The sequence below is a fragment of the Pituophis catenifer genome, unplaced genomic scaffold (genome assembly GCF_029215685.1).
Source record: "Pituophis catenifer annectens isolate HBS135680 unplaced genomic scaffold, rPitCat1.0.hap2 SCAF_3, whole genome shotgun sequence".
Lineage (NCBI taxonomy): Eukaryota > Metazoa > Chordata > Lepidosauria > Squamata > Colubridae > Pituophis > Pituophis catenifer.
In genome coordinates this window covers 28,451,125-28,514,032 of record NW_027256883.1, presented here as the reverse complement: position 1 = coordinate 28,514,032, position 62,908 = coordinate 28,451,125, and the positions used below count along the sequence as shown (strand labels likewise).

General features: G+C 37.8%; 2 protein-coding genes across 2 annotated transcripts; both read right to left on the bottom strand.

The window, feature by feature from the left end:
* Positions 1-19,370: 19,370 nt before the first annotated feature.
* On the bottom strand, positions 19,371-62,448 carry RAD54B (RAD54 homolog B). The gene is made up of 15 exons (XM_070942122.1): positions 62,396-62,448; positions 60,998-61,131; positions 59,980-60,151; positions 39,316-39,498; positions 35,737-36,009; positions 33,739-33,901; positions 30,585-30,810; positions 29,030-29,237; positions 27,447-27,586; positions 26,057-26,347; positions 24,974-25,146; positions 23,159-23,420; positions 22,293-22,359; positions 21,949-22,149; positions 19,371-19,552 (listed from the first exon to the last, which is right to left on the bottom strand). Exons 2-15 carry the CDS (start codon positions 61,121-61,123, stop codon positions 19,371-19,373), a joined length of 2,667 nt encoding a protein of 888 aa, XP_070798223.1. The 5' UTR covers positions 61,124-61,131; positions 62,396-62,448.
* FSBP (fibrinogen silencer binding protein) lies at positions 48,604-53,966 on the bottom strand. Its single transcript, XM_070942123.1, has 2 exons — positions 53,553-53,966; positions 48,604-49,215 (listed from the first exon to the last, which is right to left on the bottom strand). Exons 1-2 carry the CDS (start codon positions 53,921-53,923, stop codon positions 48,687-48,689), a joined length of 900 nt encoding a protein of 299 aa, XP_070798224.1. The 5' UTR covers positions 53,924-53,966; the 3' UTR covers positions 48,604-48,686.
* Positions 62,449-62,908: the final 460 nt, after the last annotated feature.

The following is a 62,908-nucleotide window of genomic DNA, read 5'->3' as shown; positions in this document are numbered from 1 at the left end:
GGGTGGAAACTAATCAAGGAGAGAAGCAACTTAGAACGAAGGAGAAATTTCCTGACAGTTAGAACAATTAATCAGTGGAACAACTTGCCTGCAGAAGTTGTGAATGCTCCAACACTGGAAATTTTTTAGGAGATGTTGGATAACCATTTCTCTGAAGTGGTGTAGGGTTTCCTGCCTGGACAGGGGTTGGACTAGAAGACTTCCAAGGTCCCTTCCAACTCTGTTGTTCTATTTCTATAACCTCATCTTACATCTATATATGCAATGTTACCCAGATTGTTGGGGACAATATGTCAATAAGGCTTACACTGTAAACCAACCAGACAGTGCTGTAAAGCACTGTGGGGCAGTATATAAGTCTAAATGCTCTTGCTATTTGTAAAGAAATAAGCAAATAAGCTTGGTTGTTTTTTTTTTAAGACAGAGGTTATGCTATGCTAAGAAATCGTATTGCTCAAAGGATGCTCGGTTCTTTGACTAACTTTGTAGCTGGCTGTATTTCCGGCTGTGCTCAACTTCCCAGAGATCTCCTGGCTGGCTGGCAGCTGGATTGTCTTGTTCTGCACTTTCTGTTAATCTGGGTCTTCTTTAATGATGTCCACTTCCAATGTTGAAGAGGACAACGGGCCAACCTTTGCATCAGAAGAGGCAAGATATTTACAAGCACTTGGGTCGCTAAGCGATTAAAGAATACATTGGAGGAGAAGATGGGAATTGTACTAAACATTTCCAGAACATTACACAGCAGTTTACAGATTGGGGTTTGGGAAACGTCAACCTGCACATTAAGTTAAAAACAGTGGTGAAATGTAAAATTTGTCACTACCGGTTCTGTGGGCATGGCTTGGTGGGGGGGGGGGGGTAATATGACTAAGTGGGCATGGCCAACTTTTTTTTTTTTTTTTTACTTTTAAAACCATTTGTTTGGCTGAAGAGGTTGTTAAAAAAATGCTTTTAAAGCCTCTGACGATCCCAGCTGACTTGCCTGATCGGCAGAGGCTTTCTTTTTTTTAAAAAAAAAAGCCTCTGATGATCCCAGCTGAACCGCGCGATCATCAGAGGCTTTTTTTTTTTTTTACTTTTAAAAGCATTTTTTCGCCCAAAGAGGTTGTAGAAAAAATGCTTTTAAAAATAAAAAAAAAGCCTCTGATGATTGCGCGGCTCAGCTGGGCAATGGGGGGGGGCAGGGATTTTTGCTACCGGTTCTCTGAACCACCTGCCTCCATCGCTACCGGATCCGGCGACCCAGTCCAAACTGGGAGCATTTCACCCCTGGTTAAAAAGCACAACTTGCACTTGAGTCTTTTGATTATAAAAGAACCAGAGTGATGGCCAGGTCCAATCTGACACTCAAGCATGAGGAATGGGATTGCACAGGGTAACCACCCCTGTGCAATCATAACCAAACCTGTTATTACCTGATATGTAGATTTGTTTTGTATACAGGTAGTCCTCGATTTACAACCACAATTGAGTCACAAATTTCTGCTGCTAAGTGAGACATTTAAGTGAATTTTGCCCCATTTTACGACCTTTCTTGCCACAATTGTTAAGTGAATCACTGCAGTTTTTAAATTAGTAACATGGTTGTTGAACGAATCTGGCTTTCCCATTGACTTTGCTTGTCAGAAGGTTACAAAAGATAAGGACTGGATTGCAGGATGCTGCAATTGTCATAAATGTGAGCCAGTTGCCAAGCATCTGAATTTTGATCACATGTCCATGTGGGATGCCGCAATGGTCGTTAAGTGTGAAAAATGACATTTCACTGTTTTCAGTGCTGTTGTAACTTTGAACGGTCACTAAATGAATTGTTGTAAATTGAGGATTACCTGTACACTGCTAAGCCATTTAATAACATTTTTTTTTACTCAAGTTAATTTGGTTGAGTTCTCACATGCTTTGCCCAAACTAGTGCTATGGATAAAGAGGACCAGGATAAGCTATTTTCCCCTTCCCAAAATAGTACTATCAGAAGTCACCCAATGAAACTGAATCCTGAAAGAATTAGGACATGTGAACTTTGGAATTTGCTTCCATGAGATTTGGTGCTGGCTATCAACTTGAGTAATTAATGGAGAAACAGTTGCTACCAGCTTTGATGCAGTATGGCAGCCTCTGAAACCATCTGCTGAGAGGCTGGAGGGGGCTTCTTTGTGCTGTGTTGGCCACTGTGAGAACAGACTGCTAGATGATTCAGAGGCCAGGAGTCTGATTGCTTAAGATGGGCAAGACAAGATGCACTCCTATTTATACCAAGGAAGGAAGGAAGGAAGGAAGGAAGGAAGGAAGGAAGGAAGGAAGGAAGGAAGGAAGGAAGGAAGGAAGGAAGGAAGGAAGGTGGGACAGAGAGAGAGAGAGAAGGAAGGAGAGAAAGAAGGAAAGGAAAGGAAAGGAAAGGAAAGGAAAGGAAAGGAAAGGAAAGGAAAGGAAAGGAAAGGAAAGGAAAGGAAAGGAAAGGAAAGGAAAGGAAAGGAAAGGAAAAGAAAGGAAAGTTTTAATGCCTATTGGCCCATGTGGAAAAACCTACTATAAACTGGTAAAGGTACAGTGTGGAAAGGAGTCCTCTCACTTATATCTTGATTCTAGGCATGTTGGCTCTGAAATAAATTTCACTGGTTGGGTTCACACAGCACACCAAGTCCAACTTCATGATATACAGCATGGGTTTTGACCTTGTGTACCGTGACTTCATTTTAGGAAGATTTTCAAAACAAACTCGAGCAAAAAATATTTGCTAAAGTCCAAACCGTGCATGAGATAGATTTAGGCATCTCAGATTTCTATGCAGGATAGCCAAGAAATACAAAACCATAATAATAGACGTTTTAGGGAACTGTATTAGCTGTATGAAAACTGAAAGTACCAATAATAGTGCTGGACGTTTAAGAGAACAGAAAAATTTGCCATAAATAAGAACTAACTCTTTAAGTGTTTGGACAATGGCACAAATCCAAGAATTTCTAAGACTTGAAAGAATTAGTGCCCAGGCATACCCTAATTCTTTTGGCTGAATAGACATAGTTAAGGAATGTTTCCATATGCTGTCTTTATATATGGAGTCTCCCACAGGAGAAATATTCTCAAATAAAGAAACTTTCAGATTAGTCTTGAACTGACATGTCTCAGTTAGCCAAAACAATAACAATGAGGATATGAGAAACTGGTAATCATGGGTCAAACCTAAAGATTTCTTGTGGTGCAATTAAAACACCATAAGACTCCAATACCTCATCTTGAGTTCCTGGAAGAAATATGAGATATAAATCAAATAATTACAAATATGAAAGCTATTTTCATACAGTAGTTAAGGCACAAGGCTAGAAACTGAAAGGCTATGGATTCTAGAACTTAGCTAGGAAGCCAACTGGATATCATTGGAGCAGTCACTTTCTCTTAGTCCTAGGAAGGCATTGGCCAACCACTTCTGTAAATCTTGCCAAGAAAACTGCAGGGACTTGTCCAAACAGTCACCAGGAATCAAGACTAATTGGAAGGCCCTTTCCCCAAAAAGGAAAAAAAAAATCAATCCAAGTGTAAACAATCATAGCTTGTTTAGTCAATCCAATTAATATAAGAATAATCACACAAATCTATTGACAATTACAGGATTGTTTTTAATATGCTAAAGTAATTATTTCATCACTAAAATAATTGAACTAACAATTAGTCAATCACACAGTACATTTTTCAGTAACTAGCAGCAGTCTGGTGAATCAAAGCCACAAAACAGTAACACATTTGATATGCCTATTAAATATGGCTAACTTTTTTTTTTATTTAAACCAATCAACTTCTGGCTGGATCAAATAGTGTAATGAGCAATATTTGAATCTGGCAAAGATCACATAGAAGAGGAAACAGGATATGCTGGGCAATTAATTACATCATTTAATCACTTTGTAACTGGCCTTGTTACAAGACACTTAAAGTAATCAACCCCACCCCTTGGTTAGGCATTGGTTTGGTAACCTGCTGTCACAGTAACAAGTAACAAATATCTCAGAGTAACAGTAGTCAATATTTTGCAAATATTTTGGTGTTCTTTGGGCCAGTCACTCTCTCTCTCTCAGCCTTGGAATGAAGGCAATGGCAAACCATTTCCAAAAAATGTTGCTAAAAAAACTTCAGGATGTGTAATCATCAGAAGTTATGGATGACTCAAAGGCATGTGCGCCCTCTCCCTCTCTCCGTCTCCCTCCCTCCCTCCCTCTCTCTCTCTCTCCCTCCCTCCCTCCCTCTCTCTCTCTCTCTCTCTCTCTCTCTCTCTCTCACACACACACACACACAGCATCATCAACAGTTATGATGTGAGTGCCACCAACTGCTCTAAATCACTTTTTTTCCCTTTGAATTTATGGCTCTAAAAGTCAACAGGCATTATTTATTGCATTTATGTTGTGCGTTTCATCCAGGTTTTCACTATATTCAGTAGGTAGTTCCCACTAATTTTATACCCACAACTCTGTAGAGTGAGGCATATTGAGAAGGACACTATGGCCCAAAAGCCATCCAGTGGGCGACAACTTGAATTTGGTTCTCCTCAATCCAAACCTGACACTTTAACTATTGCAACTAATTTCTGTCATTAAAACAAACCTTTGACTTAGATGCTAAGGCAAGAGAGCTTAGGCTGGTTAGAATGCTCAAGACTGAAGCAATTTATGATCCTGTTAGGAATTAGAAAAAGAATCACCCTGCTGCACAAGCTAACAACAGATACTTTAGAAACACAGTTCAATTCATTTTAAACAATGTTGTCAGACAATAAATAGTCAAATGTATCACAGATATAATCCAGGAAACCTCATCTAGCCTTATGATCTAGTAGAGATTGTAGTCTTTAAAGACTCCACCACCACAAACACTGATCCTGTTTCAAGATAGATGGAAAAATATTTTGATCTCCTAGTTACAAACCGGCACCTATCTAACTCCAAACTATCATCCCTCCTAATCTTTACAGGCTATTAGATAGTTTCCTGATAATTTCTTTTTTTCCACCACCACCACCCAAAAAAAACCCCATTTAAACAGCTTTCTCAGACTTATAGCCTGTCAAATATACTGGATTTCAAGCCTATTTAAAGGCCTTAGCCAGGCCAGCTAGCATTGGTAGAAGCTGAAATTCAGCACATCTGGAGGACAGAAGTTGGAAAGAATCATCTTGCCAGCTCCGCAGGCTGCTGGCGGACCACAACACTATGTTTGTATAAAATAAAAACATTAGACACGGTCACTTTTTTTAATATCAGCCCCAACAGCAATGGCTCAAGCAGGCTATATGTTAACCTAGTGTAGAGGGCTTTGGTGGCACTGGAGTGAATTTGGAGAAGAGCAAAACTGAGCACACAGGGTAGTTCAAAGCCCAATCCCAGATTATTCTGGTTTTTTAAAAGTAGGGCAGAGCACTTATTTTATATTTTAAAAAATGAAGGCAATAGAAGCACAAACTGCAGCAAAAGAAAGCTGAGTTTCTCAGAAGCATATCCAGTATTTCCCAAACCAAGAGAAAGCCTGATGATTTCAAGGGATGTTAACACAAAAACAACACTTCGATAAAGTGTTCTTCCTTACTTTTCATTAAAATCTAAGTGAAATTAAAGGCATCCCCTCCAGACACAATTCATGTGAGATTTTGATTCTGAAATAGTGTTAAAAACTCAGGAAAAACCCAGTCATTCAACAAAAAGTCTAAAGGAATAAAGACGTTCTCTGATGCCAGGGCTTAAAACATTGTGAGTATTGTTACAGGCACGCACCCAACTTTCAAACAGTGAAAACTGCCAGGGGTGCCATGGCTTACCCAGGATTATGTCCTTGTGAGGAAATAATTCAAGGCTAATACTGTGCTATACACATACACAAGTAGAGAGAAGGCATAAGTGGTTTGCAGCATTAACCCTCCAACCAATTCCTGTTCCTATTAGATATATTAAATCACAGATATTTAATATATCGGATAGGATGATATATCCTATCCAATATATTAAATCATTAACCGTCCAACAAATTCCTGTTCCTGTCAGATATATTAAATCTGTTCCTGTCCAATTTATTAAATCATATATTAATTCCTATCCGATATATTAAATCAACAGATATATTCTTGTTCCTATCAGATAAATTAAATCAGAAAAAATGCCAGTTATCTTACTTCTCTCCATTCCACAGTGAATTGTCTCTTCCTTATCTATCTCTCTCCAAAAAATATGCACACAGGTACATCTGCACAACTCTCGTCTCCTCCCTCCCTCCCTTAGAATTTTGGAAGCAGGAAAGTTTGGTTTTGATTTTGTTCTGAAAAAGCTTTTCAGAAAAAGTTAATAACCATGAATGAAATGAATGCTCAATTGAACCTTAGTAAAAGATACCACAGAGAACCAGTTTGATGTAGTGGTGGAGGCATCAAACTATAAACAAGGAGCCTATGAGGCCTAGTTCCGCCTTAGGCACAAAGCCAGCTGGCTGACCTTGGGCCAATCATTCTCTCTCAGCCCTAAAAAGGAGGCAATGGCAATGTCTCGCCAAAGTAATCTTGCCAGATGCTGCCCAAGTAGCATCTAACTCTAACTCTGTATAAATGGAAATCATTTTTTGTCAGCAACATCCCTCACCCTATTATTATTTTAGACTTGCATTTTGCTTTTTCTCTCCAGAAGCTCAAGGCAGCATGTGTAGTATTCCCTCCCTGCAAACAACAGCCCTATTAAATAGATCAGATGAGAGATCATAATTGACAAATACTTACACATGTTAATATGTGCATAATTATACTTTCTTGGCCAATGGGGGATTTCAGTCTGGAATCCCTATCTTATGCCAACACCGTAAAACAGCTGCATCACGTTGTTTCTTAAGATTACATACATACCTTCCATTAAATCCAACTGTGAAGTTCTTTCCAAAATCCCAGAAAAATGTACTAATGTTATGATAGACTTAATTCCATTAAATCTAGATTGATGTGGTACCAATACAAACATTCTCACTCAGTTGTAGAATACACCTAAAATGGTGTTGATATGGATATTCAGGATTTGCATTCAGAAAGCCCACCTAGAATGAAGAAACCATCCCAAGTTTTAACTTCAAAAACATTTGAAAAATGCCAATTCTACAAAGATTTACTGATGCAATGGGGAAATTTATTCTTAACCATTGTTGTTGGCTTGATCTCTATCACTATACTCTATCAAAATTGCCTGTCAACATCACCTCTATGCAGAATATTAGTACAATATCATTCTGAATCCCCTTAGCTAGTAGAAACTTTCCTTATTCTGAGTGAACTATGGTCCTCCAAGATATTACTAATAGTAAAAACTCTAAATACCATAACAAAATCTATATAATAGCATTATAATTTCCCAGATGCTGAGGAGCAACCTCAATCACTCCTGACAAACTGAATTAATAGGATTTCTCATGACTATTTACACAATATATGAACAGTAAGAATTGGGATAACAAAATTAGAGTAGTAAGAAAACTTGAGATAAGGCTTAGATACTAATTCTTTCTTTGTCTTTCTCTTCAACTTCAACCTCTGTTGTTTAAATTTCAGCAAGCCAAAAATTTGCCAGGAGTTGTTTCAACATTTATCAACATCCCAAAGCATATCATGTAATTACCATTTTAAAAAGTCTTTTACAGCTACTGAATACAGTGACTTACCATACTACGTCACCAATGATATGATCCTTTCACTCAGACTTTCACCACCAAGATGTCTCCAGAGACTCTAGATCAGGGGTCCCCAAACTTGGCAGCTTTAAGAGTTGTGGACTTCAACTCCCAGAATTCTCCAGCCAGAAAATTCTGGGAGTTGAAGTCCACAAGTCTTAAAGCTGCCAAGTTTGAAGACCTCTACTCTAGATCAACATTCTCGCCATCCCTGCCCATAGCAGTGAGGATGATGGGAATTATAATTCAGTGAAATCTGTAGATACAAGTGGATAAGATTGTGTAGAACTATTAGACTATTACACAAACTGGGTTTTTTTGTAAATTACATGAACTATTTAGGGAATAAAGTATCTAACGTTCCTACAAATTACTGTACTACAACATCAATTAACTAATTAACTAACATTACTACAAATATTATTTTGAGAAAAGGAATTTCAGGAGGAATTTTGAGACACTTGTCCTCCACTTACATGTACTCCAGATGTGTGGACTTCAAATTCCAGAATTCTCAGCAACAGCCATCCTACATGATGAATTCTGGAAAGTCCATACATTCGGAAAGCACCCAGTTTGGAGAAGGCTGCATTAAGGAACCACTGTTGCTTTAGAATTATGTAATATAAGCTGGATACCTTTGGCTATGTTGAGCTAGGTATTAAAATCTATTTGAATAATGTTCTACAAGATGTAGCCTGCCAACTATGTTAAACTTCAATTCTCCTTATTCTTGTGGTAGCTGTAGATTGGGAATATTGAAGTCCAATACAAGGTAGACTCTTGTCCATTATCTTCTCCTGGTTTTAACATTCCTGCAAGGCCAAGCTATCATTAGGAATTGAGGCAGTCACATCAGAGTGCAAGTGTTATCACTCCATTCAAACTGCCTACTCGTTTTCCTTCATCTTTTATTTCATATGTAACTTTTCTCCCTGATTCTTTAGCACTCAAGGGGGGAAAAAGCCAAGTGCTCAAAAGGAGGCCAAGGTATTTTGACAGCAGCAATTCACCTTCCTTTTCTGGAAGTTTCTGGGGAACTCCAGCTACAGATTTACTGTAGTCTGCAGAATGGGCTCACACTGGCTGCTATCTTGCCAGAATGTTTGTTTCAATAATCCCACAAACTGTAAATATTAGACAGTTGGCATTGCTGGCTAGAAAAACAGGATGAAACATGACCTAGTTTAAAATTCGAATGCTCCTTTTGAATCAGTAACAAGTTTTCAGGAAGATTTTTATGATCCTGACCAGGCAAGTCATAAAACATGAACTCCACCATTATCCATGACCAACTCAGCCATCTTATTCATATCTCAGAGCTTTGTTGTAGAAAGTTCCATTCAGAGGTATACTGAACAATGGACCTGAAATTATATCTATTTCCAATTCAGTTTCAAATGGAGATCCCTCAATTTCTACAATTTTTTATCCATTTTGATTCCAAATGAACCATTATTCTTTGACAGAAAGGTATAAAGAGGTCACTGTACCCCTGAATTATTAAAAAGAAATATCTGGATCAGACCAAAACTTTATGGTCTGCAATTAAGCATCCTTTGAAAGGGTTAGGCAGCATTTGTCATCATCACCCAGCCAACTGCACTTTGGGGAAACAATTGAAGAAAATGAGTCTTGGTCACTTTCCTGCTTTAATCATGGCCAGATATTTTAGGCAAGTCCTCAATGAGAAATACAGAGTAAGAGCTGACTTCTACTGTTGCTCCTCAGAACTTGACTTTCAAAGATAAGTGGCTCCTGAGCAATGATTTCCTTTCAAATTAGCAGTCTCGCAAGAGGCAACTTCTTGCTGATCCTGTTTGATCACAAACAATTTAAGCAGGGTTGGACCTGATGAAAACTTTGATGGGAGATTGCTGGAAATCCCAAGTTATCAGGAATGGAGCTCAACTTGAGGGAATCCTAGGAGCCTTGGTAAATAACCAATAGTAGAACTGACTTCCAAGAATTTAGATAGAGAACCTCAATCTTTCCTTTTTTCAAATAATTTTATTAGTACAATTAATAAATATAAACTACAAAAATGCAAACTCTCATCAAATTCTTTTTTGCATGGTCCCAAAAATTGTATACAGTATTTTAAAACTTTTAAAATCAAATTTACAGCTATTATCTTTTAAGGTGAGCAATTAATTTTCCCAAAGGGCCAGATGAGAAACTGGGAACTGTTGTGGAAGGCTGCTAGCCTACCTTGGGGCTACTTATGGCCCAGATTCAAAGCTCCCACAGTTGCTCTTCTATATCATATGACCGAATAGCAGGCACTCAATGACTGGACTGCATCAACAGCTATTTGCATGTTCTGCATGTTTTATGATGGTTTTGCAAAAACCAGCATTTACTTACTGTTTTTGGAAAAAGACTGCCATATTCACTTAACGACTGCCACAAAAAAGATTGCTTTAGACCACAAAAAAGATCATTTTTGGTGGGGGGGCAGATTGATGAACAGTCTCCATTATGATTGTAGATCAAAGACTGCCTGTACTCCCTAGTCTAGCCTAGATTTTGTGAAGATTTCCCATTCACATGTTAACCAGCATTTTAAGAGCAACCAAAGTTAGCTAACTCTGATTGCAATGTAAAGCTTTCTTGTAGGTGACTAGTTTTTATATGACTCCACATGTACCAGCATACTTATATTTGTTTTCATTGTCTCTGAGGTAACTAAAGGCAGCCCCGGTTATTTTATCTTAATAGCTTGAGGGATTTCGGCCTGGAATTCCCCATGTAATTATAGTACTGATACCAAACGCAGAGCACTATTACCTAATGCATAAAATATGAATAGGATTACTTAGCCAAGAGGGGCTATTCTCTTCGTTAGCATTCAAAGGGTCAAGTGAGTGTACATGTGAATCACTCAAAGGAGTGTACATTTGAATATCCAATAGGATATTCGCATTAATTTTGAGTTCGTGAGTTTGCAAGAGTTGAAATGAATATTGATTCATCTCAATCAGGAAAGCAATTTGCATCCACAGAGTTGCATATATTGCCTTGGAAATATTACCTCTAGCCATAGCTAGAGGGGTCGACCTGACTTCCACCTGTTTTGAGGTATGTAACACACTAATCTGGAGTCAGCATTCCAAACTAGGTTTAAAAGAATGGGCAAGGAAATCCCACTTCTTCCCATGTGCCTAACCTAGCCCTACCTACTGGTGATGTTGGTTGTTCATTCCTGAACAAGTTCTTATGAACACTTAATCTAGTACAGACAATTTAGTTGGCTACAAAAAGACAGATGGCTCTGAATTAGCTGACCCTTGATAGCGGGAGAACTAGTTTTGGTTACTAAACGATAAATTCCCTTGCTTTTTCCAAAACATTGTTTGCTTTGGATACCTTACAATACTTTTCTTTCATTTTTTTGACCACTTACTATAATTAAACAAGTAAATTGCTTTTGATTAGGGGTAATAACTAGCAAATGAATGGAACAGGAGATATATACAATTTATCTCCTGTTCCTGTAGATTTAAGTGTGCAAATCTCCTGTAGATTTAAGTGTGCACAGTCTCCTTCCACTGATCAGCAAGCATAGACTTTTTAAACAAGCTAACTCTTAATGTTCAAAAGTTTTATTTTCTTGTCCTGCATAGAAACTGCTAAAAGAAATCATATTATATCCATTCTAAGCGATGATGATGTTATCCATTCAGTCATGCCCAACTCCTGGTGATTCTATGGGCCAGGTCTCTCCACCTCTTCCAATCTTGCAACTATTTCTTTGAGTTGTTTTATACTCTGGCTAGTGTCAACTTTGATGGTGTCCAGTCAACATGTTTTTTGGCAGCCTGATTTCCTTTTACTGCTAACTCTCCCAAACATAATTGCTTTCTCCAGTGAATTCCCCTACATGACATGGCCAAAATAAGTGAGACATAGTTTTGTGGTTGGCTAAGCATTGCTTGGTGTGTGTGTGTGTGTATATATATATATATTTGTTTTCATATATATATATATATATATATATATATATATATATATATATATCATATACATATATATATATGTTTTTCTTCTAGCCAGGTTTTCCCTACGTAACCAAGGTTTTTTGTAGCTCCAGCTCAGTAGAATCACATCTACTCGGTTCTGGGCTTTTTTCTTTTCTAACAGCTAGCAAGCTCTAACTGCTAGGTGGGAGACCTAAATAGATCCATTTCTAGCCCGAGTAGATGTGATATATATATATATGGAAAAAGGCTGCCTGAAGGATAAATGTTCTAGAAATAATGTTAAGTTGAAAGTGAGATAGAGTCCTATAAAGTTGGGAGGAGAGAAGGGATTACTACAAATGATTCGTTCAAGAAAATTTAAGAGGTACAAGTTAATAAAAGGAATGTAAAGATTTCTACTCTTTATGCAAGGGACCCTCAAACTTCAAGCATCACTCTTAAACCACAGACCACTGTGTTACATAACCCAAAGGGGGAGGCATGTGAGTTCAGGCATAGCACTCAATACAAATCTGAATCTCCATAGAATACATACCAAGTCCCCAACTTAAGGAAAATAAAACATTATAGCGTGAGTTCCCTGTTTGTTACACACACACTTTTCTCCTGGCACTCTCTATACTATACTATACTATAGAATTTAATCTTCGCTTAGTGACCACCAACCCAAATAAGCCCATGATTGTTAAGTGAGATATCAAATGACCAGGACCTCTGATTTTACTGCCTTCTCCATTGATTCTGTTTGTCACAAGCCAATTGCAAAGCACACAAACAACAACTATGTGACTGCCACATGCTGCAATGATTGTGAATGACTGCCAATTGCAACATGCCCAAATGTTGATCATATGACTGTGGAGACGCTGGGATGGGTGGACGTGCAAGGACAGGTTATAAAATATTTTTTCAGTGTCTTAACTGCACTAAATGCGGAGGTTGGTAAGCTATGTCTCCTTGTACTGTATTTACTGAAATTTTCTCCGTTTATTGTAGTCTGCATAGTATTTGCCCTTTATTTTGTTTTCCTAAAGATCAGCCCTTTGAGACAGGATGAATTGAAAGCAAATTTGGCTGGCTCAAATTAACCCCTCAGCTCCATGCTCAAATAAAACCTGAACCTCTGTTTTCTTCAACACCACACTGGTTTTCCTTTCTTTCTATGCTGCTTTCTCGTCTTCTTCTGGTTACTCTTCCCAAAAATGGTTTGTTTTTCTCTAAATGATCAGCAATTCTGATTATTTCACAATCAGGAGTGGAATTGGGGCAAAAGAGATTAAATTCAAAATGGCAGGTTGTCAAACATAGTTATCTTCGAGACCGCCTGCTGCTACTGATGACCTCCCACCGACCTGTGTGCTCCCACACAGAGGGCCTTCTCGGGGTGCCATCAAACAATGTAGGCTGGTGACCCCCAGGTGGAGGGCCTTCTCTGTGGGGGCACCTACCCTCTGGAATCAGCTGCCCCCAGAGATAAGGAGAATCCAAGACCTCGGTGCCTTCCGCCGTGCCCTTAAAACTTTCTTTTTTCAGCAAGCCGGGCTGGCTTAATATATTTTTTAAATATTTTTAATTGGTTTGTTATTTTAAATTGGGGTCAAATTTATATATATCTTTTAAATTGTTTTTAATGTTTGTATTGTATGTTTTTTATCTGGCTGTACACCGCCCTGAGTCCCTCGGGAGAAGGTGCGGTATATAAATTCAAAATAAATAAATAAATAAATAAATAAATAAATATTCAGCAACTGTGGCTGCAAAGATCATTAGAAACTGCAAAACAATCCATAACCTATTTACAGCCTCCAGGTGGGAAGAGATTTCAGGAGGGCACAGAAACCTGGATCCACAAATTGTCTATCTCCCAAGTTACAGATTCACAATGTTCTCCTGACCAGAGCTGCCACATTTAATACAGTTGTGGAAATAACTTTAAATTGACAGATTTATGAGTACTTGTGGCAAACTGCAAAAAAGGGCACCTGGAGGCTATAGGTAGGTTATGGATTTTCCCAGTTTTTTATAGCCTGGAAATATTTGATAAATCTGGTTAGCGCAGAAAAAAAACCTTCATTTTGAAAAATCTTCTCTTGCGAATCTTCTTTAACCAGGAGCCTTGGGTTATTCTGAATAGTTGCTGCAAGTCTGCAAGAAGTAAATTTCAGATATATTCAAGTCATCTCTGTTGAAACAAAACTGACTACTTGCATGCAGTTTCTTAGCTAAGAAGAGAACTGTTTAAATTTTTAAATAATAGCAGAGGATAGACACATTTAGAACTTTAATCAATAAAACTTGAAAGATTTGTACTATAAGGTATACGCTCTGCTGCTGCCCCCTGCAGGTCACTCTAGGGAAAAGGATTACCGATAATTTTTTTCAGCCCTCGAGTCTGATCTTTTAAAATTACGAATCACCTTCACAGGACGAAATACTTCTATATATATCTCAACAATAAACTTTCAAGACTTTTTGATAGGACAATCTTATACGTGTGTGTTACAATCACGCATGAGTGTGAGAAAAGTTACTTTTTCTGAAGTCCCTCTAGAAGAAAAGCCGCTTGTCTATGGTTGCAAAAAATCAGGAATCATTTTATCCGATGAATAGAATGACTAAACTGATGTTTTGGGGAAATGAGGTTTTAAAAGCATGAACTCACAGGCTTGTATATATCAATAGGATTTGGGCATTCTCAGTTTCACCAAACATAATAGATTTTTAATTTGTTACAATGTTAATTGATGAGGTGCTTGTCAACTGTCTAATATTTCAATTGGACTGAGTCCTATATACCAATTGACTTAAGATGGATAACTATAGAAATCGAATGAATGAATGAATGACTATAAATACATACATACATAATACATAATAATCACCAATCAACCTGGATTGGATCCATCCTGGATTCGCCCCAATTTAAAACAGTCTAGCCATTGCTTACATCTGATGAAGAGAGCTGTAGTTCACAAAAGTATGTTTTAATAAAAATGTTTTTTTTTTCTGAATAAGAGAAACTGAGACAAATGAATAGTTTGGATTATGAAAATTATATTTCATTCCCAAAAATCTAGGCGCAGTCCAGTGGTCGGTTGCCCCCGGTTCGCACCAGTTCTATAGAACCGGTAGTAAAACCGGCAGGAGGCTCCGCCCACTGACATCATCAAAACACTTCTGCGCATGTGCAGAAGAGTGTGCACGCGCGCTGCAAATCAGTAGTAAAGGTAAGTAGAACCCACCCCTCGCACAGTCAGTTACGAACATGGTGAAATGTTTCACCAGGACATTGTCACAATGGATCAAAAGATATCATCACGGCAGATGGAATCCACCAATGCTTGCTGATTAGTGTTGGAAACTAAAGTGAGATGCATCGGACATTGAGTATAAAGAAAGATCAGCAGCAAAACACTTCTGGCCCTGCTTAACTCATGCAACACATCAAAAGCATTATGCGTTACAGTTATTAAGTTAATTTCATGTTTCTCAAGATTCCTATGACACAGTCATTCTGAAATTTGTTTCTGTTCAGTTTGAAGGAGTCTATCATAATCATAAAAAAAAAACATTCACCAAGCAAAAAAAATTGAAAGAAAAATGCTGTTCGGTGTTTCCAATAGGATCCAATTTTCAAAGCTTCATTTTACTAATCTTTAAAAAAGAAAACAAAAGCTATTTTCCACAGGAAAGATTCTTAAAATTAATTCCAAAATCTTATTTCAAGTTTATCTGGAGCCTTAGTTCATTTGTAACTTTTGAAATTAAACGTTTTAATCAATCTTTTGCTATTTTTATTTTTTTAAAAAAAGTAAGCCTTAAATCTGTAATTAAGACTTATTTTGTTAAGGTTTGAAGGAAACTCACCCAGTCAAACCTGTCAGTACAAAGGTTCCTAATAACCAAATAGCAGTGAACAAGCAATTTCCCAGTGACTAGAAAAGGAAGTATGCAAACTTAGTACTGTGAGCAAGCAGAAGTTCTCTCCCTGTCCAAAAAAATTTCAGAGTCTATCAACTTGCTGGCTCTTAATTCTGCTAATCCTTGACTGTTTTTCAGGGAGCCATCTTCAGTCTACCATATCTTCCTTGGAAGTCAAATGGAGGGATTTTAATATGTGCAGATGTGCTAGAATGTTGGAAGGAATTTGTGGATGCCCTGGAGGGAGAGGATGCATTCCAGAGGAGTAAGAGGCAACTCAGTCCATTTATTTTGTGTGAAACAAAGAGGGTAAAGACACTTCCCCACTCCTCTTAACAGATCACAAAGTAAATTGTAGATGCAGACAGTAGAGGGAGTGGTCAGTTTAGTAAGATTTTATCTATAGGTGTGACAGTGAAACAATAAAGAACTCAGCATGGAAGAATCACATGTCTTTCTTGGTTTTGGACCTGACACCAAATGGTAGTTGAAAGGTAATGGTTAGCAGTCTGTTGTAATGAACAGCTGTGTATAAATGCATGCTTCTTTGCAGCTTTCATATGGAAGATACCAATATCACTTAGATTTATATACTTGTTTTACAACGCTTTACAGCCCTCTCTAAGCGGTTTACAGAGTCAGCATATTGCACCCAACAATCTGGGTCCTCATTTTTACCAACCTCAGAAGGATGGAAGGTTGAGTCAACCTTGAGCCTGGTAAAATTTGAATTGCCAAATTGCAGGCAGCAGTCAGTCAGAAGTAGCCTGCATTACTGCATTCTAACCACTGCGCCACCGGGTCTCATGTCAAGAGAAACATAAAGGTGTGGACAGATTACTTAAGACTAAGTGTTGAATGAGTGTGGACTAAATATAAAGACGGAGTGAGCACCACAAAAGTATGTTGAGGTAAGGTCTCGTAGAACGAATGAATGAGGACTGACATGCACAACACGTATATAAAGCTAGAATGAAGAGATAGAGGGGAAAACTGAGAAATTAGTATTTCATAAAATCAATAGGTTTCTTTAAAAAAAGGAAAAAGTTTAAAAACAAAAGGCACTGTGTGAATTATTTTACGAACAAGGTAGAAGTAAGAACAGAATATGGAGAAGTATAATGAATGGCATTCATCTAATTTAGATTTAGATATATTTATTTTTATTTTAGGAATATTTTACCTGTTATTTGTTACTTTTTTTTTTTTTTTTATTTATATGCCGCCCTTCTCCGGAGACTCAGGGTGGCTTACAATGCGTTAAGCAATAGCCTTCATTCTTTTGTATATTTTATACAAAGTCAGCTTATTGCCCCCACAACTGGGTCCTCATTTCACCTACCTTAGAAAGGATGGAAGGCTGAGTCAACCTTGAGCCTTGGAGAGATTCGAACCAGCAGAAATTGCAGGCAGCTGTGTTAATAACAGGGTGCACTAAACCCCTGTACTATCAAGGCTCTTTTGTATTTTTTACATAATTTTGTTTATGCTGCAAGGGAATAATACACAGCCCCCTATGATTTCAGGAGGATATACCCTCAAGTAAGCCTATGAAAGATTATAAACTAATTCAAGAATACAGTCCAGAGACTTATACAGATGTATACAGAGATGTATACAGAGATGTAAAAATCTCTCTGATCTGTTTCCCACACTAGAAACAATGGTCTCTTTACACAGGGTTTAATGAATAATTGACAATTGACTGGATCCACGCAACACATTAAGCTGTAATTTTTTTATGGTATGCCTCCCAGAGTCAGATTTGTGAGATGGGTGGCTATAGACATTTGATTAAATAAATAAAATAATGCATGGGTATAGAAAACAATTGGATTCACCAAATAAACCACGTTATGGTTTAGCTTCATGCATGAACTCCAATTCAAGTTTTTATTAATTGAATGGTACATTTGAACTAATTAAATCTCTTAGTTTTAAGTAGAACACTTTGAAGCAAGTGTAGTTTTATGGCATGATTATGACAAACAATGTAATATTGTTTATTATATTTAATTGCACATAGTCTACTTGCAGTCACCACTGGCTTATATAACTTAATTCAATTAAGAAGGTTAGATAAACTGGAGAGGCACTGTTTGTACGAACTGGTCAGGTAACATTTGAAAGACTATTATCAACAAATGTACTTGTTCTTTTTAATGCTATTAGTAGCATAAACACAGTTTGAATGTGTAGTTAAAAGCATTGGGCTAGGATAGGTATGAGTGCCCATTGCTGTCCTGCTTTGTGAAACTGCTCATGGAAAAATAGCCATGTGATCGTAGCTGCTGGAAAATAGATCTCCCAACTGCAATATTCTAAACTAGGATCAATCGTAATAAGAGGGTATCTCCTCCAAGGAAAATCACCACAAGGACTTCAACAACTTTTGATTTACATTCCCAAGTGACTGTAGAGAAAATTTGAGATGGAAAATATTGGTGGATATCCTGCTGATGTAAATTGCCTGAAATTTTGCAAGTTTTGCATCCTATAAATATGCATCCTATGTTATGACAGCTACTGTTACAGCAACCTTTGGACAGAAATAAACACTTAAAGGGAAATCCCCACATTCTTCACAAATACAGGAGTGGACCTGTGCCTGAGACCTTTCAGAGTAGATTTTTAACCTTCTCCTCACCCAACCATACTTTGCCGATCTCCACATATTCAGTTGTCTTAACAGATTTATTTTATCCAGGATAAAGTACCGTAAGGATATTAAATGGAAAAACAGAACAGAACAGCATAAATCAGAGAGAACTAGCAGTTCAGGAGTTGTCTAAGATGTCTAACAATCCTTTCCCGTAAATGCCACCCACCCATGGATTTTGATGGTTTCAGCATAGACTGAACAGAGTCACTGTATTTAAAAAGGTAACACTGTAGAGTCAAAGCCATAAATCAGAGATGCTTGAGTGTGTAAAACACTTTCCAAAAGAGGTTAGCTTTCTGTAGGCCAAACATCTCTGTGTTTTTTTTACTGAGCAACAGCCTTCTTCCTAATACATTTAACAGAAGCAAAACTAAGAAGCTAAGTTCAAGAGAATAACTTCAACTGTGTCTAGAGGCCATGACTAAGCATTGGGCAATTGAACCAATGGGTGGAAATGACGCATTATTTGCTATTAATTCATTCCATCAGGACAGGAGAAAAAAATTCTAATGAAGAAATAAATAAAGAGAAAAATCATGCCACTAATTTTATATTACATCAAACAAGTTATTCAAGGAACCCATATGACAGGAAAACAATTTCCTTGTGCCTATAATATTATCTGATGAAATCTGAGTTGCTAGAGGGACACGGGCAGATATGTTTCTTCCCCTAGGAAGAAAATCGTGCTTTCCCACTATTTAGAAATTGTAATTATCTCATAACTATATAATTGCAATAATGCAATTATATCTTCTAATACTAATACATACTAATTCTGAGAACAAATCCAGGCTTATTTATTTATGGAGGAAAATAACCGTGAAAGAAAGCCTTGTCTCTGTTCTTATCATCAGTTGAAGAAAACATCTTGGATGGGTTAGACTAAAGTATAATATATTGTAAAGTTGTTAGAGTGATGTGACATTGTAAGAAAAAGTGGTGGCAAAGAATTTTTCCCCCAGTTTATTTTAAGGCTTAAAAGAATAATACAGTGTCAGCCTTGATATATGCTCTTTATCCTCAGTAATCCTATTATTAATAATGCTGCTGCTCCTGTTAAAATGATAATACCCTAATGAATACAAACTCACTGCAACTAAGACGCTAAGTTGCTCTCAACTTGTTATATTTTGGAAAATGAATGTAAGGTTCTCTTTTATCCTGTCAAGGAAGGGATCAGGGAGATTTTTGTGATCCACACAAAAGTGTTTCCATTGCATCAGTTGTGACATAGTCAGAGACTTTTTGACTTTCACATCATTTTGGCTACTCTGGTCATCTTGGATCGCAGGACAGCCTAAGAAAAATAACAGGAAGAAAATATGAGCTGATGAGAAATATTCATCACTACTTGAACATTTTGAAACAAGGATGTTTATGCTTATAAAAATGCCTTGGTTGAACTCCAGGTACTTTAGATCAGCAGTCACCAACTGGTGGTCCATGGACCACCGGTGGTCTGCGAGAAAATTCTGGTGGTCCGCAGAAAAATTATTTGCATTTTTTATGTTGCACTAAATCAGGGGTCTTCTACGGCCCCTGGGCCGGATACGTGCAATGAACATTTGTGTTACTGCAGAGAGTCTCCCCCTTCAGGTTCTTCTTGTGTGGGTCGGAGGGGGGCAGAAATTCTGACTTGGGGTCTGCTTCAGCCTCCTGGTACGGGGCTTTGGGCAAAGGCTGGAGGGAAGTGCTGCCGGTGGCGAAGAGCCGGAGGGCCTTGTTCCAGTGGGACTGCATCATGGCCTGGAACTGGCTGACTATCTCATCCCGCTGAGCCTCCAGGCGCCAGTACCTGGCCTTGCACTCCCGCAGGTCTTCCCTCTGCTTGGAAAGCCTATGCTCCTAGTCCTCAGTGAGGTGCTTCTGCTGAGCCTCCTTCTCGGTCACATCCAATTTGAACTGAGCCAGCTGTTTTGCCAACTCTTTCTCGTAGTGGCTGCTTAGCTCCAACAACTGCTTCCTGTTGGGGCCTTAAGGAGCTCAGGTGGGGAGTCAAGGAGTGGTTGGCAGGGGAGGAGTGAGTAGAGGCGATCGAGGCGCCCCTCGATGTGAGTGACATTGAGTTGACTACACCCACCCAGTCACATGACCACCTAGCCACGCCCACCCATCCAGTCATTAGGCAGATCATATTGGTCCATGGGTTTAAAAATTATGAATTTAGTAGTCCCTGAGGTCCAAAAGATTGTTGACCCCTGCTCTAGATGACAGAATAACAGAATAACAAAGTTGGAAGGGACCTTGGAGGTCTTCTAGTCCAAGGAAACCATATACTATCTCAGACAAATGGTTATCCAATCTCTTCTTTAAAACATCCCGTGTTGGAGCATTCACAACTTCTGGAGGCAAGTCCTTCCACTGATGCCTGAGACAAACAGGAAACTATGGCTAAGAAGCGACTTGCTGGATTATTCTCCTCTAACCTGACATCCTGTTTCCCAGAGTGGTTAACAAAAGATAACCATCCTCTCCCATTTTTTTCCCCCTGCAACCTTATCAACTGACCACTGTAATGTATCTAGTAGACATCAGACACTTCTGATTGCTTATTTTTCACAACTTTGTTAATCCCCCTTTGAAACAGAGAAGGGTCTCACTGTTTTCTAGCTCTAAAACTCAAGATTGCATGATGAGTAACAGTGGCCAGGCTTTCTAAGTTTTGGGGGCTCAGTAATAAGTAAGGTAGACCTTGGCATCTGAAAACTTTTGAAAGTGCAGTTGCTGCCTGTAACATGGCTACTGACTCTTATTTTGTCCTGACGACTGGCTGCCATTATACTTGGTACAACCAATTCATCATTTACCTAACTACAATATGAAGAAATATATTCTTTTAACTGACCTGAATCTGTATCTATAATTATAACCAAGTTAAAAAATTTGCACAGAATGACATAGGCTTCAAGTTTCAGCTCTCCATAAAGAAACAATATACTGACATCATAAAATTGCTCACCAAATCCACCAATCCTGGCTTCTGCAACAGGGGTGCCTGCAAGGTGGGTGGGAGGTCAAAAACGGCAAGGGGGCAGCCACAACCATGCAATCAAAGCTCCCCCCCTTTTTTATATGCATAGCAGCTTTGACTGCAGAGTTGTGGCCATCATCAGCAAACTTTTTTGACCCTTTTGCAAGCAATCAGTTTGCAATTTGAAAGTGGGGGGAAGCACAGTTTTAATTTAATTTAATTAATTCAATTTATATACCGCCTCTCTCTGATGACTCAGGGCGGCTCACAATACATTTTAAAAAATCATTATAAAAAAACATTTAAAAATTAAAAACATTAAAAACTCATTCACGCCATTCATGGCCGTATCTCACCAGATCACAAGAGCGAGATCAACGGCCCCAGGCCTGCCGGAAAAGCCAGGTCTTCACCGCTTTTCGGAAGGCCAATAGGGTGGGGATGGTCTGGACCTCAGGAGGTAACTGGTTCCAGAGAGTTGGGGCAGCCACAGAGAAGGCCCTCCCCCGTGGGCCTGCCAGCCGGCATTGTTTAGCTGACGGGACTCGGAGGAGACCAACTCTGTGGGATCTTACTGGTCACTGGGAGCTATGCGGCAGAAGGCGGTCTCGAAGATAACCTGGCCCTGAGCCATGTAGGGCTTTAAAGGTAATAACCAACACCAACACCTTGAATACTATCCCATGTATGAAATAAGGCAGGAGCCACTCAGAAAAGGTCACCTTGATTATCTTTCTTTCCCATACAGTTACACTCCAGCAAATCATGGGTCACACAATTGGAATCTTCATGCAATGTAAAGAGGTTTCTAAGTTCTTCGACAGAAAAACGGATATGGTCAGATCCCTTGGAAAAGTCTACAACTGCTCCAGAGAGAGCTTGCTTGCTGATTTGTCTCTGATAGATTTTCTCCTCTATTGTGCCTGCATTGAAGAAAGCAAACGTTCATTCACTTCCTGAAAATAATAACCAGAAATAGGCAAGAAGCATAAATTCAAGAATGGTCAAAGCCATTGGTACTAACCAATGGGGTTTAAAAAAGCATTGTAACTATGATATTGCAGACCTGTAGTGAGTAGTCTGTAAATATGAACTGTATGCCTCTGCCCATCTCTCCACACTCTGGCCATTGCCTGCAAGACAGAATGAGACAATAAAAATGATGGATAAGGCCTTCCAGCTAATATGCTTGGCAATGTTATTTCACTATGTCTGCTTATTTAATTTTGTTTCTAAAAATCTGGCTACAACCAAGCTCCTGTTTTACTATGGATGAGTTCATGAAGAAACAAATGAAATTTTTGGCAAGTTTTTGACTGATTGACTAATTACGTGACATCAGGTCAATCTTGAACCACGTAGATGGTCCTCCATGACAATGTGTCAAAAACACATTGACAAAAGCTTGACTGACTGAACAAAACATTGAGCATCCTGTATGTAGCCTCAGTGGTGCAGCGGACTAAAATGCTGTTAAGTGCTAGGACTTAGCTGCCAGCTGCCTGCAATTAGTGCAAGTTCGAATCTCACCAGGCTCAAGGTTGATTCAGCCTTCCATCCTTTCAAGGTAGGTAAATTGAGGACCTGGATTGTGGGGGCAATAAGCCAACTTTGTATAGAACAACACCCCTTGGGGGGGGGGGGGGGGCAAAAGCCCTAATAAGCAGGTATATACAAAAAAGTATGTAGGCTATTGCTATAATGCATTGTAAGCCGCCCTGAGTCTACGGAGAAGGATGGCATATAAATTGGACTAATAAATAAATAATAAATAAATAAATGTAATTTTTCTTTCTAAGAAGTCAACCCCTGCCATTTCACTCACATTGGCTTTTAAAAATATACTCAGTTAAATAGGTTTAAATCATTAAAAGGACTTCAGTTAATTCTGATTGATGCTCTGCAGTCCCAATATTAAAGAATGTAACAAACCTGAATATCAGTTGCTGGATTCCAGTCAATATCATACAGGATTAAATGAGATGCTCCAACAAGGTTCAAACCTACACCACCAGCCTTTGAACTTAATAGAAAGATGAAGGCTGGGCAAAATTTACTATTAAAACTATCAACAATCTGTTGCCTCTGGGAGACGGGGGTGCTGCCATCAAGTCTAGTATAGGGATATCCAGATCGTTGGCATACTTCTTGTAATATATTTAACGTCTGTGTATAGTTAGATACCACAACGACTCTGCAAGCATGGAATAGAAAAAACTGGTTATTAACAAATTCCATCTATGTTGATGGAACAAAATTATTTTAATACTAGTTTGGTTTGCATCTTATAATACAATAAACAAAATTTTCAGTTCTCTGATAGGAACTAATGGTACCAACTGAATTATGGACCCAAATTTATAGTGTCAATTGTCAATTATTATATAAGAGATTGTGCTAAGAGGAAAATGTGCCATGTAAGTTTTGTGTACTTGTTATTTATTCATATGAAGGACTTCAAACAAAAAGAAGATGTCAGTAAACCAAGGATGTATAGCAATAGTGCCTTAGTGAAATGATAGGCTAAGGGTATTAGAAGGCCAGTGGGAAACCATATGTTTGGGCAGAAGGCAAGTCCCACTACAGTGAAATAGGCAGAGACCTGAGAAGATAGCACAGATACAGCACATGTCTGTTGTGATAGACATGAAGCAGGGAGGATATTTCGGCTTTCATTTCTATAAGGAAGAATATCTGTTCCACCAGGAAGCCTATGTGAAACCAACCTTTATTTGATCTTACATGAGATTAGGCCAGAAAAAAGAAATTGTGTTTTAGAGAAAGAATTTGTTGGAAAATGCCATAGTTAATTATTAAAAGGAAGGTAGCTTATATTTATATATGGAATTTTCACATATATAAATTTCACATTTTCAGCTATATATCATTACTCCACCTACAATGTTTGTTAAAGTTATTAAGCACAAACATAATATGTTTGTATTTCATATCTCTATGCATGGTTTATTATTAATGAATTGTCAGTGGCTATATTTTCTAATGTTATCTAATTCTGGGTTTTATTTAATTGACCAAACTAAGTAATAATTTTAATGTGTGTCTATATTTTTCTTGACTGTACACCGCCTTGAGTCCTACGGGAGAAAGGCGGTATAGAAATATAATAAATAAATAAATAAATATTTTCGACTCTGCTTCTCTGCCATCAGCTCTCCAACATCAAAATAGCATATTGGCAGGAAAAATATTGGCAAGCAAATATTGAGTTTTCTCCTGGGATAGATTTAGAATAAATATATAAATCACTGACAAACAACAATCAGATAAGAATGTAGAGAATTGGAAACTAATGAATAAATTCATTCATGTTCCCTGAACAAAAATCTAAAAAGAGGTATGAGTATTTACTTCAGTCTTCTGAAGAGATCAGGTTAAATGAAAGAGCAATGACTACCAAGGTCCATAGCACTAAAGATGGTTAATACAATAGCTAAGAACTAAATTAGAAGCCATGATGTCTCTTGTCTATGGAGATTCTCAGTCATCCAGGTCATGGTTGTCTCAAAGGTGCTTTTTCAACAGGCAACTGGACTTTCTGGTTTTTCTTTGAAGACGTTTCGCTTCTCATCCAAGAAGCTTCTTCAGCTCTGAAAGAAAAACCAGAAAGTCCAGTTGTCTCTTGAAGAAGTACCTTTGGGACATGATGTCTCTTGTTTAGAAAAAAGAACTAAACTATAAGATTCACACACACTCAAACTGTGCTTTCAATTTAAATAGCCTTCCTACCTTTCTGAAGGTCCACGTTCATGAATTGCTGCCAGCATCTGCGTTAGCACCTTCAACTTTCCTGAGTCACTCTCAGAGAAATTTGTCTGAGCACTTTCTTGAGAAAAAACATCACGTAAACCACCATAAAGGTTTGTCTGATCTTGGTTATCACGAGACTCAGATTCTTTCTTCTATGGAGAAGAGAATTTTGGAAAAGTATGTGACTGTTTCAATGACATTCCAACTAAAGCCATATCCATACTTTCTGCTTGTTCCCATTGTCATGTCAAACCACCCACTATTTCCTGAATGCAAGAATGGACAACATTGTCCTCCACGTGCACAGAGCCTATTGCAAATGTGCCTCGTGACTATGTTTTGAAATTTCACTTATAAAGTTGGCTTTTCCATTCTGATGCATCTTTTTTCTTTTAATAATTTTTATTAATATATTCTATGCACCAATACACAAATGAAATATACAATCCTGCCACCATGGTGTAATGTGAGTACATTGTCCATAAATATAAAGTCATTCCTTTATACATACATACTTGCCATCATATATATACATCATATATCTATTCTATCCCACCTTTTCTGGACCCAATCGTACCATAATTTCCAACTGTTATAAAATTCTGAATCTTTTTTGCCATTGATCAATCTAGTTAATCTATCTGATTCCGCACGCTCATTAATTTTATATATTATTTTCAAATCTGATGCATCTTAAGCCCTTCCAGTTAGTCTACCATTTTTGCATTCCAATGAATGATATTCCCAGCTTTGATCAGTTTCTAGATTATGGATTTTTAATGCTGTAAATCATCTAGAGTTGCGATGTATGAGCTGGACAGCCATATAAATTTGTTTCATAAATAAAATGTTTGATTTCCGTATTGATTGAAAGCCATGTATGACCTTTTCATGGATCGGTTATTGTCTCCCAAGTCCTTCTGGAAGAAGCTAGTTAGAGAAAACAATGCATATTTTTTCAATCAGATTAAAATCTGTAATGATTGCAGACTTAAATGCCCACCAAACAATTCTAAGAATCTATTCTAAGAAACATATTGAAACATAATTCAATATGCACACCTGTATTGCTTTCAAGAGCAGGCAGGGATGGTTACAAAGTTTTTTCAAAGCCCCGATGCATATCAAATGTGGGCTATTCTCCAAACTTCCTTGTAGGCAAGATCTAACAATCTGAGAGCTCAAAAGACTTCGATAAAGAGCAAGCTGCAACATCGTTGGACGACAGAAAAGTATGCTCTCCTTTTTGGGGGGCAAGAATTTATTGATAACCTCTTGCGTTCTTCTAAGAATGAAGAGTCCTGTTAGATGCATCAGCTCTGCTGCCCTTTTCTCACCTAGTTCAGTGTCTTCCTAGAAAATAAAATGGAATATCAAATTAGTTCATGACCCTTTATTGATTCTTGCTTACCATAAAAAGGTCCCTTCCTTCACAGAAGCTTCCTTAGAGTCTGGAACCCTAAACACAACTCTCCTCCCTCTTCCCAAAGTGCATGAATTCTTCTCCCTATGTCTGCCCTTGCACTCCTATATCATTTCCCCTTGCTCTGGAGTTCAGACAGAACATAAACTTCTAGCCAGAAATCCCAATGAGTTAAATAAAGTTTTTATGCCTAGAATATTTGGAATAGGGTTGCAGTCTAAATTTACTCTTCTTAAGCTTTATATTTCCCTTGCTCCTCGGATTTGCATTAAACAATTTTGAAATAAACTCAGCAACTCATCAATGTCTTAATCTGATTGATTCTTAAATTTTTATCCTACCTTCCTAAGCAATCAAGGCAGCTTAGAGCAATAAAACTAAACATAAAAAAAAAAACTTGATAATAAAATCTATACATTTATTAAAACTACTATAATTAAAGCCAATTAACACCTTAAAAGCTTGGTGAAATAAATATTTTTGCCACATTTTCCAATATACTGAGAGGGTAAGGTTAAACACTTTTCCTTGGAAAGAGCACTTCATAATTTGGAAGTCATAGATGAAAAGGTTGAGTTCCCTGTATTACCTGGGCTGGCTTGATCCCACTGTTTTCGGTTAAATTGAATTGATTTTAATTGGGTTGTTTTAAATTGTGGCCAAAAATATTTAATTATTTTTAAACTGTTTTCAAATTTTGTATGTTCTGTTTTATTTTGGCTGTTCACCACCCTGAGTCCTGTTGGAGAAGGGCGGTATACAAATTAAAACAAATAAAATAAAATAAATTACATGATAAGGTTTTGTTAGAAAAGAACTTTCTCTTCCTGTTTCTAGAGTATCTTCAATAGTTACTCTTTGTAACTATTGTAGTTAGACAATACAGAAATGTAAACATAAGAAATGTATTGCCTCTCATAACAATAAATTACTTATCCCTCCAACAGTAAAGAAACCTTACAGTATGTCTCTTAATTTTATGCAATCAGTAAAAAAAAATCACAAATTCCAATTGTTGTGAAAACAGACCTTAGTTGCTGAAGGTTCTCGCGATCTAAGAATAGGCTCCTCATACACCTTTTTGTAGGCAGATAAAGGACCAAGTATTCCAGGATTTACATATTCTATTAAAGCATAAAACTCTTGAAGATCATTTTGTACTGGAGTACCTGGGGAAACAAAATATAATTTTGTGAATAATACAAGAGGGCCAATTTTGTCTAAGTGGTTAAGACCCCAGATTAGAAACTGGGAGATTGTGAGTGCTAGTCCAGCCTTAGGCACAAAGCCAGCTAGGATGTTGTGGTCCGCCAGCACCCTGCGGAGCTGGCAGCAGAGTCGACAGTGAGGAGGCTGGCAGTGGTGAGTTTTAAATTTTTTTACTACCAGTTCTGTGGGCGTGGCTTGGTGGGTGTGGCATGGCTTGGTGGGCGTGGCAGGGTAAGGATACTGTAAAATCTCCATTCCCACCCCACTCCAGGGGAAGGAAATGGGGTAAAATCCCCATTTCCTCCCGATCACCTGAGACTTGGGAGGCAGAGAATTGATGGGGCTGGGGCCAGTCAGAATTTTTACTACCAGTTCTCCGAACTACTCAAAATTTCCACTACCTGTTCTCCAGAACTGGTCAGAACCTGCTGAAACCCACTTCTGGAGGCTGGGGAGGAACTTGGGCCAGTCCTGGAATCTGGGGAAGGCTTGGATGAGGGCTCTGCGTCGGAGGCAAAAAAAGGGCCATCTGGGAGGTATGTGCTGCCTCCGGAGCCTCCAGAGTCGGACCTCAGCAAGGCAGAGGAACAGGGGGAGCCTGTTCCCAGTGCGCGCATGCGCAGAGCTGCCAGAAGGCAAGAACATTTAAAATAAAAGGGACGACTCGGGAGTAGGGCTTGGAGATGATTGGCCCCTCCCATAAGACTTAAAAGAGGAGCAAAGGCATGTGCGCCTTTGCAGGAAGCAACATTGTTAATTCTGTGCAGCTTAAAGTCTGAAGCTCTGTTTGATTCTGGACTCCATGTGGTTTTGCCAATTAGGTCTTTGGCAGCGTGTCAAGGGAGATAAAGGTGGGTGATTATCAGCCTTATCCCGAAGGACTCTTTACAACTATTTGGGACTCATCTGTGAATGAACAGAATTCATAGCTGTTAAAATAAAACAGGTTTTTGGGACTACTCGTGTGTTTTACTGATGTTCTAGGTCAGAACATAGGGCCATTCATATTCTTTCAACCCTAGGAAGCAGGGAATAGCAAACCACTTTGGAATTCTTGGGAAGAAGGGACTACTCCAGGCAGTCTCCAACTGTCAAAACTGACTTGAAGGCACAAATACCCACACACATATACACACCCCTCCTTCCCTAATTAGATTTTTATTCACTTTTTAATGCACCAATATAAGGGAACAACAATTTTTTTTTTTACTGTAAGTTGAACAGTGTTGAATGTATATTTTATCGACAAAGAAATAAAGGGAGACTAGTATACATCTATTTCAAGCTATTTAGCTCTCAGCAGCTAGCCATACCCTTTCTGGGATTCGAACCCGTGCTACTTGCATATTAGGTAGATGTATTAGCCTCACAGGCTTGTGGTGAGTGAATAATGATATACACACCAGTAAGAATAATTCTTCTTTCACAGGAGAGGCTGAGAAGAGCAGCAGTTGTCTTAATAGAACTGTTTTTCAAACGATGTCCTTCATCACAGATGACAAGGCTGAATTCTGTCTTTTGAACTTGGTCCAGAGACCGTAGAAACATCTCATAACTAAGGATCAGGACTGAATAAAGGGGGGAATTGATGAATTCTTCCACTTTGTGATCCTGAACAATGTAAAGAGAATGGGAAGTTATGCGGAAATGGGAAAGCTGGGATTCTAAATAAAAGTGAATCTATGTCTAAATGTATGTCTTACATATATAACTAAATGTATTGAATTATTCTGAATTAATTTATGAACAGTCATTGACAATAAGATGGGATGACTAACTTAGTTTAAATGACACACAATTATTTTTCTCCTGTATGCTTCCAATGACCAATTTTTAATTCTGAATATTAATGAAAAAGACTCTACTCCAATATCCAACTGGGAGACACCATTAGGTTTCCTTCTTTCCTGTTCACTTTCCAACTAATGTTTTTTTTTAAAGTTTTTTATTAGTAGTTCAAAATTAAAAACATTGGACATAGATATGACATCACTGGTCCCAAACATCTTCCAATAGTTTAAGTTAATACACAATATACTAATGATAATATAATAATATATTCCTTACACCTTATATGTTATTTAAACATAGTATAATAATAGTATTGAATGAAGTTTTCCAACCAATGTTAACCACCTTCTGTAACAATTGGACATTTTAGTACATACAGTATGCCTATGCCACTGCTTTCAGGAAGAAATGAAAAAAGGAAAATGTCCATACTGAAAGGCTACTTTTAAATCACAAGCACTGAAAACCAGCAGTTGAGTTGCAAGCCTGCAGCCTCCATTCATTTGACTGCTATTTCATAGAGTGAATTAAGGTCTTAATTACAGTTTGTTAAATAATACCCCACTCATAATGCTAAATTTTCAGGTTGACAAACTGTATTAAGCCCAAATAAGTAAGACACATTCTAGTTCGGTGCTTCATGTGAGCCCAGGAAGTGGATGAAGAGAAGGGATGTGAAGTTACATGTCAATGAAATTAAATCAAAAGAGTTCTATAAATGCAGGTGAACTTCATCTAAATGTTTGGGAATATCTAACATCATTATTAGCGGGATGTGGTGGCTCAGTGGCTAAGACGCTGAGCTTGTCAATAGAAAGGTCGGCAGTTCAGTGGTTTGAATCCCTAGTGCCGCGTAACGGGGTAAACTCCCATTACTTGACCCAGCTTCTGACAACCTAGCAGTTCAAAAGATGTAAAAAATGCAAGTAGAAAAACAGGGACCACCTTTGGTGGGAAGATAACAGTGGTCCATGCGTCTTTGCCGTTTAGTCATGCCGGCCACATGACCACGGAGACGTCTTCGGACAGTGCTGGCTCTTCGGCTTTGAAACAGAGATGAGCACCGCCCCCTAGAGTCGGGAACAACTAGCACATATGTGCGAGGGGAACCTTTACCTTCACCTAACATTTATTAGAGATAGATAGGAGTGTAATTCTTTGGTTCACCTGATCAACTAAGAACACTTTGATTCTCTCGTTTCCCAACCATTTCTGAAATTCCTTTCCCCAGTTCTTCACCAGACTTCCAGGAGTTACTATCAAGGCTCGTTTTATTACAGGCTTGCATCCATAAGGTCCTTGACGCAGGAGAGTCCAGATGAGTGAAATACACTGGAGTGTTTTTCCTAAACCCATTTCGTCTGCAAGGATGGCGCCAAATCTATTGCTCACTCTAAGACACAGACAGCAAGGAAAAAGAAAGTGATTACTGTATAAAGTAATTTCAAAAAAGCCTTGGCCATTTAATCGAACATCATAGGCATCCTTATAGTTTGGCAATATAGCAAAAGAGTATTTACGGATCAGCCTTTTCATTTCATTGATTTAGTTTTTTTTATTCCAACATGTCCATACAAAATAAAAATATATGAAATTAAATATGATTGTTGATGGTTATATTTTTACATAATATTGTTCATTTTTTGTTATAGGTTAGATTTTGTTGTGCTTGTACAGTTAGGTAGATTGGATTGAAAGGGCATAACAGTACTTGTAGTAAAATAAATAGGTACAGATACTCAGATCTGAAATCAGAAGGGTTAGAGCAAGGTGTAAAACTCAATTTCATTGAGGGCCGCATCAGGGTTGTGTTTGACCTCAGGGGGCCTTGTTGCCTATTAGCGTGAGGCTCTGGAGAATTCCCTTTCTCAAAAGTATGTGAATCATGCTTTCTTTGCATTTAAGGGCGTGGCCAAAATGGGCATGGCCAGCTTGACGTCACTTGTGTCGGGGGCGCCTGTGATGGCCCGAGAGCTCTGCCAGTGAAAACGGTCTCCCGAGCTCCATTTTCACCTGTGACAGACTCCTGCAACCGTCTGCCAGCAAAAACAGAGCTCAGGAGGGCCGCATGGCAGAGGCACCGCGGGCTGGTCGTTCGCTGTTTCCAGGTCGGCCCTGCGGGCCAGATCTAAGCACCCCACAGGCCAGTTCTGGCACGCGGGCCTTGAGTTTGACACCCCTGGGTTAGAGAAAGAGGCTACAGGTTGTTGTCTTCCTTCATTCAAATTGTATCCTTGAGAAAATATGCCGAACCTGCCCACTTGAATGTATTAAAATATTATATTTTAGGTGAAGAATGTTTCTACAGTGATAAATGAAATGAAAGGAGGAGCAGAGAATGTGAAAATTTGAGATAAGGCTGATAGGTGATCCAGATAAACATCAATGTTTCCTTCATGAAACTATAGTACTCCTTTTGTTATTATCTGCATTATCTCCCAGACCTTCATCAAATTTGGCAAAAGCTGTCCTATCTTTTGGAGAATGAATAACCAAGCTTTTGTTGGATAAAACTGAACTAATAAAATTGCTTTGTGCCCTTCCCTCTGGTGGGTGAAGGCCCTAATTTGGTGGCAGACTTGAGCACAATAAATTCTATGAAATTATTAAATCAGATTAACATCATACTTTTAATTTTGCTATAGTGTGGTCTCATCAGCTTCCCTGTTAATATATACAGTAATATGATGAACAATATTCCTAATTATTTCTTTGAAGGGAGAATTTTCCAGGGGATAAGCAGTTGCATTATTCATAAATAGAACCATTCCTCTGCAAAATGTCTCAATATAATTCAACAAAAGATCTGCCAGGGCTTCACTGACTTGTTGCTTGTATTCTCTGACTTCTAAAGATTTATCTGAAGTAGACTTCAAATTCATCCATTTTTGCAATATTTTTAAAGCTTTTGTAATATGCAGGGATGGAGGCGGGAGAGACAATTATCTCTGTCAAAATCACAGGTTTAAAAATATTATAATTATAGAATTTGGAGCTTTCAACCAAACTAGCAACAAATAATTTTTCTCCAGCCTAGATCTTAATTTCTACCAGAGAGAGCGAAAAAGCCCTTGTAGAAAAGCTTTAGCAAAGCTGCATGAGTAAGATTTTTTTAAAAAGACTCCTTCAAGTCAAGGCCAACTTCTGGTAACAATATGGACAAGATTGCAGAGTTTTATTGGCGACAATGAGGAAACAATTTGCCACTGCCTTCTTCTACAAAGTTGCTTGGCTCCTCCCGTTACAACTCACCCATTTCCTTTTGGTCTGTCATTCTAATATTAACCATGTCTGAGCTCACTTCTCTTCTTTGAGATCAGCCAAGGTTAGCTAAGCCTGGCTCCTGGGCTCCACCTTGTCTATGTGACTTTATCATTCAGAGGGTATTTTAATTTTTTAAAAATAGTAAATTTGGATGCTGTAAAACAAAATATCAGCTTCCAAGATCATTTTTATATCCAACAATGATAGTGTTCCTCCCCATGGCTGCCATGTTGTAAATGGCTCCAGTAGTTATTTTGTGACAATGCCCATAAGATTCTCTGGAAATGCCAAATGTGACCACCGGCTCAGAATGATGATTTATCAGCTGATGACAGAGACAAAATCTTGTGTTTTTGGTCTGCTTTTGGTCAAGCAGGCCAAAGCTGACAGGTACGCAGCTCTTATAGCTCTTATAAATATGCTATAGCTGTAGGCCACTGCTTTGTTATGGTTATTGTATTACTCTCCATATAAAGAGTCCACATTATCCTCATATACTATTCTCCTCCTTTGACCTATGTGCAGTGTCTCCTCTGTCTCTCCCCCCACCCTTTTCTTTCTCTTTCTTGCTATTTGCAATCTCCATCGTTGACATCTGCAGAATTTTTTGAGGAATAAGGAGTATCTAGAACAAGTTTTGCACAAATGCTGTTTTCTAGCAGGATGGATGGATGGATGGATGGATGGATGGATGGAAGGAAGGAAGGAAGGAAGGAAGGAAGGAAGGAAGGAAGGAGGAAGGTTGATTGGTTGGTTTTCTCACATTTCTGTCATTGCTCAGGCTAGAAGTTTGCTTTTGTTTTTGTAATTGTCGCCACCTCTGCCTAGCTTCCCCATAGTCATCTCCCTGGCTCTCTAAAGGCTAAAACTGTATCAATACGATCTTCACAAAAATGTCGCTGAAAATCGCGCCTAGACAGACATAACTTTTTCTCCTCAGCTTTAGCATTTGAAGTTTTTACAATATTCCAATGGCAAATGCGTCAACTTTTCCCAAAATCTACCAACATTCTGAAAGACTGAGAGATCAACAACAAGGAAACCATCAGCTTCTTACCTCATTCCCATCACACATTCATAAAGAAACAGAATTCCTTCTCGCTGATGTGGGCGAAGATGGCTTGTAATGTAAGGGTCTACAACCACATCCACAACAGGCAAATGTGACTTGTTAAACAATCGCTGGTGACTTGGACACGGATATGGCATAACTAAGGAATCTTAAATTTCAAACATAGGTGGTGTCAGTGCAAAAGTATCAGTTTAAAGCAAAAGCTACCAATTTTCTAGGTGAAAGACAAAAAAAAATTTGCCAAATTCAAACCAAAACATGCAAATAACCTTTTAATCCTCGAATTGACATAGTTATTATACAATTAGCAGTGTCATATAAACAGCCTTCTCTAAGATGTTTAATATTAAACAAAGAGGAAAAACTTATAATTCTGAAATACATGGTGATATTTGTTCAAGAATGTTTTAAGATTAAATCAACAAAATGACACTTTGTTTCACTGGGTTATATTCCAATGTTAATTTCCCAAATAATCCAGCTTTTAGGAATGTATCAAACATTTTGAGCCCCGTATTAGGCATGAAAGTCAGCTGGGTGACTTTGGGCCGGATATTTTCTCTCAGCCCAATTCACCTCACAGGGTTGTTGTTGTGGGGAAAATAGGAGGGGGAAGGAGAATTAGATATGTAGTTACTTAATAAAGTAAAAAAGGTGAGATAAAAATCAAATAAATAAATAAACTTGAAATAGGCTACTAAGACTTGATTTTAAATGGGTAGAAGTTTGAGTAAAGTTGTAAAAATAAAGAAATCTTTCTGGTTGTTCTGACCATAGAAAGGTTATTCTTAGGTTGAAACAAGATGTCCCCAAATGTCCCTATATTTATACCGACACTTCCATTCAGTTAAAAGAAATATTGCAGATACACAGATATCTTATGTAGATATAGGCCAGGGGTCAGCAACCTGCAGCTCTGGAGCCGCATGTGGCTCTTTCATCCCTCTCTGCGGCTCCCTGTCACTCAAAATATGTGTCACAACCACCAATGTGCGACAGCCACCGGCATGCGATTTATTGAGCTTTTCAACCCACCTACCCACCCCACCCCCGGTAGGCCAATCATGGATAAATCCAAGAAAAGAAAAGTTTCAGGAAAAAAAAAAGAACGTTTAATTCAACGACATATGCTGGTTTTGTGGCCGCTCAAGAAATAGTCAGGCATGGGAAGGGTTTTGTGGCTCCCGGTGTTTTCTTTTCTGTGGGAAATGGGTCCAAATGGCTCTTTGAGTGTTTAAGGTTGCAGACCCCTGGTATAGGCTGAAGACCCTGAAAGAATTCTTGTTCCAAAGGCCATTATACTGAATAAATAGTTAAACAAACTATTGTACCCTGGCCTGGGTTCTCAAATGTTTGCTTTGACTCCATCTTCCAGTAGCTAAGCATGCTACTTTAAAATAATTATAAGGGATTTTAGGCCTATAGCATGTTCTAAATGAGAAGCAACCTAAAACAAAATTTGAGTTCAGAACTGACAAGGAATAACACTTGTTTGAACAAGCAACTGTATTTTCCATAATTCTTGATCACTAGCTTAGTGTCTGGAATTTATATTTGGAGAATAGTAAGTTGCCTACTCATGAGCTATTGGCAAAGTTTCTTAACTTTGCTGCAAATCAGATAGCAATCTCTCCAATCTATCAGGGAGGAATATATTTGCCAGTTTACATATGATTTCTGTTTTCAGATATGTCATTTTTCAGTCCATCTAGATGTCATCAGTGCCAAGTTTTATTTTATACTGAGAATTCTGAGAATGAGAGAAAGATTTTGGTTATCTAATTCACCCATTTAATTAGTTAGGCCTTCCCCAAGTTAATTTCCGCTTTATACGTTGAGACTATGACTGGAGTGAATTCCAATATAAGTGCAACAGTTAGAGGGAGTCTGAATTAAATTTAGAATACTAATTCACTTTCTTTAGAAGGGGATAGAACAGAGATAGACAAATTAACGCAGATAAACTCAAAAAGAAATCCTTACTTGGAGCTAACGGATCATGGCGTGGTTTACAGTTAGACCAGTTTTCTTTAGTATTGGCTTTGGAAACATTTTTGAAAGGGTTACAAAACCGCTTTGCAGAAGCAACTGGGGAATTCCAAATTTCTTCTGTATTCTCCAGACCAGACAGAAAACACTTGCCACTTTTAAAGTCCTCTTCCAATATCACACCCATCACTTCAATTTCTTTGCTTCCAATCATCAGACTCTGACCTTCAGTGAGATTGTCTAAGACTCTGAACTGATATCCAGTGCCTAAGAGAAATTATAAAGGTCATGTGGAGGTGTATGGATATAAATAAATAAAAAATACATTTGGTCAAGTAAATCTTACAGTTTTAAGAAAAGCTGAATACTGATAGTTTATATTTATGACACAATAATATTTTTAAATAAAAATATTAAATAGCTCTATAAGTTTTTGAAAGACATCAATAACATCCTCAACATAGCTTCTTTATTTTTATGGCACAGTATCACTTTAAAAGAAGGTAAACATCAGCTCCATTTGATGCCAAAATGTTACCCACCTCTCCAAAATACAGATTACATGCAAGAAGCTTTCCAGAGATCTGGTATTCATGAAGGCTGGGGGAGGGGGGACAATTTCTAAGCCCAAAATTCACAAACACTTTCCTGAAAATATCTTACACCCTCATTTACTTCACTAAATGAATTCCTAACTTATCCAATCCTACTAGGCAATAGGAGCAAAAAAGCTTGATTAACAAGTTAATGAGTAATGCATGAAAGCTAGCCCTTGTTGCTAAGCAATATAGTGCAGAAAATGGTTGATCTCCCTTTTATTTATAATTGTGTTAGCAGCACCAATTATTATTTTTCTGAAAACAAAGAACCCTATAATACCTTAGAGACAAGCACATTTATGTAAATAGTTGTGGGGAATGGGTCGCTGTGCTTATTGCATAAGCATGTAAGTTTTGACTGAAATGTTAGAGACTGTCCTTCATTTGGTAATCATTGCTACCTAACAATATTTTGTACAACTGCCTCCCACTCACCACCCTCCTAGAATAATAATGCTATTCAGCTATAATTTGTTTGGATACCGTTGACTCCTAGTAAGTCACTAAGAGAGTGACTGACCCAAGGTCAACTAGCTGGCATTTATTTATTTATTTATTTATTTATTTATTTATTTATTTATTTATTTTTTATTTATTTATTTATTTATTTATTTATTTATTTATTATTTATTTATTTATTTATTATTTATTATTTATTTATTATTTATTTATTTATTTATTTATTTATTTATTTATTTATTTATTTATTTATTTATTTATTTATTTATTTATTTATTTATTTATTAAATTTATATCCCATGAAATTTATATTTCATGGCTAAGGTGGGACCAGAACTCAGTCTCCGACTTTCTAGCCTGATGCCTTAACTACCGTATTTTTCAGACTATAAGATGCACCTTTTTCCCCCCAAAAAGAAGGTGAAAATCTGGGTGTGTCTTATACTCCGAATAGCCCTGCCCAGCCTCACAAACTGAGATTTCAGAGGCTGAAAGAAGCCTCTGAAAGAAGCTTCAGGAAAAAAACCCTCCAAACAGAGCTTCAGAAAAAAAGCCTCTGAAAGGCTTTTATCTAAAATAATATGGCAAGCAACAAAAGAAGAATCAGTAAAGGTTCTAACCAAACTATGCTAACAATCTGAAGAATGACACAATAACCAACAGATCGGAAGAGGTTAGTCTATATACCAATATCAAAAAAAGGAGATTGAACAGAGTACAGATAGTCCATCAGAATAAAAGCCTCTGAAAGAAGCTTCAGAAAAAAAGCCTCCAAACAGCTTGAGAAAAAAAGCCTTTTTTTCTCAAGCTGTTTCGGAGGCTTTCAGAGGCAGAAAAAAAAGCAAGGCACCAAGCTCACAAACAAGAACTTGTTGCTAAAATTCACCCCTAGGAACAGCTGATTGAGGGTATTCCAGGAGACCGATCCACACGCCAATCAGTTTTTTTCTTATTTTCCTCCCCAAAACTAAGGTACATCTTATACTCCAGTGCATCTTATACTCCAACAAATACGGTACTAGACCAAAGTGGCTCTGCGCGCACACACACACAATGTGAACTTACTACATCTGATAAAGTGGACTTTACTAGATGAAAGATTATGTCAAAAGACTGGTGCTATAAAGAAATGGCTTCAAGGTATGCCTTCTTGCATATTTTCCTGCATGCTGTTGTGGAGGAGGTAAACCTTTACAAAATTGTTTAATTATATAAATCATTTGCAATTGCACTGAACACATGCAGGCTAGTTTTCACCCCTCTGAACTGGGATTAACTTGCAAATATATAAATGTAGGGAAGCGTGTTGTGGATATGGCAGATATTAAATTCCATTATTTATCAGAAACATCCTTAAAAGGGTGGTAGTAGTAAGAAAAATATAACTAGAGTGAAACAGAGTTTGTATATGTAAGGGAGAGAGAAAGACAAGTGGTAGAGTAATATTCTGAATATAGAATGACATTCTGAATATGGGAATTTTCAAGGCATATCTAATAGTACGGCAGCACTTTGGATTTGATTCAGGAGACATATTTCAGGAGAGGTGGTTCATAACAATACTTTCCAAACACTCTTTTTATTGGGACATTTCCATTTATTCCTTCCTTTTGCAAGGATAATAAATATACTCTACTCCTGCACAAGGAATTTCAGAGGAGAGGAGAGGAGAGGAGAGGGGAGGGGAGGGGAGGGGAGGGGAGGGGAGAGGAGAAGAGAAGAGAAGAGAAGAGAAGAGAAGAGAAGAGAAGAGAAGAGAAGAGAAGAGAAGAGAAGAGAAGAGAAGAGAAGAGAAGAGAAGAGAAGAGAAGAGAAGAGAAGAGAATTTTTTATTGGCCAAGTGTGATTGGACACACAAGGAATTTGTCTTAGTGCATATGCTCTCAGTGTACATAAAAGAAAAGATACATTCATCAAGAACCATAAGGTATAACACTTAATGATAGTCATAGGGTACAAATAAGCAATCAGGAAACAATATCAATATAAATTGTAAGGATACAAACAAAATTACAGTCATACAGTCATAAGTGGAAGGAGATGGGTGGTGGGAACGATGAGAAAATTAATAGTGGTGCAGACTTAGTAAATAGTTTGACAGTGTTGAGGGAATTATTTGTTTAGCAGAGTGATGGCATTCGGGAAAAAACTGTTCCTGTGTCTTGTCTCCAATACCTCAGAGGATACAAATCTGGCCTCATACACAAGTTAGCCATGACAAAACTAAACACACAAGTTCTGATTAGCTGATATGACTATGTAATATTCTATCTATCTATCTACCAATAGACAGATTATTCCTTCATAAATTCACAGAATCTTAAGCACTGGAAGGACCATTTGGACCTCTGAATTCATTTCCTGGGGCTCTTCAACCTCCTTTTATATATCCCTACCTTCCTTCAAGGTGTGGCCTCCAGTCATCAAATAATATCCTTTTCTTCCTTTGCTAAAAGTTACACAACAATATTTCTTCCAACATACACCTGAACAATTATTTTCATTTCATTCTTACCTCTTCCAATGTTTTTGCCTTCCATATCCTTGAGCATCACGGACTTTCCTTTCACTATAAGAACAGCATCTCCTTCCCACTTCTTGTGCTTCTTCTTTGAGGCTTTGCACCACACAACACTGAAATATTTGGTAAGGCAGATGGGCTCCTCTGAATGTCCTGCTTTTTCTGTTGCTGCTGAATCTGTAAAAATGAAGACACACAGGAGGCCTCTGAATTGCAGGCTGCACCCAGGTATGCAAACTGAAAGACAGTTGAGCAGACCATGAAGCTGAATATTAGTTCAGCTTTTTACGTTTATTCCTTCCTGCATGGATCAGGAGAGCAGGATATCTTTTGAAAAAGGGGGAAACATGTCTAAAGAAACTTATCTAAAAGCATCAGTAACTGAAGCTCCCCAGTATGCAGCTATAAACATTCAGAATGAAAGGATTTCACACTATGCTACCTCCAGTGGTGAAATGCAAATTTTTTTTCCTACGGTTCTGTGGGCGTGGCTTGGTGGGGTCATGACTGGGTGGGCGTGGCCAAACTTTTTTAAAAAACGTTTTAAAGCATTTTTTTACTACCAGTTCAGGCAAATAGGTAGTAAAAAAATGCTTTAAAAAGGTTTTTAAAAAGGTTCCAACAGTTGTGCGTCATCGGAACCTTTTTTTTTACTTTTTAAAGCATTTTTTAACTTCCCGTTCCCGTTCCCAGATCACAAAAACATTGGTTCCTGCCATCTACTCATGAGGAGCCATTGTCAGGAGTGTATGTGGGCAATCTCATGATCTCTCCTTTCTCCGGAGAGGTTTTCCAGCACAAATCCCGCATCCAGCCATTGATCTCAGCCATAAGGTTGCCTCCATTTCTTCACATTTTCAGTTCACCATGTCCTCAATGGTTGTCATCAAGAATGACATTTCTTCTCCAGTCATCTGGCATTTCATCAGTTCCTCACGGTTTTTCAAAAACAATATAAAAAGGTTCATCTAAATTCTCAGCTATATTATCATAGGTCCCAATGCATTTTTTCCTGAGATTTAAATTCACTTATGAACTTCATAAATTCACTTTATGAAGCAATGTTTTTTCATATAGAGTTTAAGGGCCCAATTACACTTCTTTTTCTTTCTATAGTGCACATAGGTTTTTTTTTCCTGATGTCTTTATTTTTCATCTCCAATCTCCATTAAACCCTTCCTAATCAACTTCCCCATACTTCAGCCTTGGACATTTTCCTCAGTCTTTGTGAAGTACGGTATATCCTTCTTGTGCCAGCAATCCAAATTTCTTTCATCAACACTATTGGACAGCCAATTATTCATATTCATATTTTCAATCCACTTCTATGGAGTAGAAGGAATAACAAGCCCAAAGGTGGAATTGTTATTTATTGTTTAATATCCATGGGGTTATCGTTGCAAACTGTTTTTTATAGCATAATTTTTCCCAAAATGGATTAGCACAAAGGAAGAACTAGGAATGAACTTGATTGATGTCTTAGAAAGTGTTCAATCACATTCCCAATCCTTATTTTTGTCAAGGAGTGCACTTTGTATGATTTTATGCCTTATGTAGAATTGCTTCCTTCTTTCCATGATCTAACAAATCTTCATTATCTTTCATCAATCATTCACTGTTCTAATCCTTTGTTTGCCCCCAGCTGACAAATAGGCTGGATTCTTCGTAGACAGGAACAGAAAAATGCCACAAGCATTGCAGGTCACAGCTGCAAATTTCTATCCATCTATCTTCATTTTTTTTAATGTTCCCCCAGTAATTTTTTTTTAATTGTTTCTTTTTCCCTTCTCAGGCTTTCAGCTAAAACTATCAATTTAAAGGGAAAGATGGCTAGAAAAATCTCCCTTAAACTCCCCTGCTAAATTGCATTACAAACTCCTATTTGTTCTTACAGGTTGCTTGCCACAATGCTGCCCAGGCTCTTCATGAAACATGGGCTGCAAAGTCATTTGTATGTTTCTCTGGTTGTCACAGAGGGACGCAGTGGCTCAGTGGCTAAGATGCTGAGCTTGTCAATTGAAAGCTCAGCAATTCAGCAGTTCGAATCCCTAGTGTCACGTAATGGGGTGAGCTCCCGTTACTTGTCCCAGCTTCTGCCAACCTAGCAATTCGAAAGCATGTAAAAAATGCAAGTAGAAAAATAGCGACCACCTTTGGTGGGAAGGTAACAGCGGTCCATGCGCCTTTGGCATTTAGTCATGCTCTTCGGCTTTGAAACGGAGATGAGCACCGCCCCCTAGAGTTGGGAACTACTAGCACATATGTGCGAGGGGAACCTTTACCTTTACCTGTTGTCACAATCCTATGTTATAATTTAAAGTTTACAATTTAGTATGGGTTTTTGGTCTGTTTTATTGTATCTCACTTTGGGATTTAATAGGAAGGCTAGAAAATCTATATTAAATAAATACATCCTCCAGATTGACTCTTTGTACCAGACAGCAGATTTTTTTTTCTTCTGAACATTTCAAAAAGAAGTTGAACTGACAGCTGCAACTTAGGAACAAGCCTTGTGTATAACCTATTATCATAAAATGGACACTATAATTTGATTTCTTGCTTATCAGCCTCCCTTTCACAGTCTTAAGCACAGATAAGTTTCCCAAAGCAATTCATGGGGATTTTGGCAGGCAATGAGAATCACGCTGCCGAGTTAAATCCTGTATGTATTTTTCAGGCATTTTCTGAATATTATCTATATATATTGTTATGAGAAGAAGAAAAGACAAACATGGGAGGGAAACAAAAATTGCAGAGGCAGCTCAAACTGGACTTTCCTTTTCAAGCAACTGCTCATTTAAGAAGGAGCCTAGTAATGTAGATTTTTAATTGCTATCTTCACTGTTTATTGTGATTCTGTTATTGCATTTTATTACAAATGGTAAACCACCTTAGAAAGATCTGTACTATATGCATAATGACAAGGCATAAAATAGCTTTCTTATGTTTTTATAATTCAGATGTGAGTTTTTGCAAATACAAAGAAATGACTAAAAGTTTAACTTAGTTGCTCTCACAACACAACTCATAAGTAGGCAGTAAACAGGAAAAACCAATACTATGAATAATTAATATTAGCATTTAATTGTAGCATGCTCCTGGCAACCTGTTTTAGATCAAGGTCATTGCCCACCACTTTCATTGATTTATCATTTATAGCAAATATATTTTCTTGTTCATCACAAAGAAAATAATTTCTAGGAGACGCCCAAAAACACACATCACACCAGACATCTCCATTATAGATCTAAAACAGGCAATGCTGTAATAAGCTATTTAGATTACTGAAATATGGTTGCTTAAAATTCATGAGCCTTAGAAAGATTTGACCCTTGTTATGCATTATACAGGAATGATTATTTTTAGACAAGCTGATGACATTCTTGAAAGGAAAAGATGTAATCCTTTCAAGCCATGTTATATAAACCCAATTTACATAAATGCAATCTATTCAATTCAAGCAGGACAAAAACATGAGAGATCAAATTTAATAGGGACTGTGTAACTGTAAGGTAAGGTAAAGGTTCCCCTTGCACATATGTGCTAGTCGTTCCTGACTCTAGGGGACGGTGCTCATCTCCGTTTCAAAGCTGAAGAGCCAGCACTGTCCGAAGACGTCTCCGTGGTCATGACTAAACGCCAAGGGCGCACGGAACGCTGTTACCTTCCCACCAAAGGTGGTCCCTATTTTTCTATTTGCATTTTTTAACGTGCTTTTGAACTGCTAGGTTGGCAGAGGCTGGGACAAGTAACAGGAGCTCACCCCGTTACGTGGCACTAGGGATTCGGACTGATGAACTGCCAAGCTTTCGATTGATAAGCTCAGCATCTTAGCCACTGAGCCACCATGTCCCTTGTGTAACTGTAGTTATACATATTAAATACTTATGCGTGTTATGCCCCAGAAGAGAGACTTATGATCATGATTACTTCATTGCATTTTAACAGAGGCATCTCCAGAATTAAGTAAATGAAACAGTATATATGCAAATGTTACTTAACTATTTTACATGCAACTTGCTTAAATATCATGCATTTAAGTAAGGTTATTATTTATTTATTAAATCTATACATGGTGTAACTCCATCCCACAATTGGAAAAGTTCATCCTACTGCTGTCCACATGAATTCATCCTTTTGATTTTAATTGTAGTTCAATAATTTGAAGGGAAGTATGGAGAGACAGACACAGATATTGGGATTTTATTTTCTGACCAAAATTGCTGTTGACTGTTGTTACGTGATCTTAGCTTGGTGTGTCTCAAAAAAAAAAGGGGGGGGAGGGGGACACTGAAACTGTCATAAATATGAACCAGTTGCTGAATTTTGATCACTTGATCATGAGGTCATAACTGTGAAAAACGGTCATAAATCACTTCTTTCAGTGTTGTTGTAACTTTGAATGTTCACTAAACAAACTATGTTGTATATTGTATTTAAATTTTTCTTTTGGAAAGGTATATTTTAAAAGATGTAAAATAAGTTCATATTAGTCATTGCAATCTTACCCTTTTTATACGTTTGATGCATTAAAAAAGAATCACTATCTAATTTCACAAATAACTGCATTATAAGGCATCTTATTTGCCTCAGAGTTCCCTGGCAAATCTCACTCCAAATTGGGTGATGATAATTTCCACCAGTTCCATGGACCTCCCCCTACCTCCCCCCTATTACCCTAACTAAGGGTAATAGGAATTGCAGCCCACTAGATCTGGAAGACCAAACAGGGGGAAAGATGAGCTATAATATATAACTTGGTACTTTTTCCATTCCTTTTTAACATCTACATGAGGCCACTGGGTGGGATCATCCGCTGCCATGAGATGAAGTACCATCAGTACACTGATGATATTCAGTGTCTATAACTCCATCCCAGGTGACCCAATGATAACCTCACTGTTTTCTCGGTGTGTCTGGAGGCTGTGGGGTAGAGATGGGTTTCAGCAGGTTCTGAGAACCAGTAGCGGAAATTTTGAGTAGTTCGGAGAACCGGTAGTAAAAATTCTGACTGGTCCCGCCCCCATCTATTCTCTACCTTCCAAGTCCTAGCTGATCAGGAAGAAATGGGGATTTTGCAGTAACCTTCCCCTGGAGTGGGGTGGGAATGGAGATTTTACAGTATCCTTCCCCTGCCACACCCACTAAGGAATGCCCACAGAACTGGTAGTAAAAAGTTTTGAAACCTACCACTGCTGTGGGGGGTCAGGATGGCGGATAACAGGCTCTGTCTGAACCCTGGTAAGACCAAGTGACTTTGAGTTGTGGAGCTCTAAGTTCCGGGACTTTTAACATCTTTAATTTTAGATGGGATTGCACTACTCAAACAGACCTGATGCACAATCTGGGGGTTTCCTGGACTCACAAATCCTGCTTGATGAGTAGGTGGCAGTCATGGTTAGGCGAGCCTTTGTGCAACTTCATGTTGTGCCTCAGTTGAGCCTTTCCTGGGTCAGGAGTCCCCATGCTCAGCTAGTCAAACCCTGGTCATCTCACAGTTGGACTTTTGCAATACGGGGTTTTGTACATGGGGCTACCCTTGAAGACTATCTAGAATTTCACCTGGTGCAGAATGCAGCTGCTCAAAGAGTTCTTAGGGCGACTAGGGTGGCTCACATTATGCTGCTGTTCTGCAAGCAGCACTAGATGCTAGTTTGCTTCCAGCTCCCATTCAAGATGTTGGTTATCACTTTTAAAACCCTTCATGCCATTGTTCCAGAGTATCTGAGGAACTGGCTCATCCCTGGCATTGGTCCAGGATATCCGAGGAACTGGTTCATCTCAATAGGGACCAGCCCAGCCCACCCATGCTGGCAGAAAAAGCAAGCTGTGGTCCTCCCATTTAGTTAATCAATTTTTCATTGATTTTTCAATGTGTAGATTTTATTTATTAAGCTTTTATATAATATTTTATTTATATGACTATAAGCGTCGCCTCGGTGAGATGGGTGGCGTACAAGTTTATAAATGGGTGGTATACAAGTTTATAAATACATACATACTGTACAAATATACAGACATACACACATACATACATGTTTTAACCAGTCCTTTTCCCTGAGGCTCATGTGCATCTTCATAGCACACATTTGAGGCTAGATGCTCATTTGGACAATTAACAATTGTCACAACAATTGTCAGAATTGTATGTCATAAAAATTCTGGGGAAAGGAGCAGCTGCTTTAAGGTATTGTAGGCAGATGCTACATCCCCAATCAGAAGCAATTTTGAAGATAAAATTCAAAGCCATTCATAGTCAAGTTAATGTACACATTCAGTAACACACTTGTGTCATGTTTTGATTAAAAAACATTTTTTTGAATTCTTACTCAGTGAGTTTCATTATCTACATCACTATAACAGCAACAACCAGGGACAAATAGGAGGTATCACCAAATTCTGTACAAGGTAAATAATTAAAAGAGGCAGAAAAACGCAGAAAAATGTTAATGGAAATTTAAAAAAACAATGCTATGGAAGTGGAACCTTCAACAGAATGAATGTGACAGATAGAAAATAAAAGTAATATAAATATTTGGGATGAAATTAAAGCGAGGATATATCGGAAGCAACATTTTAGAGATCAGTGAGGGAATGAAAGTGGTATGTTGAAGGGTAGAATTGAAATTAGGGATAGAAATGTTAGTGCTCAAGAAAAAAAAAAGCATGAAAAGTAAGGTATAGATCCTGTAAAATTGTGATTGAGTTGGTATAATTGGAGAATATAAAGTATGGAAGTAAGAAAAAATGTGATATCCCCTGGACTATTTATTTATAAATAAATCTATTATATAAAAAAATAACTAGACAACCCATTATCCATTCAATCATAATTTCAGAGGTATTTCCTTAAACAGAGAAACAAAATGACCACAGAGAGGCAATATAGCAGTGGGAGTGACTTCAGATTTTCTGCTGGCTTCCCCATTGACTTTCTTTGTAGGAAGCAGACAGGGAGCACTGGAAATGGCAAGTATATGACCATAGATCAGTGGTCTCCAACCTTTCCGTTTTGGCGGCACAGCATGGGCTCGCATGCATGCGAGCATGCACAGCCCCATTTGTTGCTTGTGACATGTGGGCATGCTTGCGCAAGCGCCTGCCACTCATGTAAGTGGAGCTTTGCGCATGAGCGCAAGCGCCCAGTTTCAAATAGGCCGCAGCTTGGGGTTTGTTGTAGATGACCACTATGGTGCAGCCACAACCTTTGCAAAATTTCAATTCCATGGGAGTCATGGATTCCAGATTTTGGATGCATTCTGTAAAATAGTCCATTTGAGATACATTAATTCAAATATTGTTGCCTTATAATGTACTGTTTGGCCCAATTGAAGGATACAAACAATCCAACAAGGTTTTAGCGATATAGAGATGTTTTGTGGTGAACTGATTGGAAAGATAAACATAGCTGGAGTTTTTATGGAAGTGATGTTGTGTTAGCTGAGCTCCTATGTGATATGTCATAAAAGTTATATGGATTGTATGATGTAATGAGTACTTTGGATCTGAAATTTAATATAGCAAAGATTAAGCTAGCTTATCTTAGAGAAATAGAAATTGAATAAATACAATATTTTTCGAAGTATAAGACGCACTCCCACCCTCACTCCAAATCCACGACGTGCTGTGGATCACAGCACATTGCCGATTGCCGCCTCCGACGTCACATTTTCGGCCTCCACGCGTTGCATTTTTGGCCAGTTCCAGGCAGCGGGGATTGGCAGAGATCAGAAGGATCTCTGAAAGATCAAATAAGGAGAGGTACAGTGAACAGAGATGGAATAATATTTACTTTTCTTTCTCTTGTTCATTGCATTTAATTTCTTTATTGTTTACTACTCTTTTCTGCACTTTGCATTATGTTGCTTACCTTGAAAAGGAATAGCATGATAGGGTGTGTGTGTGTGTGTGTGTGTGTGTGTGTGTGTGTGTGTGTGTGCATACAATATGATTTCATTGCAAGTAGCCAAAACAATAAAATTCATCTGAAAGAAAACTACTAGTATCAGCAAGCTTGGGGAAAATCAATTTTGCTGATGATTTCAGAAAGAAAGGCGGTTCCTAACAAAAGTGAGCAAAGGACAATAATGATTAAATATGCTAAGTGAGTACATAATTGTAATTATCTGTTGGGTTGAAAAATGGTAAGCTCTGTGCAACAAAATGGAAAAGGTGGAGTTCTGGATGAATCAATTACAGACTTTAAAAAAATTAATGGAATACTCTATTCTATCCGTGGAGCGTCATTGTAGATGCAGATAGATAGATAGATGATAGCTAGATAGATAGATAGCTAGATAGATAGCTAGCTAGATAGATAGATAGACAGATAGATAGATAGATAGATAGATAGACACACACACACACACATTCCGATGATCCCTAAATGTTGCATTGTTACACATTTGGATAAGGACCAATCAATACTTCTACATATATATAATATATATATATATATATATAATTTCTCAATAGGTATTGTGTGTACTAATTCCACATTACATCAGCTGATCACCCAAGCAAAATGACAATAATCTTTATCCTTTTTAAGACATGTTATGATAACCCACAGCTCCCTCCATAATTCAGATGGATTATGCACTGGTAGCTATGCACAGAAATCAGATATAAACCAACCCTGAAAATGCTGAGCGCTGTCTAGATATAAAAAGATTTAATACAACATTCCTTTACTTGCCCTTCTGGACTGCCATGATTCTTAACTGGACTGTAGAATGTTTAATAAAAACAAGAAGAAAGTGTCAAAGGTATTATTTTTATTCTGAACTGTTTACTGATTTCAGAATTATAACACTCTAAAATATTGTAGAATCATATTTCAACAGTTCAGCTCAACATGAAAGTGCACACTACTGTAGATATTTCTATCCATGCTTTTCCTGATAGCATAAGGCCATACTAAAATACTAGTTACCACTGTCTTATAAAATAAGGAAAAATGAGCAGTCTTTTTCTCCACTTTGCATATATTTATTTACCCACAAATAAATATTTTAAACGGGTCCTTAAAAATTGTTCCCAGAAAAAAAAAAAAAAAAAAAAAATTAAACAGAATTTTTACAATAGTTTCATAAATCAACAACGGCTTTTACTAACAGATCACATGATTTCAAAAAGGATTATTTTTTAAGTCTTAAGATGAGATTTTCCTTGAGATCTGAACATTTGGGAAAACCAGTGAAAACTGTCTTTTGATTTCTTGCAAACATAAATGAAATCCAAAATTAAAAAAAAAAAACAAATTCTTTTATCGTTCCACTTCCAATCCATCCAAATAAAGTAACTGATCTTTTCTAATCAAACACAGAATAAGCACGGTTTTATGCAGCAGAATTGCTTTACATTCAAAGACTGTTGAATTCAGGAAGATCACGACGTAATCGTATTGCCTTTAATTTTTCTACTTTAATTTTTGCTCTCAAAAGCTCTTCTTCCAGCTGCTGTCTCCTTTTCAACCCATCCCTTTTTTCTTGGATATAGAGCCCAATTTTCCTTTGATTTTCCAAAATTATGTGATGTTCTTCTTTTAGCATTTGTAACATTTGTGGATCATACCCTCCACATGCTGGCCTAAATCGTTCACCACTTTCGAGCCTAAAAAACTCATCTCGCCTGGGGATAGGCGATGGAGATAGCATTCTTATATCCACAGAAGACAGGGAAGTTGATGGAGATCTCTCCATGACATGGACCATATGTTGCTGATCTCTTTGTTCCAAGTTATCCTGTGCTTGCAATTCAAGTATTAGTGAAGGTGGTGGCTTAACATCCTCTTCTTCTGGATCCAGTTCCAGCGTGATGGCAGCAGGATGGGGCTCCAACACTAGCTGAGGAGAACTTGTAGTAGCAACTGTTTCTTTTACCAGGGTAGCACTAAAACAGAATAATATTTTAGGCATTAGAGAACAGAGTCTTCTCTAGCCACAAAAGATTGTGAACACAAAATAGCATTAACTGACATTACTGGGTCCATAAAAGCTAAATAGGCAAACATGGTAATTGAGTAAAAGACTACTTGGAAAGTCCAGGACTTTAGGCTAGACTGGGCAACTGAAAACTTTTCACAAGAAGGCAATGGCAAATACTACTGTAACTTACATTTTTACTAAGAAAACTACATACAGGTGTCTATATAATTACCAAGAATTAAGCTCAAATCAAGGGAGATGAATTTTTTAAATCAACCTCTGACCTATTTGTACTTTGATAAAAGGAGAATCATCACAACTGTTTATGTGCATACATGCTGCCAGGAAAGATAATAGAAAAAGAGAGAGAGTAATATATGGAGCAATTACATCTTGAATACTTCTTGTTTGTATAATTCTCTTCTCAAGGTGGCTTTCTGCCCTGAGTATTCTTTGTCCTGAAAACATGGACGAGAAGTCTATGCCTTTTCGGAAGCTGCAGAATTACAGCTCCTAGCAGGCAGAGGTAACATGGCCCATAGTGAATCATGCTGCAAGTTGTAGTTCAGCAAGTTCTGGAGGGCCACGGGTTATTTTCCTCTGTCTTAAAGTATTTATTTCCATATCTGCACTGCACATGTCCAAAATTGCTTACTAGTCAGAAGGACCTTGAATATCATTAACCAGAGGTCCACATAGGTTACTATTATTTGGACTCGTTCCAATCTTCCCTTCTCTCAGTGCTGTGACCGCTGCAAAGGAATGTCAGGGACAGTTGCTCACCTGGAACTGGACTGACAAGAGCACTTGGAAAGCTGAGCAGCTTTCAAGTATCTTCCAATCTAGCAGTAAGTCAGCGAATGACCTTGCTCTTCCCAGAAGATGATGGAAGGGAAGGAGACAGGAAAATCATCCTCTCACCATATAGTGCAGGGGTGTCAAACTCGATTTCATTGAGGGCAGCATCAGGGTTGTTTGCGCACCCTGATGTGGCCCTCAAATTATGTTCTTGCTTGCAGGGTTGTCTCGGGGGGAGGGCGGCAGAGTGGCCGTGGCCAGGGGAGCGTGACCGTCTCCCTGGCCATGGGCAGCTCAACGTCACTCATGTCGGGAGCACCTGTGGTGACTGGTGCTCCCGAGCTCCGTTTTCAGCTGCCACGGCCTCCTGCAAACCTCTGCCTGAGAAAGTGGAGCAGAAGCACCGCGGGCTGGTCCTTCACTGTTTCCAGGGCAGTCCCATGGGCCAGATCTAAGTACCCCATGGGCCGGTTCCAGCCCCAAGCCTTGAGTTTGACACCCCTGATATAGTAGCTTAAGAAACATTAAAGATAGCAGCAGTGAAAAACTGAATACGCTAGAATGGGTGGCATTATATTTCCAGTCCATTTCCTTCCTGTTTCATGGAATTACTCTTCATTGAAGACAAAATAAGAATATAAAGTTTTCCAGGAAATTAACATATCTATTTTAAGTGGAAAACACTAGGAAGAAAAAAAATTAAAATGCCTTTAAAAACACTTTTGGTCACTGGTAAATTTGAGAAGAATTATACATTCAGCCCTTAAGCCATAGCTGTTCATGCACCAATTTTTTTGAAATAAAAGCAATTTTGGTATAACATAATTTAATCCACGTCTGCTTATTATTTACCAGCTCCAAAGGATCTTCCTGTTTTCACTACAAAGTATAGATTTATCTAAAGATGTAGTGAGAACCTCATTGTTGGACGAAAGATTTCCTGGACAAAAACTAAGAAGACATATATTTTCACTTCCTGTCATTGCTGCTCCACTCAAAAGTCCTCCCTTTGAAATATTTGTTTTAAATAAATTATTGAATAATTGATTATTCAGCAATCTTCTATTATTATTGCATGGCAGTCGTAGTTGTTCCTTCAGCTAGATCATATATAGCAAGTATATTTGATTCCTCTACAGAAAGGTTACTATAAAATTCCTAACACTAAAGTAAGGAATATTGGTCAACATCATTTTCTTGGAAGCAAGCTACAATCATTTTAACAGAATTTGCATGTATAAGTGCACATCGGGACATTCAAAATGAAAAAATCCAAGCAGAGGTTTCTGATCACAGCAAATCAGCAGCTGTGAGCAATGGAGCATTAGTCATATGACCTTGTGTAGCATACAACCCACTGAGAAAAACTGGAGTTGCATCTAATTAAGGATGAAAACAGCTGATATCCAATTGAACCGCTAATACTCATCAATAAACATTGCCAAGCAAAGTAAAATATCTTGGATTTTAAAAAGTGCAACTTCCATACAATTTTCAACTGGGAAAACGGTATGTCCCCTTTTTTTACTTGCATGGCAAGTTCCTGACCCATTAATTTTAGCAGTTGTATTTTTCATAAATAAATATGGTATCTGGCAATGCACAAATTACAGCTGCAAAGAACCATAGCCATGGGAAGGTAAAGAGATAAAACCAAAGTGGCTGAGAAGGCAAAAGCTTTGTGGCTAGCTATGTCTGTAGTTCTCTCTTAAACAAAAATCTTTCGCATTTTCCCCTTATTTTAAAGATCTACATGAAAGGATAAAAGATAAATTCATTTTACTGAAATTTATCCTCACAAAACATATTTAGAATCATGATACTCATTTCTAATGGTTAATATTCCAGATAAATTATTCTGTAACACTAAACTACTGCAATAATCATCTATATTGCATTTCAAAAGAATGTTTAAGCAATTGATCATTGTGGGTTTTTTTTTTTTGTAAAATTAATATTAGATGCTACACAGCATTTAAGCAAGATTACTAAACAAGAATGGTACTCTAGCCATTAGTACTCAAGCTCAAATCTGTTACCAAGATACTACCTACTCTACTGGTTCACTAAGTAACATCTTTCAATCGAAGTGATGTTTGGCCCAATCAATTTTAAACATATCAGCCTGAATAATCATTATATGAAAGTCTCATATCTCAAGAATACTACCGCTTTTGGGGGTTTTTTTTAGATATTGTCCCCATTGAACTTAATACACTTTTGTTTATAAGTGCTGGACTGCAAAACACCATTTTTGAAGGAGTATTAGGTATGTTTGCCATCCTAAGTTAGATAAAAAAGCTGGGATAAAAATGAAATAAAAATAATAATGTGATTATGTCATATATCATATCATGTAAGCATAGCTGGTACAAAATTCTTACATGAAAAGAACCTGTTATTGACATATCTTTATTTGACATGCGTCTTCCGTGGAAGCAATTTAGAGCACAGTACTGTTTAGTGTAACCGGAGGCAGGGCAGTAAAGGGAGGCAGGGAAAATCAAAGGCTGACTAGCGTGCCCATACATGCCAGTCTCTCCAGACATTCCATTTAAGATTATTATATTTGTTTACCACAATAAATGATATAAATTTAAATAGGAGCAATAGGAGCCAGGAAAAGAGATCTTGCTTTTCCTTAAGGTTTTTTTTAAAAAAATATCCAAAGGTCCAGGACAGACATGGGAAGCTTGCAGCAGAGAAAAGAGTAAAATCAAAGGCCCTGCAAGAAAGGTCAAACGCATTGCCTGTTCTATGTCTGGCTCAAATCTAGACACGCTTCAATTCAATTAAGCACAAAAGAGCCTGCCCTAAAAATAAAAGGTTTTGTGCAGCTGCAGCATCCTTATCTGCCTGAACCTGAGCCTTGTAAACCTGGGCACATTCTTTTCCTAAGTTTAATTACAACTTTATCTTTATTCTGCCTTCACAAGGCTAAAAATGGTTTTGAAATCCACTTTGTATTTTTAAAAGGCAGAGTAAAATCGGCAGGTAAAATCATCTAAAAAGTCCAAGTGCAGTTTAAAATGTATTCTGCTCCAGGGGAGATTAACATAATCCTTGTCTGGGCACACGCAGGAGTGAGCTCCTTTGTTCTCCAACTCGACTTTATGTAGATTTTATCCAAAACAGGCAACAGCTTCCGTATGCAGGCAGATGACTGCAGTACCATACTACCTTAAATGTAGAACAGCCCTTCGCTTGGTCAATGTTTGAATGCTATGCCTATTAAAAGGGGAGGGGTAAAAGTTGGAGCTCCTATTTCACTTGGATTTTTTCTTAACCCTCACTTGCCAGGGGTCTGACAATAAGATCCTTGAAATACAGCTGCAAGCTAAACTGCCCAATCGACCCCTGTTTTTGCAAATTCGAAAGGCTGCTTTGAAAAGCCGACTTGGATTGCAGCATTCTTAGTTTTTCTAAGCTTAAAGCATTTAGCTCAAACAAGGGCTGGAAGATGCTCAAGTTGGCCAACCAAGCCCAGCATAAAAGGCAACTTACCATGGCAGATTATTCCTCTCTCTCAAACACACAGTGGAAATCTGAGGGATCATTTCCACAACTTTCTTAGTCGGTTCAGAGATGTAGCTTTTGTAGTCACAAAGGGTCTCCTTTTGCTGTAAGAGTTCTTGCTTGGCATATTCCTTGAGCCTTTTGTATAGTGTGCGCAGGCCCTGGGCAGTGCGAGGAGGGCGGTCAACTCCAATGGCATTGTAGTTATCAGCTATGATGTCCCAGCATTTGTTTTTTTCCACTATGACTGAATGTTTGTTGGTGTGTTCCTCGAGAATATTAACGTATGGCTTGACAAGTTTCAGCAGATCAAGCTTTTCAGACAAAGTGAAATTCGAGGATCTGGCCTTCCCAACCATCGTCCTCTCCAGCCTGAAGAATAAGCAGTTCCTGAAACCACCACACAGATCCTAGCTCTGCTCAGCTCTTTTTCACAAACAGAAGAAAGATCAGGCTTAACTAGGCTTGTCTCATTTAGGCCCACGCCTACAGGGGAGGGTTTATTAAAATTCCTTCAGCTTAAGCTGACGCAGGTTCGTGAAATCTGGTTAAGCCAAGCCTGACCTACATAAGGCTTCAGACTGAAGGAGAAGAGAAGAGGGGGGTAGTGCGCACGCACAGACACTTTTGTGCCAAAAAACCCCTACATTTAAACAGGATTGAAAATATAAAGGTTTAAAGATTAGCACGTTACCCTGCCAAATATTACCCAATTCATCCTGAGTTTACGAGCTTACACACATACATCTCTTTTGCTGATAGAAAAAAAAGGAACTGCATAGAAGACTGGATTTATTCATGCTTAAGAAAAGGACAACTTTTTTTATGGGGAAAGGGAGGCATTTATTGGTTATTAAGCTGTACCACCTCTGCAAAAAGGAGAAAGGAAAACCAACAACAAGCAAGACGACTGGATTTTGAGGAGGCGTGTGTAGAGAGATCCCTAACAGAGCCCCCAGATCACGGTTCTGTTCCCCAGCGGCTCTTCTCTCAGGCTCCATTTGCATAATGCTAGTCCTGCTGTCAATCAGGAATTGCAGATTGCCTAGCTAGTTAGGTTTCACTCAGGGTCGGGCTTCGCAGCAAAGCTAAGCTTCCCCAGCACTTTGCAGTGTGGCTTTGGCTTTATGCACGCACACACTTTTTAAAGAGGCAGATACTCCACAGAACAGAGACAGGAATAAGTGGAAAACAGGGTCCCCGCCTTACAGCTGCAGTTGTAAATGTGAAACTCATTACAGTCAACCACATGGCAGGAAACACACATTTCCAGAGGTGCATCTTAAGGACAATCTTCAGTCAAGATTCTGGTTGTCCTTCTAATGACCTTCAAATGAGCTAGGCTAAAAAAAGAGCCATCCTATCCAAGCAGGAAGGAGCTAGGATTGATGCAAGTTGCTGCAGACATGAAGGATGCTAGCTTGGGAAACGCTGCAATAATACTCTCGTGATAAGAAATTCAATCATTCTGTCAATTTACCAGCTTGTAATATAAGAGCAGGTGTTAAGAATTCGTCAATTTTTTTATCACATAACCGTCACTGATCACAGTTCTACTTTATGTATGGAGCACAGTCCTGAGGAGTATTATGCTTACACATCACTTCAAACTATTTTTGTAACCCGTCAGGAATATAGGAATCAAATTAAACCTCAGGTCCATCTTTACTTTTATCTCCAAATCACAAAATATTCCCTGCTTCTCAGGGAAGTTATATAAAGATAGGAACAGGGCACTCTGATGGCCTTAAAAACAGGCGATCCACTCTAGGATTAAAGTCATTACCTCCTGGCTTACTCTACTTAATTGGTTGTTGTAACAAACAGACAAAAGTTATTCCTTTCTATAAGAAAAGCATTCACTAGGATCCCACAACGTAAGTCATGGTTTGTTTAATCATAGTTTACCAAGTCATGGCTGGCTTGATTCAGCTAAAGTAATCAATATTTTATAATATATATTATATTACAATATTCAAATATTTATAATATTTTATATTTTTTATTTTCAAGTTCCTGATCAAATGACTACATTCACACAACTTACAATATTGGGTGAAAACCAAATAAGTTATGTTATAGCTTAATTGAGGTAGAACATAAAATCTTCCTGTGTATAATGGAATACAATTACCGGTAAATTGCCTGCCTCTTCTCAGAGTTTCTTTTTAAGACTTCATGATCAAACACAAGTCCCATAGCAATTAACATGAAATAACATTTTTTTCCATAACAGATCTGAGAAACGGTCCTGGAAAAGTCAGAAATCTGCTCCTGAAAGCTATATTATCCAAATATAGGTTTTAGAATAATTTTCTTACCGATCAATGTTTTTTTTTCCTTGTTATTTTTTTTTAATTTAAGGACTATACATAGAAAGCTCTAGCTTGAATCAAGGTCTAAAAATCTCTAACCCACCTACATCTACAACTTTAGATGTAGTTTTATTTATATCAAGGGTGAATAATCTATCCATATAGAGATTTTAAAAAAAACATTAATAGCCAGTCATCTTTATGGAAACATCTTCCCTTCATTTTATCTTTATGAATTTTATTTCTCTTTTATAAGGAGTATTATTTTTACTTAAATTCAGGCAAATGAAAGCAGAATCTTAAAAGACTTACATAATTCTGAAAATGTGAACAAAAATTTAATATATAACTACAAACTCCAGCTGTAAAGATGAGCAGCCCATTTTCCACTTATTCATGTCCTGGTTCTGTTGAGCATGTGCTTCTTTAAAAATATTAGAAAACTATTTTATTCACTTATTATTATTCATGGGTAGCAGTTAGACATATATTTACATTTTACTAGAGTCCACTATCATCTTGCATAACGCAGCATTTATCAGCAACTCTTTGAAGCTGCTATACCTTCTCGTAGAAACATGCGGCTGCCTTTTACAACTGCAGCACAAGTCTAGGAAAATATGCAACCATTTTAGAGAACTATAATCAAATTATATATTCATGCAGTGCATTAACGTATTTCTGAAATATAATTAAAAACATTAAACGTAAAGTTCAAATCCATCTTATCCAATGACATCTATCTATTACAGACTAAGACAAAGCCTGAGGATCAAATGAGAAAAAGCAAAGGGATGAGATTTAAACTGTTGAGCTCCTTAGGAAAAAAAGTAGAACATAATTGTACCAAATAAAACCTGGACCAATTTATATCATCATCTTATGTCACTGATGTATTGAAATTATATTATATCATATCACATCATGATGCAAATCCTAACCTGTTTTGAAGAAAGGTAAAATATGGAATAATGTGGAATAAATGGCATCTGAATGACAATAAACAAAGTATGTCTGTTAGGATATTCAAATTCTTACAATTTTGATTATTGAAGTACCTTTTATACTGTATTTGAAGGGCAAACTCTACATTATGGTAGTTATTGTTAGCTCCAACCATTTATGTTATTATTGTTGTTTGTTGTTGTTGTTTTAGCTTTCTAAGATAAGATTGAGTAATGTTTATCAGAATGAAACAAATTGAATTCAATGTAAGATTTCAAAGGTAAAAAAGTGATTGACAAATACTGACATTTAAAGAAGACAAGATCACAAAAGCAAATTTGAAATTCAGCAGATGAACACAACTCAAAGCTTGGTGGATATCACTTCATAAACAAAGAACTAAGCTGTTGAAAACATGCCTATGGCCAAGAGCACCTGTGAGATGTGGAAACACAGCCAGATTCACTGGACTAGTATATCTGCTCATTGTTTCAAGATCCATGGCTGCATTGGTGATAAATCCAATGAACAGAAATATTAAAACAAAGGAAATCAGCAAAATTATCTCACCAATCAAATGTCTCCTTTAAAGGACAACTTCTCAAAGCAATTCTTACAGCAAACACAGAAAATAGAACAATTCTAAATAGACAGTGCAAACAGCAAGCCTGGAAGAATCTATTTTATATTTAGGAAAAAGGTCAATGCTATCACAATACAAAGTAGAAAATATTTTCTCTGTATCATAGATACTGGAGGAAAATAATCTTATTATTTTTTCAATTGATGTATCTTTTCCTCCTCCAAAATAATGGTCTTAGAAGTTTTGCTCCTTGTCTATAAAACACTGCAATATAGTTTCCCAAATCTAACAATTTACCCTAGCTGTGCAGCTTCTAATGCATACATAAAACCCTGTAGATTAAATGGTTGAATAATCCTTTGATGGTATGAAGAACTGGAATGTATGAAATGTTTTACAATTCAGACAACGCAAAGCATATCCATTCGTAAGTAAATCTGATTGTTTTTAATCAAGTGAAATCCTTTCAGTGTAGAACCCCAATTAGGGGTTACTTAACTAAGGATATTCACCACGAATGCTTCAATTAAGGCTCACCAACATCACACAGACATTGTCAACTACTTGCAGGCAATCACAAATTCAGTATGATCATTGGCAGACATAACGTATATTTGCATACTGTATGTCTTTAGGCTTTTATTCAGATAACATGGAAGTAATGCTTCCTGAAAAGGGATGGAGGGTGTTACCCAGAACATTCAATTGTCAAGTCTTTTAGATCCTGAATATCTGAGCAGGGCTTAAGTGACTGAAGGCTTGCAACCTTCAGCAAACTAAATGCCTGAGTTTGAAAAGTAGTTCATTTTATATTTCTAATAAATAAATCCGACACAGGAGAAATCTGAGCTGCAGTCTAATGATAAAAGATATATCTAATGATAAAAGTAAAAATAAGGTTTTTACAATATATTTTATTTGAGATTGGTTAAAATATTTTGCTAATGTGTTAATATATGTAAGGGTTGGAGATGTGATGGTTAATTGTAATTGGGCTCTGATTGTATGATGCTGGAAGAAAGAAGACTTGCTTATTATTGAAGAACCGACAAGAACGAAGTTGGATTGATTACTTTTAAGCAATAATTGGTTTAAATAGTTATATTTAGATATGAACAAGGGGAGTTAAAGTGTAAAAGGGAGATAAATCCCTAGACAGTTAGCTCATGGTTTTTTTTATATGTTTGTTAAATGCTATACCCTGTATTTGCTCTGGGAAGTCGGGGGGGGGGGGGGAGGGTTGGGGCAGGAGGGGGGAAGGGAAAATATGTGTAAAAATTTTTTAAAAACTTTTCAATAAAAAAAAAAAGATATTCCTGGAAGAATTCTATGAAACAAAATTAATACTAAGGAGGAAACATCCACTTGGGGTACTTGAAAAGTATTTTAAAAGTGAATGAATCTTGACACATAACTAGCTGCAGGTTGTTTCAGCTGTTTATAGCTAGCTTCCAGGTTTATATAGTTACTTTTCCAGGATGTTGCTAGGCTGCCCAGTCTTAGCTGAACTAAGAAAACATTAGAAAGAGCTAGCTGAAGGATTTCCTTGTTCCCTTCCTTATTGCATCATGATGATAGGCCAACAATCAAATGGAGGCGGCAACTGAATAATTAGCTACATCAGTGACTTGGATTCTGAGTCATAATCTTTTTTTGCAATGAGAAATACTATCTCTTGGTTAATAATATGAATTGTGCATTCTTTATTGCAGCACTTTTTTTGACCCATTATATATACAGAATACAGATATTCTTTTTCATATCTTTCTTTGTAGACTCTATTTTTTTTCCTCTGACAATAAGGCAATCATGTACTCTATACGCTAGCAGCCCCAAACCTTTTGGATTTTTCTGCAGACCAGAGGGGGTGTGATTTTGCATCCCGTGGATGGGGCTGCGCTTGTTTGTGCAGACCGGTTGCTGGCATGCTGAGGACCAGTGCCAATCCACAGAGCGGGGGTTGGGGACCCCTGCTCTATACTTATTTTCTTATCTTTTCAATAAACCAGATGCACAAAAGCACTCATTTTTTTCCTTTTCCTAAATGGCCGAGATCTTGCACATAAAATGGGAGGGGGGGAAATGGATGGCTTTGCAAAGAGGAAGCATTCTGTCCACCTCGTGATAGCACTTGAGGCCAGAACATTTTGCTGATGCTTTTAATACAAAGATTGCATATATCACAATAACAATACTCCAACAATTCTTATCACCTCCCAAATTACTGATATCTCTATTAACCCATGTTCTGTTTCAGTAGCAACCATTCTTGTTTCCACAGCAAATTTGGAGGCATCTGGTACTTGCAGTAAGAAAATATTGATATATATAACCCCACATACTGTATATATAATTTTATCACACAGTCCTGCGGATATTTTAGACAGCAACTATTTGTTTGTATATAAGTACAGCACAAGTAAACTTACCTTATTCTGAAGAGTGAAAACTTTGCCATCACAACCCTGAGATACAGCTGTCCTGAAGCCAATGTTGCTCAGTTTCTACAGCTTTCCTTCAGAAGATATTTCAAAAGCTACTCTGCTTTACATTAAAGCATGCATATTCCTACCTATTGTTCTGCACAGCGATTTCATTCCAGATTTCAAATGCCCAATCACCGTATTCTTGTTTTCAGAGGGCAATTCTTCTTCCTTAGATTTTAGTGTTACAGAAGAATGAAAGCCAGAAGTTGTAGAACAAACGTTTACGGAAGTTGAGCTACACAATTGTCTCTCACACACCTATAAAACAGAATATATATCTATTGTGGAATATTCTTGCAACAACTTCAAAATAAATATGTGCCTCTCCTGCCTGATGACTCTTAAATATTAAAGCCATATCCTTTAAGAGTACATTCTCAAAGGGAAGAGAACCTCATATGAAGACACGCCAATTTAAATAAATATAGGAAGATCTCTGGAAACAGTTCTTGACACCTACCAGATGAACATTACAGTCAACCACCACATGGCAGGAAACACACATTTCCAGAGGTGCATCTTAAGATGTGACTTAAGATGTGACTTCTGTGAGAAGTCTTCACAGAAAAAAAATTTAGACGTTATGCCTCCAACTTCTGGACAGCAACTGATATCAAAGGGAATGAAGCTAGACCCATTTTTATAGTCTTCCACAATGCATCCTGATTAAATAGAGAAACAGAATGTCTGAGAAACGTGTAAGAATACAAATGAATTCATGATGGAGGAAATACCATAGGATTGGGTAATTTGTATATCTTCCCTTTGAAACAGCATATGAACTAAATTGGTTTTTGCTACGTAATAAGCTAATTCTTTTTTGTTGAAGACCATATTGGAGTTTTGTTGCCTAAACTCCACCTACAAGGGCAAATTTCTGCTAGGTCAGGATATTTCTGAGATGGCTAACTGTGGTGATTAAGCAATATGTGTAAGCTACAATCTCCAAACCAAACAAAATGTATAATAAAAAGATACACATGCTCCTGATATCTAATATTCAGTGTGGAGAAACTTTTTGTATGAAAGAGAATTTGAGTTTCTATGAGTTGTTCACATTAGTAATGTTAATGTCTTTGTAATCTTCTCCTCTTTTAATATTACCTCATCTGTTTTAATTTCTGGATCAACATATTCAGATGTTTTCTGCAGGATTTTTCCTGGAGGTATGAATCTTGGCTTTTTGGCTGAATGCCCCAAAAGTTGACTTGGAGCTGCTGATCGTCTCATCTTTGGCTCTGTTGATTTGAAAAAAAGAGCAAGCAGGAAGTGTGAAACAAATTCAGTCTTTGAAAGCCTATTTTAAGAACCCAAATACCACATACAATCCAGGAACCTAGTTTAGAAACCAATGGCAGCATTCCTGACATAGCACCGTTCAGGTTCTACCTATGTCACTAATAGTAGAAAGTTCACCACTTCCTGAAACAGATTCTTACACAATCAAATACACCTCTCATTAAGCTGTTTCTACTAAGGGTAACAAAGTGTAGACAAATCTCTTTATATCACAACAGGCGTCTAACTACATTACATTAAGGAAATCATGCGAGGAGCCAGGTTGATGTGGCTTATTTTTTTTCATCATATGGTTTGGTTTCTGCACTCTATTTATATGTTACTTATTGCCAATTTCATTACACTCATTACTGTTAACCATTCTTGAAATGTGCATCCTGCACATGCTGCAATAAAATGTGCATTACAATAAAATGTGAGTCTTATAGCGGCACCATTAACCTGGCATTTAATTGAAAAAAGCTCGGTCCAATATGCTTTCTTAACAATGCTGTTTTTTAACAATAATATGCCTTTGGATGCCAGCATAATCATGATTATGCCAGCAGAGCAACATTTTCCAATGGCCACTCTCTGCTTTTTGTAAGACTCTGTCCAATAAAAATATTCGATGACCTCATTCTTATAAGATTGTATTATTTTTAATGTTATGAAATATGAAACTGCCTTAATAAAGTTCAAGATTTTATTTATTTATTGGTTCGATTTATATGCCACCCTTCTCTGGGAACTAAGGGCGGCTTACAATGCGTTAAGCAATAGCCTTCATACTTTTGTACATATCTGCTTAGTAGGGCTTTCAGGCCCCCTAAGCGGTATTCTTTTTTTATATAAAGTCAGCTTATTGCCCCCACAAACCAGGTCCTCATTTTACTTACCTCGAAAGGATGGAAGGCTGAGTCAACCTTGAGCCTGGTGAGATTTGAACTTACAGTAATTGCAGGCAGCTGGTGCTACTTAACAGCACTTTAGTCTGTTGCGCCACCAAGGCTCTGTACAGATCAAAGAACCAAGGGCTTCTGAGAACATGCAGACTGCTTTTCAAACGCAGTTTCAAAAATGCAAATAGGAAAAAGGAATCCAAACTGATACCGTACTACGCACAGAGTATCCCATATCGCATGCCCGAGGACGGACCTATAGTAGCTCCTTATCCCTAACGATGCCCGCTTCCTACCACACACAAAGCAAAGCCAGACTTACTTAGCAGTTTAATCGTCCCGCCATATAGCTTACGCCTTTCATTTCCAAAACTACGTTCAACAGCGCATGCGTACACAGCATACGTCTCCGTTCTATATTTCTTTCTCGCCGGCCGTTTCTCGGTCTATTACGCATGCGCACAAACTCAGCCGGTTATTTGCCGGCCTAGCACAATTCCACCACTAGAGCAAGGGAATCTGTACTGCGCATGCTCTGCTACTGCCTTTTATCTTGCCCATGCTTTTTCTGTCAATTATTGAGCATACTGTTAAAACAATGTCTCTGTTTACTCCTTATTTATTTTTATAGAAATTGCTTCAGCTGTGTGTGTGTGTGTGTGTGTGTGTGTGTGTGTGTGTGAGAGAGAGAGAGAGAGAGAGAGAGAGAGAGAGAGAGAGAGAGAGAGAGAGAGACAAAGGTTTATCATTTACATAAAAATATAGAGCTATGCATTTGAAGAGAGCATTAAGGAAGGAAACTTCTTGGTATCTTTTTCTTATTCATTTTCTTGAA

What these genes read in the sequence shown, in the direction of transcription:
- FSBP (XM_070942123.1), bottom strand. Translation starts at nt 53,923, where the DNA reads ATGGTTGGGAAGGCCAGATCCTCGAATTTCACTTTGTCTGAAAAGCTT. An exon ending in GAGAGGAATAATCTGCCATG is followed by an intron (nt 49,216 to 53,552) that starts GTAAGTTGCCTT and finishes ATTCTGTTTTAG; the next exon opens with TGCTACCCTGGTAAAAGAAA.
- RAD54B (XM_070942122.1), bottom strand. Translation starts at nt 61,123, where the DNA reads ATGAGACGATCAGCAGCTCCAAGTCAACTTTTGGGGCATTCAGCCAAA. An exon ending in AAGAAGAATTATTCTTACTG is followed by an intron (nt 27,587 to 29,029) that starts GTGTGTATATCA and finishes TTGTTTCCCCAG; the next exon opens with GTACTCCAGTACAAAATGAT. An exon ending in GAACGTGGACCTTCAGAAAG is followed by an intron (nt 23,421 to 24,973) that starts GTAGGAAGGCTA and finishes CCATGCTTGCAG; the next exon opens with AGTCGTTGTGGTATCTAACT.